Source organism: Pleurodeles waltl, chromosome 4_2 (genome assembly GCF_031143425.1).
Source record: "Pleurodeles waltl isolate 20211129_DDA chromosome 4_2, aPleWal1.hap1.20221129, whole genome shotgun sequence".
Lineage (NCBI taxonomy): Eukaryota > Metazoa > Chordata > Amphibia > Caudata > Salamandridae > Pleurodeles > Pleurodeles waltl.
This window is the reverse complement of record NC_090443.1, coordinates 233542354-233614442: the sequence shown is the minus strand read 5'-3', so window position 1 is coordinate 233614442 and position 72089 is coordinate 233542354.

Below are 72089 nucleotides of genomic sequence, written 5' to 3'. Positions count from 1 at the left end.
GGCCCTCTTACGGGGGCCCCTGCCGTGCCCATGCCATTGGCATGGGCACGGCAGGCGCCCCCAGGGGCCCCGCGACCCCCCCTACCGCCATCCTGTTCATGGCGGTAGGGGGGGTCAGAATCCCCCATGGCGGAGCAGCAAGCTGCGCCGCCATGGGGGATTCTGAGGGCAGCGGTAAACCGGCGGGAGACCGCCGGTTTACCCTTTCTGACCGCGGCCAAAGCGCCGCGGTCAGAATGCCCTGCGGGGCACCGCCGGTCTGTCGGCGGTGCTCCCGCCAACCCTCGCCCCGGCGGTCAAAGACCGCCGGGGTTAGAATCAGGGCCTATATGGCACATTCCTGTCCTTTCCTAGCTCTGGTGCACTTTTGGCTGCCTAGCACCAACACAGGCACACGTGCCTCATGGTGCAAGGGTGCCTGCTTTGTAGGCAGGATTGTTTTTGTGCAGGAAGGGACGCCTTCCTGCACAAACATAATCCACTGAGTCAGTTTCCTCTTCCTATGTGTGCTGCAGAATGGAGCACATGTAGATAGATACAAGAAACAAGGAGAAATAAAGATATTACTAATGGTATCTCTAGGTATGTGCCAAAATACATCGTTGGAAGTGTGGAAAAACCCACACTCCACCCAAGGGATGCCTCCTTGAGGCGGAGTAATGCGAGGCAGTGATTTGTGTTAACTTGCATTACTCCAGATTTATCAAGCCATGCAGGGGCAAGCAAGGTGGCCGTGCATGGCTTGATAAATCTCACTTAGATTTTGCATCATCCGTGAAACCCCTTGCAAGGGCGCTAGGGTGACTCAAAACCTTGATAAATCCAGCCCTCAGTATTCTGCTTCTTTTTGCAAAATTGTATAAGTTAAGTGTTGCAGTGTATGAGTGAGTGCTGATGGGCGTCTAAATGATTCTTATGTAAAAACGTTGAGTGTGACTAAAGAGTTGCAGGTCAATCATAAAATATTTTGCTTGCAAGTTACATATCCTCTAATCTACCACTTACTACATTTCACTGTCTCTCCCATGCTTTTCATTTGTGTTGTTTGTTATTTAGAATGTATTATTCTCTATTTTTCTCCCATCACTTCTGTGCTATCTAGCTGTCCAATTCTGTCTGCCTCATTCTGTTATCAAGTGTCAGAAGTTGCCACTTTAAGATCAGAAGTCTGTTTTAGTCCTGATTGCACCCCCTTGATCACCGTGTGAATCAAGACAAATCACTTTATCTTTCAGACACCTATTTCCCTTATTTTACCTTATCTACCCAAATTAGGAGTGCTCATGCTGATTTCTTTAATACACAATATGTAAAACCAACTCTACCAATGTGAGCAGCCAGGGCTGCTGTAGCTTACCGTGTTGCAATGCACACACCTACTACACGCTATTTCCCATTAGACATTTTCTTTTTTCTGCTCTCTCTTTGTGGTCCTTCCATGTGTGCATCCCAGTGTCTCTCTATGCCCCAAAGCATGCAAATGCAAATGAAATCCTAGAAGCCAAATGCCGAACAGATGATAGTTACTTTGTCACACCCTCATTGAGATGCTAAGAAATGTGTTCTGTTAATACCATGGTAGAACTAGTCCTTTGTGCAATAGACGTTCAACACTCTGGTTCATCTGATTCCATTTATTTACACAGGATTGTGAGACAGCGCTGCAATTTTAGCAGTGTTTGCCGCCACAATCCCAACATTGTTTGGGAACTAAGGATGTCCAGACAGAGTCCATTTGGGTGACATGACAATAGACATGTGGAGGTAAGAGTGGTTTCAGTGAGGAGGTGCAAATTGCCATTAGGGAGTGTAGGCCTCTTCAACAGACCACAAAAAGGCAAGGTTAACACGTGCTGGGTGATGTAGAAGGTGGCATAATTACAGACACAGGACCTCTGTGAAACTGGCCAGGGACACAGACAAATGTTTCCGAGCAGATTGTCTTCAAACCCAGGTGCAGTGTATAACTTCCTCCCCTGATGGGTCTTGTCCCTCCCCTGAAGTTGGTTGCATTTCTGTCGGAGGTCATCTGAGGCCAAACCACAGACACAGGGGCAGAAGAGGTGGCTCCTGTTACGTTGCCAGCATTTGTCTCAGTCAGCAAGGAATACAGCACAGCGCTGTAAAGGGTCTGTTGCCTTCTCAACAAGGCTACAACGCTGTGAAGGAGGGCACCAATTGTAAGAGTCTAAATTGTGCTCCATAGATGCCAAGATGTCAATGATGGTACTCAGCTTGTTGGCAACATCACTGGTGCCAGAGATAAAGAGCTGTTGTTCTTGCTTCTACCTCATTACACCAGCAATGTCTGCTAGGGACTCTTCCATACTATGTAGCCAAGTGTGGGTGCCTCTGATTGCCTTGGTTGTACCCTTATTGGGACTGAGGCACCTCCGGACTTCTTCTAGAGTGCCTGCCATGGTTGCCATCCCACCCACACCTCTTCTGCCATTTGGTACTGGACTCCCACCACTCTATGTTGGAAGTCACATTTGTGGTCCTCAGAGTCTGCAGCTGATGTTGGACTGGCAGATAGGGCATGTCCTGGGAGGGCAGTTCCTCCAGTGATCCTGCAACACTGTTGTCCCTTTCCATGACCGAAGGAGGAGAAACCATGGATGCCAGGAGTTGTTGGTACGTTTCTGTTGGAAATGGCCCTTCTTGCAGAGTCATCCCTAATCTTTTTCCATTCTTCCTCCTATATTATCTGACCAACTTTTGTTGGCTTTAGGACTCTGGACACTTCTAACCAGTGCTACAATGCATATGCTCTCTGTGCAGATTTCCTTTGAGAAATATGGAGTTTGTGGTCTCTGAACTCCCAATTTAAAAATACATCTTTATTTCAAGTTGGTTTTTAGATTGTTACTTTGAAAATGCCACTTTTAGAAAATATGCATTCTCTTGCTTACACCTTTCTGTGACTCTGCCTGTTTGTGGATTGCCTGTGCTGGTCAGTCTGACAGTTGGGCTGTTTGTGAATCCCCTCTAGACAGTGAGACAAAGGGAGCATATCCTGATGAGCCATCTATGCTAGAGTGGAGGGAGGAATGGTCACATACACCTGAATAGGCTGTGCCTGCCCTCTCACAAGGAAGTCTCCAACCCCCTGGTGTGTGTCTGGGGCCAGGCCTGGGCAACAAAGGATCCTGTAAGCAACATAGACTTTCCTTTGAAGTATCCAAATTTCAAAGGCAGAAAGGGGAATAAGTAGTGGACCCAAAACCCCAGACTTAAGATTACTTCAAGAGCACTTCTGGATTCAAGAGGAACCTCTGGCAAGGAGAAGAGCTGAATAGCTGAGGAGAAGTGCTACCCCTGCCTGTGACAGTACTCTGTTGGGCTATCCTACAGTTGCTGCTTCTGCCGGTGAAAAGGGACAAAGACTGGGCTTTTTTGTGCATTCCTACTTGAGAAGAATCTCCGAGGGCTTGACTTGAGCTTGCCTCCTGTTTTGAAGACTCAGGGCCATCAAAGACTTCCTCTGCTAATATTTGGACTCTCTGCTGAAACTCCTGCCCTGCCAAGTGGTGCCCTATCCAGTCTCTGGGCCCTTGAAACGTTAAGTTGGCAGACAAGAGCTGAAAATCCATGCACAGAATGCCATGCAGAGAGGTTTTTTGCACACTATCTGCAACGCGGCTGATAAACAATGAGCCGCCAGCTTCATGGCTAAAATCGATGCTCTACCTCCATCGTGGCTGGGGGATCAACGAATTGCAGCTGGAAAAATGACATGCAACACCCGCTTGTGGCTGTTGATAAAAATGCAAACCCCACACAGTGCAGTTTTCTAACACTGTGCGACCGGATTTTCCACACATCGTCCCTGGGCGTCAAAGTCAACCTGACTCTTTGGGGGTTCGAGGTGCCCCATTCGGATATAGACACACTGCTCTGTTGCCAGGGAGAAAAACAACGCATCGCAGACCTGACCAGAGAAAAAAACGATGCACGACCTACCGACCTACCTTGTGAGGAAGGAATTGATGCATCCCTACCTATTCTGATGCATGCTTGCCCATGCAGCTTTGTTTTTGAGGCTATCCAGGTACTTTGTGCAAAATCATTGTTTCCATCGTTTTTTTTTATGGAATAAGACTCTTATGCTTTTGAAAATTCATATTTTAACTTCCTTAGATAGATACTGCCTATTTTTCTAAACTGGTGTGGTGTCCATTTTGTATTGTCTTCACTGTATTACTGTGTGTGTTGTTACAAATACTTTACACATTTCTTCTGAAGTTAAGCCTGTCTGCTTGTGCCAAGCTACCAAGAGGGTGAGCGGGGGTTAACTGAGTGTGACTCTCTTTTGCCCTGACTAGAGTGAGGGTCCTTTCTTGGACAGGGGGTAACCTGACTGCCAACCAAAGACCCCATTTCTACCAGTATCATGGTCCATGGGGAGCAGGAAGGCATCCAGGACAGGTTGGTCATCCAAGACAGGCTTCTGTAGAGGAGGTGTTGTTTGTCCCTCTGTAATGAAAGAGTAATGTGTTAATGATGATCTAATATAAATGTTGACATAAGTAATTTGTGTGGCGCTAGGAATGTAAATTCAATCACTTTATGTTACACATAAATGTGTAGGACATGTGTTACTGAAAGTACTTAAACACGCTACATCGTTGGCTTTCACAACCAGTGTGTGACAAGGGGTCCTTTTTGTCAAACCACACATTGTGACATAGTTACACACCTTACTGGCCTGCCCTGCCAGAAAGGGTGAGTGCAGGTAAGGGCACATTGCGATGTTGCTTGGCTATTTCTCATTTGACAACAAATTGATGCAAGGTTTTCTTATTGACACCACTGCAGAGAACATTACACCATGTCACCAGGGTGCCTGCATTTCCTCTAGAGATAGCTTAGGCCACAAATCCAGAATGAGATATGGTATTGTGTCATATCTCTGATTTGGTCCAGCACTCTGCATTACACACAGTATAGTTCACATATCTGCCTAGTTGTGAACTATATCATATCATGCAATTTGTCACCTTGTGTTCAGGGGGCAAATTTGATACACATCCACACAACTCCACCCCCAAAACAACATTGCTGCACTGCAGTGGTGGGCTAGAGCAAGTACTAACCATAGTTTATGTATTTGTGTGGAATCCTGTAGTATCCTAGCACACACACTTTTCCTCGGAGTCAGGGACAGTGACACTGTTAAGCATCTCTGAAGGGGACACGCATTGTCACACTTGGTAATGCATATCCACTGGAGCTCACTCAATTTCCTCTTTTACAAAGTTGCTCATCTGCAGAGTTGCACATAACTCTAAGCTCAGCCTATTCACTTGCACTTGTGCATGACTCCTCTGTCAATCTTGAATAAGAGCTAGACACTCTACTTAATGTCATACACTGATGACATCCAAATCATACTATGACTCTCAGGTAACACACACACCACCAACATGAATCACAATATGCATTTTCACTACATGCCTACCTGTATGTGTGAACTATGTGTGATACTGTACCTCAGAAGATATTATGGATCCCATACAGGACCATGTATCCTGCCCTGTTTGTCCACACAACTAGGCCCAAACATGTCATACTACAAACATTTCCTAAGCCTGCCCATCATCCTGGACACCTGAGTCAACTTGTTACTTTACAATTCCCTGTTTCACATCATCCTGCTTTGAAATTTGTAGCATAGTTGGACTTCCCATCTCAGGGCTCCCTCCTGACACCTGTTACACCGTCAACCAGGAACACGTAACATGTAGACTGTAGTACAGCAATGCCCTCTTCTACAGCAACCCTTCACAGCTAAGTGTGAAAGTATTCTACACAGCAGTGCCTGACTATCACTCAGACTGCTATGCCACACAAATATTACACCTCACTTCAGATGATTAAATGGCTCCACTTTTAATGTTCAATTTGCTCTGTGTTAGAAATGGGGTTTCAGGTTGGCAAGGGTATGCACCTAAGCCAGGCAGAACCCACGGACTCTAATCAGGGCAAGGGGGTTACACATCCAAGATAACCCCTGCTCACCCCCTTGGTAGCTTGGCACGAGCAGTCAGGCCTAACCCGGAGGCAATGTGTAAAGCATTTGCACAACACACACAACACATGTGACGCAAGATATACACCACAAAGTAAACACAACACGGAGATATGTTAAAATAAACTGTATTGCACAAAACATAAATAGACCAAACATTATACGTCAGTAATACCCTGCTACCTTAGCAGTTGTCAGAATGTTACACAAGTTACTAATACTCTGCCAGAATAAGCAGTTGTCACATTAGAACACATAAGTACTCAGGATTCTGCAACATAAGCAGTAATCAGGAATCACAGTAAATACATAAATGCACTTGTAATAAAACATATCACAAAGGCCTATTTCAGGAACATTATAAAATTATATGGCAAGTCATGAAAAACATATATCAGCAGATCATGCCCATAACAGGAACATGTAGCAAATATATATCACATTAGCAAAATATCACCCTCCCAGTGTTGCCAAAAGTGCCTGGTTCCTGAGAAAAAGGTACTCCTAGTGCCTGGAAGAGTAAGGTGGGGCCCCTGGTGCTCCTGTGTGCTCAATGGGGGCCACATTTGGCTCCTGGGGGAGAGGGGCAGTCGGCATCCTCTCTGTTACACCTAACGGGCCCCTCCTTGGACCCGCGATCTCAGAGGGGCCCCCCGGGCCTCCACCGGCCCTACCACCAAGGAGGGGGCACCAAAAATGCCAAGAGTAAGTTACTGGGGCGATCGCACCCCTAAGGCAGTGGCCAGGGGGAAAGGAACTCCCTTTCCACCCCGTGCCCTGCGTCGTGCAGGCAGCCGCCCGCGTCCTTGGTGTGGCTGCCCAAACAAAGGTAAGGTGGAGCAGGGGCCTCCGATGAGGCTTCCCTCCAGCTCCTCTGCGCCCTCACCCGACACAGTGCATGGTGCCACCGGTGAGCTGGAACCAAGGACGGTGCCTACTGGTGCCCCGGGGACGTGTCTGAAAGTGCCCTTCACATCGGGGACACGATTGGAGAGCGCTTGCTCATGTCATCTTGCTTTTGGTGCCCTGGGGGCACCGGATGGAGTGTGATGCCCTCAACACACTAGGGCTGCCGCGGTGATATCAGGCAGCAACGGAGTGCTTCAGAAAAGTGCTGGGGCACATCATGGATCCCGGGCCGCGGTGGTGCTTCGATTTCCTGGCAACTGTGCTCAGGAGATGCAAGAGCTACAAGGAAGCGAGCTTCTAGGCGCTTTCCCTAACCACAGGAGCACTCCTCATGAAGGAGATAATTGCAGGAGTCAGGGGCCCCGGCACCCTGCCCCTGGGGACAAGAGTGAAAAGGACCACAGGGCTGGCGGGCCCAGCTACAGGCCAGCACAAAGGATGCAGATGGTGGCACTTCCTCCTCGTGACCAGGCAGGTCACAGGTCAGCACAGCAGCAGCAGTCCAAGGTGGGTCCTGGTGAATCCTTTCAGCAACATCCAGTGTCCAGTTTCGGGTAACTGTCTTCAAGCCTCATGAATGTCCCAATTGTGGGGGAAAATTCACCTGTACTTATACTCAGTTTGCAGTGCCTCTTACAATCAGGAGGAGAGGGGGTTCCAACCAGTTTCAACTGGTTCTGCGAGTGCCCCTTCTCTCCTCCAGCACAGGCTCCAAACATCATTGGGAGTAAACGACCCTATTGGGTGAGGCCAGGGCACAGCCTTAACAAATGCAGGTGTGCCTCGCCTCTCCCTTCTCTCAGCCCAGGAAGACCATACAATATGTAGATGCACCTCTGTGACACCTCCACCCTCCCTGTGTACAGGGTTTTTGAAAAGTGTGCACAAAGCCCCAACTGTCAGTCTGCCCAGACGTGGATTGGGGTCAAGTTGTAAAACACCAGAGTCATGAGCACAGAGAAATGCTCTCTTTCTAGAAGTGGCATTTCTGTAATAGTAATACAAAATACACCTACACCAGTAAGCAGCATTTCTTACCACCATTACAACCATACCAAACATGCCTACGCTACCCCTCAGAAATCAGACAATACATTTATAATGCAATCCCCTGAGAAGGCAGCCCTCACAGCAATGAGACACCAAGTTAGTCTGTTTATCAATACCAGGACAGGCCACACAACCTGGCACATGTCCTGCCTTCTACATACATAGCGGCCTGCCCATAGGGCTGGTTAGGGCGTACCTTAGGGGTGACTTACATGTACTTAAAAGGGGAGTTCTGGGCCTGGCAAGTAACTTTAGATGTCAGGTCCCTGTGGCAGAAAACTGCGCACAAAGGCTCTGCGCTAGCAGGCCTTAGATAGGTTTGAAAGGCTAATTTAGTGGGTGGCGCAAGCAGCGCTGCAGGCCCACTAGTAGCATTTAATTTAAAGGCCCTGGGTATAGGGATACCACTTTTCAAGGGACTTATAGGTAAATTAAATATGCCAATTAGGCATAAGCCAATCATACAAATTTTACAAGGGAGTGCATATGCACTTTAGCACTGATTAGCAGTGAAAAAGTGCTCAGAGTCATGACGTCAGCCAACAAAGGTCAGAAAAATAAGCAGGCAAAAGGCAAAAAGTCTGGGGAATGACCCTGTAAAAGGGCCAGGTCCAATACTCTGCAATACCTACATGCCACTACACTACCAGGGGCCCACCAAGCTCACACCCCATCTTTACTTCCAACACACTCACAGTCTCTTGCATGCATCACTTGCTTTCAGCCACAGACCCAGTGATCATTAGTACAAGACAGGAGGTAGTGTGGTTTCTAACATGGCAGGCAACACCAGTGACATCTCACACAACTTATCAGGGGAGATGTGTGCAATATGTTGTCCCACTTGTGACTGTAAACATGTCTCTTCTCATGAAACTACTTAGTGATCCTTCACATACTCAGCATCTGGACCCCTTCAAGGATGAGAATTAATCATCTGGCAAGCCCATTTAATTCCATTACTTTCTAGTCCACTTTTGGCTATGCAAGACAGGCACATTTGCCTCATGATGCAAGGGGTGTCTGCGTTGTCACAGTCAGGTTGGGTAGGTTTCTATTCTTCATGCATGAAGTGCTGCTCCTATCCCAGTATTTAGCTTTGTATTGTGGGACTTGTAGTCCTGGTCACTCCTGATCAACATTATACTGCAGGTCACAGCCTTCAAAGGACAGCTGGGACTGGGATGGCACATCACGCATTGACATAGCAAACTTAGCAGGGCTTGTGTCGGCTGGACAAATTGCCACTGGGCAAGACACTTACATTTATGTGATGTATGAGTTCACATGCAAGACATCCCTGCCTTTGCCCTTATGCACAGCACAGCACAGCACCATGTACTACCCTACAGCATTACATTTTATGACACTCACTCCATTGTTGCCACAACCTGGTAGATGTTCCTGTTCCTCATATGCACCACCCTTCCTGTCCTTCCACTCCTGGCACTGACTGTGTTGGGATGAGTGACGGCAACTGTTTTTTCAGTGGGTATAGCTCCTCTGGGTAGTCAGGACATCCCCTGGTCAGCATGGTTGCCGTCTGGTTCCTGGCATGTTTTTCTTTGGTCTTGTGCATTTAATCATGCCAGTGCTTCTTAAACTCTGGCACTGTCCTTTTCCTTTGGCCTACACTGTTAATCTTATCCACTATGGACTGCCAAATGGCTACCTTCCTCTTTCATGGAAATTTGAAGGTGACAAAGACGAAGTGTTCATTTCTTGTCTTCTCAGCAATTAATATTCGGTTCTCCTCATCAATGAAATTGCTCTTCCTCTTCTGGACTTCTACCTGGACATCTTGTTTGGTGTTGGGGTTGTTGCCCTCATAGCTGATGTACCTGCTCCCTCCATTTTCTGGTGTGTTTGTGTTGCCATCATTCTTTTTTACAATGCATCATTTTTATGGGCTTTTAATGCACAATACACTCCAGTGTGGGACACTGCTGTTTTGTGGCATTTTTGTGTGCTTTGCGACCCGCAATCAGCAGTGCACAACATATGGATTAAATGCGCTAGGACACTCTGTGCCATTCTTCCCACTGATGCGTTTTTGAGTCTTTTGGACACATTTTGGGACCTTAAGACATGGTGCTCCATACCATAAATACGGATCATCTATGCCGCAGCAAAGTGTTGTAGGAAAGCATAACTTTTTTTGATGCATCTCTGCCTTGCTGCAGCAATGTGTCAGTTCTAAAAGATCTGCCACTCAAAATCTTAAACCTTAGAAACGTATTCACCCATATCTGATCATCTGTCCTCACTTTGAGATACAGTTTATTGGCCAAGAAAAAATGCATCAAATACATGCCCTACATATATTTTCAGTAAAGCAAAATATATTATCATCAAACCTAACAATCGATATGCGTGTGTAGTGATCTGCACTGCTGCTGGAAGATGCAGTACATTTTCACAAGTTGTCAGACTCTTGTCCTGAGAAGCTCTTATGACATCGCCTAATAATTAATATCTCTGCAGAATTGAGATCAACAGGCATTGTGGCGGGCAATCACGGCTGTGTTAGGATTCAATTTCAGCAAAGACTTTTACAATTACACTTCTTAATGGACACAAGGCTTTTAGTAGGTTGACATTAAATACATGACTATGCTGATCAGGTAACAAACCCTCTGTCTGTCTGACTGTCATCAGGAAGCACCATAGGCAGGTGTAACATGAGCTGACAGGGTGCAGCAATTTTATGACGCTCTGTCAAGGCAGTTATAACATTTGTAGCCCTATAAATCTGACTGCTTTTTATAATCAGGAAAAGGGTTATATGCAGTCTAATGTTGAAGCACTTTAAGTTTATAATAATAAACCAGACTTTCCCGTCTACTGCACTCTGATTGCATTCTGACAATCCGACAAAAACCATGGACATATCAAAACTGGCTTTATTATATATGAAGGATGATGTTCTCAAAACAGCACCACAGGCCTAAATTGCTATACATACCATCGAGTTCTTAAAACAAACTAATACATAATATAGCATTATGGCATTCTGATAAGGGCTATAATAACTGCTAAAGACCCTGAACCTGAGTTATAGACTATAGCTGCGGGTGAGGGTCTAGAACAAGGATCAGTAAATATAGCCTGAGGCAAAGAATTATAAAGCTATAAGAAACATCCACCAATGAGGGTAGGATGTTCTAAATTAAAAGGGACAAAAACAAGGAAAAACATTGGAATGATGGAGGGGGAGTCGCACACCAGCCATTATTAGGCGTAGCCACATCATTGTCATCAATGGAATAATCAACATTTCAGTGTTCTAATACAAAAGATAAAGTACCCCATATTGCATATTATAAGGATGCAGCAGATCCCCCAGGAGTTCTGTGACCATATAGAAGAATGAAGCAGAATGCTGAGTTCCATTTTGAGATATTGGAACTTCGAGGTGACTTGCAATATCCTTATAATTTAAGGCAGGAGGTACTTTACTCTTTATAATACAAGCTCCAAACAGAACCTTTCTCACAAACCGCATAAATCGCACGAGTGGTTTTCTTTCATATGAAAGAGCTAGGATGTTTGTAAACCCGACGAATATGATTAGAATTTCGTGAGCAACACATCATTTATGTAGTTTGTGCAAAAAATGTTATTATTAGTTTAGTATAAATCAGATTAAAATAAAAATGTTGCAGCTTTGAATGTAAAACGCATGCAGAGAGATTGGATCTTTGCTCGAATTACCTAAAGAGTGGACAAAATAAACACATAACCTTAAATCTTTCATTCTGCTTTTCACTGTTCATCTACAAAAACTTGGCTGCTGGCTTACAACAGGCATTGTGACACCAAATCTCAACTTCAGAAAGTTATACAGTTGAGTGGCGTTGTCGTTTCTTTATTACTGGCCATGAACATTAATAGAGGGATTGAAAGCTCCCATGTATTATAAAATGTATAACTCCTGCCTCTCTGATAGGATTCTAACCATCCATTGTCTCACTGTAATACCTACGTTGTTTTGCCCACCCTTTCTCTAGTCTCTATCATTCCATGTTTTTCAGCCTACCAGTCCTGATCCGGGTCTATTGGCTCCTACTGTTTTCATCACAACTTGTTGATCATTCCTCATCCTGGGAGAATTGACCTATGGTGAAGCTGTCCACTGTTAGACCAGGGCTTCCATTTCTCAGCATTCTCTCTATTCCTTCTGAACGCTTTAAACAACTCCGTTTAAGCTATATTATCAATCTCGCCTATTTTCCCTGCCAATTTTAAAAACTCAATAAAAGCCTTCAACAGAAGGTGTTCTTCCCCTGCTTGATGCATTCTTACATTTGACTCATTCTTTCACTACTGCCATTACCTTATGAGGTACTTTTGAGTGTCCATCAAGTATAATGTCATCCCATTAAGAATGAAAAAAGAGAATGTCTAACTCTTGATATATTTGTTTCAACAGACCAAACGTATTCTGCATGCAAAACCCTTTTAACCCTCTTCCTGGGCATAATGATGGCCACTAACTCTCTCTTGGTCAATGAACGCTCTAACTGCAATTTGAGTACCTATAAAATTTCCCATTCCAACCATCTGTTCTGATCTCCCAACCAATTCTTCTTTTTTTAATAAGATGTAAACCTTTACATACAGAGTAGTGGACCAAGCTTGGTCTAATTTCTGATGTATGATCAATAATGAATCCTGCCCTGGCTAGTGTATTGCCCATTTTTATAGGACGATTCCAATGCCTTCTATACATGCATTCATTTATTTCAGTTCATTGTACAATGTAAGCACATATCCATGCTTCTCATTTATTCTGCTCCTTCATCTTATAAATACCATGAGAAACATGCCAATGTCCTCTTCACCCTATACTTTTCATCCGGTTGTGTGTAAACTGCACATCACTTTGATCTACACTTTTTTCCTCCCTTACCTAACCGTTGGTCAACTGTTTCTCCTATTCTTTTCTAAACAATATCTTTTGAATTTCTTACGACAGCGTTTATACATTTGCTAATTGACTCAATAACCACTGTTCTTGTCACTAAATTACAGTCTTTATTATGATAGCGTCTCTCCTTTCACCTTTCAGTTAAATATTCTGATTTGATCATACACAAAGTTTTGTCTTTTGATCTGACTAGTTGCGACTGGGATCCTTTTCCCTTCTGTTCAGTCGTCCCTGTCCTCTTCTATTGCAGCCTTTTGTCCATAACTCCCAATTAACCTAGAAAGGGGCCATTTGCGCCTTTTGCTGCTGTCACTTCTGACCTTATAACTGCTGGAAAGCATGACCATAAATGTTGATTGCATCAGCAATTCTCCCCATTCAGATGCACCAGTCCAATTACTATTCTAATAGTGTACTGTGGTTGCCTCCCTCGTGTCCTTTTTGATCCACTTCCAAGTCCCCAGCCAACAAAGGTTCTGAGGGATATTATCTATAGAATGAACTGGCTGTCAATGTTCCCAAATTTGCTATTTTTTCTCTTTCTTGTCCAAAAGGGGTCTGGTGACCCTTTCCAAGCCCTTTCCTGCCTGTTTCATGATTTTCCACACCACTCATTGTGAATTCTCTCCAGATCAGGCAATGTGTTCCTTTTTATTAGCACTATCTATTCTTCAAATAGTTGTCGAGCCATCTTTCTCCTACACATTGCAAATCTTCTAATACCTGTGTTGCATGCATCTCTACCTTCATAGACAACACACAAAGGGCCAGATTTACAAGAAACTGGTGCAGCGCGGTGCTGTGCCAAAATTAGCAGAGACACACTGCTCCACTTTTAAAAAGCAGGGTTGTGCCAGATTTGCAAGAATACAGTGCACCCCTGTGTTTCTCCCTGTGCTGGCACTAAATTTGGCAGCCTGCACCAATTCAAGCATCATTACACCATAGTGCAAGGGTGTCTGTCTGGAGGAGTATGATTGTTAATGTGCAAGAAGGTGTCTGTTCCTGCACATATACAACCATCCAAAAATATTCCTCCTCGTTGTGCCATGGTAACACCACCCCTGGGGTGACATTAGATTTTGGAGCTGCCTCAGATTTACGAATTCTTGTAAATCTGGGGCAGCATCAAAAGCAATGGGTGTTGCAGTCAGGGGCAATGAGTGTTGTGGTGACACCCATTGCTTATCCCTCTGATGCAGAAAACTGTGTCGAAGGTGCCCATATTTACAAGGTGTAAAGTCACAAAAAGTGGCATTACACCTCCTTGTAAATATGAAGACGTGGTTCTCGCCTCTGGAGCATCGCAAAATGTGATGCTCCAGTGGCGCTAGGACCTTGTACATCTGGCCCATAGTCTCCAATAGCATTAATAAAATAGCGTCTGCTATTCTGTGATCACAGTATGGATCTCATTTACAAGAACTGATGCATTGCTGTGTTGTAGCAGTGATGTGTTAAAAAAGCTTCCTACGGCTAGTAATATCTTCTAGTTTCAGAGGTGCTGCAATTTTAGAAGATTGAGGACAGATGGATGTTCTTGCTTCATGGGGATACAGTCATCTTAGATTAGGTTTGGTTAAATTAGAATAGACTTGGTTAGGGTAGAGGGTAAGTCACGTATTGTTTACTTCCTAAAGCAATTGAATTTTGATTAAATCTAAGCAATATTTTGAATTTAAATTCATATTAATCTATGTATATTCAACAATCTCAAAGCATGCAGTGGTACCCAGAAATGTGGGTCACTGAGTTAAAAATTATGAGGAAAGCATGATCACCACTTATAACATAACTTCCACAGCACATAATTCTGAACAGCAGCCGTAGGCCATATTCCAGGGCAGACGAAAAGATGTAGGCCTTATTCTGAAAGCTGTCACTCAACGCAGCACAGCAGCTAAAAATACTGTTCTGTGCTGCATGGCAAGGAGAGAGTAAGAGAGTGCCATATTACATAGAAATGGCACTTTCCTCCCCTCTTGCTAGCATCGGCTAGGATTTCAGCTGCTGTGCGCCATGCACACACTTTAGCGTCATTGTGCTAGGGTGTATACGTGAGTCTAGCTTAGGTTTTGTACAGAAAGGGTACCCTTCCTGTACAATACACTATGCCTAGACAAGTGGAAATGCTTTTCCTCCTTTGTATGTGTGCTGTACAGTGCAGCACACATGCAAAGTCATAAAAGCACAGAGAAACGAAAACACCTTTCCGTTTAACACCTGCTTTTCAGTGGCATTAATTTTTTGCACTAATCCCTTTCTATTGATGTTTCAGAATAGGGTTTATCACCAAAAAGCATGGGTGGTAGTGCGAGTACTCCCATGTACCACTCATGAAATGTCCCCTTGACGCAAAGTAATGCAAAGCAGCGTTTTGCTCTGCGTTATTTTTCCACACAAACCAATGCAAAAACCAATTTGCATTGGTTTGTGAAACCTGAAAAACGTTAGCGTCGGTTTAGCATTACAAAAATAATGCTACCCAGACGCTAAAGCTTTGAGAATCTAGGCCGTAGTCTCTGTCTTGGTAATGAAATCGGCAATCCAACAAGGGTCAATGTGGTTCACCTGGAGCTTGAGGGTGTCCATAATTCTGAAATTATCATTAGTGACCCCACATTGCTAATATCAACATCATTACACATAATGTCCTCAACCATTCAGTTTGACCCTAACTCAAATTACTCTACAGTTTATATTCTTGTTTATTTTAGTGATGTTTTTCTTGCTCCTCATTATACCTGTTCCAGGTAAAAAATATGCAAATGAGGCTTTCCCCCACTGGGAGACTCCAATAAATGGCACACTGAAACCGACAATATTTCACTGTGCCATTTTAGCGTAATTTTTTAACACTTGCTTAGGGAAGGTGTCAAATTATGCTAGGCTCTTCTTAATGGGCCTCCCCAAACTTTGCTGTACTAACATCAACATTTTTTACGCTTGTCCAGCAAAGCACCATAAATGTGTCAAAACCTTTGATGCAGTTGTGCTAACGAGCGCCATGGTGCACTGTGTTATAAAAACAGCATTACCATGGTCATTAGGGGCCCCAGGGTGATGCAAAGAAACTGTCACATTGGAGCCGATGTGTCAGAACCTTGTAAATGAGGCCCATTATTTAAGTACTAAGCCGTGTGTTATTCAGCCTCCTTATTTCGCTCGTCATATATGTCAATCTTGATTTCAAATCATATTCTATCAGATTAAGTTTCTGTGAGTTTCTCTACGAAACTCCATCATACATGCCAACAGATTCTTTCAGGTGGGAAAGTCCTCCTTTTGGAAGCCAAATGTGTCTTTATTTTAGCTGTCCCACGCTTGAAATTGCCTATGTCTCAATAGAAGTCAATTGGTAAAATATGTTTCCCAATATTTTTTTTTAAATCCTAGAATGTTGGCATATATACTTCAGTAATGTCTGTGTGTAGGTCCCTGTTTATGTTGGGCAGGGTGGGGGCTGTGCTGTATTTTCTTGGGCCTCTTTGCTTAGCGTGCCACCTACGTCTGCTTTACTGAGGTCATAGGCCAAAATTAAAATGCAAAGGGCCTCATTTACAATGTTTTCGCTCCATTGTAGCACCATCTTTTTAACACTACGGCGGCACAAACATTCCCCCACACATCGCTGCAATTACATACGGTGCAATGGAACCACTGCACCAGTTTGTAAAGCCTTTTGCCACATTATACCTGCGCCAGGTATAATGTATGCAAGGTAGGCATTCTGCTGAGAAGAGCCCCTCAGGATTGGTACATTGAAATCTACAACATTTTACGGCTCCATTCTGCTTCATCGCAGCATCATTTTCTTAATGCCTGCAAAGGGCAGGCATTAAAGTGAAGCTGTGCTGTTTTCAATGGTGCACCCTTAGCATTGCTAGACTAGCATCAGAATTTCTGACGCAGTTGTGGAGACTGTGCCATGGAGCACTCCCATAGCGTCATTAGAGGGGCGCAGAGCAGCGCAAGAAAACTGGTGTATTGATCATGATGCACCAGTTTCTTGTAAATGAGGCCAAAAGTCTGTCCCTGCCGTGCACTCTATTTCTGCTGCTTATGGCAGAGTTGCTGTGTACTAGTGCACCTTCGAGGTCACAGCCCTTTTCTACTTTTACAGAAATCATAAGAAAATCAAAGCAATTTCCATAAATTAATGATGCAGTGTTAAAGGAACTTGAGAGAGTGGTAGAATGGTGCATTTAGGCAGAATTAGGAGCTTCTAACAGGATTTGAAAATTCTGTTATGCCGTTAAAATTACATAAGCTGCAAAAAAGTGAACACTGCTCTTTATTGTGTAATGTACATAATATATTTTGTAACACACTAACTTATCACGTATTCAGTATTACATTGTATTTTAATTATTTCCCTCAAATATCAAAGTGCTTTGCGCTGGTTTATATTTAGGGCTGGCTTTAGGGGAATGCGATTAATGCAGCCTCAATGGCTTTTGACATAAAAGAGGGCCGCACTGCCATTATTTAGCAATAATTTGCCATTTAAAACCACTTGCTGCAGAGTTCCTTGTGTGTCCACCTTACTGGCAGCAATCAAAATTACAAGATAACTCTTGTGATTAATGTTACTTTATTGTATGTGGTTAACGGAGTGAATTAATGTATGTGAGAGAGAGGCTTTGGTGAGAGAAGGGGCACTTTTGCTAGGGAAATAATGAAGAAATCTGAGGAGGAGGACATGGGTGGGTACAGAGTAAAGATTGTTGCACCAGCTCTAAAGCCATCTGTGTGTAGCAGGCAAACTGCATGGATTAGCATTTGTGAAACTCATACAGAGGTAGCAAGGGCTGTACAAATACTGCAATACACTACACTATGTCACACTATGTCCTTCACAATGGTAAAGAGCTCCTTGTTACATTGATTGCTGGCTGCCATGTGGTCAGTGAGTTTGTTCTTCTTGATTTCCTTTAGCAAGCAGTGGTACCGTTTGAGTACTGCTTTGAAAGCGGTGAAGTCTCCTGTTTATTTCTGTTGTGCCATTTCCTTTCCAGGTGCCTGCATTTGTGTTTGGTGGATTGCAGTTCTGGGGTGAACCAGCTGGCTCTTTTGGTGGGTCGGGGTTGGGATGACTGTGTTGGTGAATACTGAGATCCACTGGAAGAAAATCTTCACAGCCTCATCTTAGTCATCTGTTATATCTGGGAGGTGGACTTTTCTGAAACCTTCTTCCAGTTTGTGCAGAAGGAGGTGGGGAGTATGTTGTCTGTGTTGGTTGGCCCGAAGATAGTGACGTGGATGTTGTAGTGGTCAATCCAGATGAGCTCTGTGAATTGCTGGTATGTGACTCTGCCGCTGGATGTGAGGATGGATTGGTGTGTGTGTCCTACGAAATGATTGGACTTGATGACCAGTTGTTTGAAACTGACGCTGTTCATGCTTTTTAGTAATTCAGTTGTGTTGGTGTTGCTGGAGTCATTGAGGTGGTAGTTGAGATCCCCTAGGAGGATGTAATGCTTGTAGTCGATGGTGAATTGGGTAATTATGTCTGTGATGGTGTTGCAGAAGTTGGGGCATGGTCCTAGTGGTCTGTAGGAGAGGTTGCCTTTCCCGTTTGTGTGGAGTTGGAAGTTGAGGTGCTCTATTATCGGAAATGATTCGTCCTGGGAGAGTGTGCAGCACTCCCCGGGGATGGGGATGACGAAGTCTGGTGCAGAAGCTGGGTCAGCCAGTGAGGAAGAAGACATCATGGTGAGGGATACATTCAAGTCCCAAGTCTTTGTGATGTGTTTTCTGAGAGATTGTGTGTTGAGTAGAATTCACTGCAGTTGTGGTGTGGCGGTCATGATCAGTGCGTTGGGTGTGGTCTTGTATGCAGTGTTTCCGATGTTGTTGGTTTCATTGGTGCTGCAGGTAAAATGACAGTGATGGCAGGAGAACAGCCCTCTGGTGATGTGTGGAGATGTGCAGAAGCAGTAGTTGTTGTTGACGTGTCAGGGATCCAGTGCCAGAGCTTGTGTATGGTGTAGATGAACGGGGTGGCAGAACCAGGGTGTGGTCCTGGCATGGACGGGCTCAGAAGGCTTGCTTTTGGTGAGCCTTCGGTGCACCAGCTGTGCGTCCACCCTGTGGCCTCCAAAAGTAGTCCTGTGAGGTGGGATGGGTCGCAGGGAGTCTGGAAGGCAGGTAGTGGAAAAAACAGCAGGTGGCAGGAAACAGCAGAGAAATGGGAGTGTTGGTAAAATTACAAATGGAGTGAAAAAAAAAGAAATATGCAAAAATTACAATGCGGTGAAAACAGAAATATAATGTATGCACAATAATAATGGGGTGAAAACAGAAAGACTGGAATACAAAACAATGTAATAAAAAATTATGATGAAAAGAAAAACAAGAAAAGCAGGAAAACGAACAACACAGTTACCCGACCAGTGGGATCGGACTTGGTAGGCTACAGAACTGTGGCAGAGTCACAGTACTGTTGAGTTATAGCAGTAGCAGCAGGGGAGTGGCACATTTTACCTTCGGGGTTGAGGACTACTTACTGGGGCCACGCAGCAGCCTCCATAAGTAGTCCTGGCAGGTCAAAGGGCTGGCTGGGAGGCAGGAAGGTAGGGAGTGGGAAAAACGTCAGGAGCGGGGTGGCAGGAAAGCTCAAAGGAAACCCCCATATATTGTAAGGTAAAACATATCCTCTACTGTTGTTTTATGGATATTCCTAGTCACTTTGGAGTTTCATGTGCTTATAAAGAAGCTTGCCCTTTTGATCCCGTTCCTCTTTACAGTTATTAAAGTGTGAGGTGACCTGCAATATCCTTAAAATGTATGCAAGAGATACTTTGCATATTCTTACTTCCTTACCTGTTGATCAGCGACATAAGCTTTGCTTCCTTTTATTTACGTTTTCACTGTTCACTTCTATCATAAAAATGTTTGCAATTGAGTCCATCATCTACCATATTCAGGGTTTTTTATTAAATGTTTTCCATTTGTTCCCAAAGATCTGGCAATTTCTGAAAAACATATATTCTTTAGATATGATCCTTCTGAAAATTGCAGTTTTGAAATGAATCACCATTAGGCACTTGTGGTGTAAGTAGTTAGGTTAGTAGAGGCTGAATATACTCTGTCTTTAAAGAGTTGCACTACTAAGCAAAACAACATTACAGAATAAATCACTATGGAAAGCACGAGCTGTGAAACTGGTTTAGCTATTTGAATTCCATGTCAAGAGACTCACCATTAATGGGCGTATTACTGTCACCGTCCAATGTGCACTGAAATGAAGTAAATACAGTCTCTGGTGTTGCATCAATCTCACCATGCACTTCCCTCCTGAGGGTCACACTTCTTAAATTGTAGCAGTTTTAACTAAAGTTCCTAGAGGGTCCAACAGGCATTTGTTCCTGCGTAATTACACCCATGGTACTTTATTTTATAGAAGTCACCCCAGAGATTTGTGCAGATTTCACTGAACTACGTTTTGCACTGGCACAATGAAAATGGGACTTTTAATGAGAATGACCTGATACAAATGAGACAACATATTCCCTTAGCTCCTGTACCATGTTACAGTCTTGGGCATTGGTGCAAAAATGCTTTTGAGAGGCCAGAGAATACTCCAAGTAGACGTGGTGCAGACTATGGCCCTCATTTCGACCTCGGTGGTCTTTTTCAAAGACCGCTGAGGTACCGCCGTGCTGAAGACGGCCAGTGCAGGTGGTTTTCCGCACGTGTATTATGATTGCTGGCAGCCCTCTGTCCTTTTTCGGACGGAGAGCCGCCAGCAGCCATACTGGCAGTTGACTGGGAAGTGGAGGCTGCTCCACCTCCACCGCCCATCATCAGAACACCGTCCTCCAAATCACGTTCCATGATTTGGTGTGGCGGTGTTCTGGTGACGGGGAGCTGGCGGTGGAGCAGCCCCCATGGATCCCGTCCCCTCCCGGAGGATCAACAGACAAGGTAAGTTGATTGTCCGTTAGGGGAGGGGGTTGGGGGTGTTGTGTGTTGTGTGCGTGCATGGGGGTGTGCGTTTGAGTATGTAGAGGATGTGTGTGAGTGCGTGTATAGATGCGGGGGTTTGTTGTGTGTATGGGAAATGTGTGCCGGTCGGTCTTTGTGCATGTCTGTTTGTATGTGTGCGGGTATGGGTTGTTGTAGTGTATGTGTGTGTTTAGGGGTGTGTGTCTGTGCATGTTGGGGGTAGGGGTGGGGAGGGGGGGTGTCTGTGCATGTTGGGGTAGGGGTGGGGAGGGGGGTCCTGCCACCTTTGTGGGGTGGCAGGGGGGGTGCAGGGTGTGGGTAGGACTCGGGGTGGGGGAGACCCCTATCAGTGCCAGGGAAGGAATTCCCTGGAAACTGATAGTGCCTACCGCCATGGATTTTGTGGCGGTTCCAAACCACCCAAAATCCATGGTGGTATGCAGGGTCCTGATACCGCTAGCCGTCTAGTGACGGCCGCTGGGCTGGAGACCGTCGTCGGACAATGGCCCACTACTGAAGGGGCACTTGCCAGTTATATGCCTTTCTGAACTCAGTTCGGCTTCTCTGTCTATACTCTCTGGGGCCACTGAACTGACCCATGGAAACCCTTATCCTCATCTGGGGACCTCATCTATGAAGCTCCTAACCTTAATTTGCTCACAGATGCATCCCAGTAGGCAGACAGTACCATCATGGCCAACAAAGTGATGTGGCCCATTGCTCTTCGTGGGTCTGACTTCTGTTCCCAACCCAGGGAAAACTCTGTCCATAAGGACAGCAACCAACAGTGGCCATTTACAGATGTCAGTGTCAAGAGCCAGGCTCCAGACGGCCCACAGCTATGTGGAGGCCCTGAGTGGGGTCATTAAGCAAGCTTCTCCTCCAGCCTTGAAGCTGGGAAGGAGTTCCAAATGGCCTCCTAAGGTTTCCCTGACCTCTCAGGTTTCTCAGAATGGGGCAGTAGCCCCAGGGATCTTGCAACCCTTCTCCACTCTAATTCCCACCGGTTTAGTACCCTGAGGCTGATCATTGGTGAGTCCTCCTTCACCTTGCCCCTACATCTGGGCTCCTGTACCCTTCTCTGGGGAGTGGTACAGCCAGACAACATAACTGTCAGGACACCCTTAGGGGTCACGCTTCTCAGTTTTCCTCCCACCAGGGGTAACTCATTCCCTGGAATACAGTCAATGGGCATCTGGGGACTAACTGTGACCCGTCTCTTGGTCACCTCTCCAACCCATTCCAGGGATACCAGGGCCATAGGGCTGAACAAATCCTTCCCATGGGCTGGAGTCACCCTACAGTCCTGACCAGTGTGCTGCTCTGGTGAAATTATTCTCTCCACCATCATGGTATGACCAGCCCCTGTGTCCCTCAGAGCAGTGACTGGTACCGCATTCACTCCCACCTAGTGGAAATGACGACTCCCACCCTCAAGGATCACCAGCTTACCCTCTGAGTACCTCCTAACTAAGGGAGATTAGGGCATGGTCTATGACCTGCACACCACTTCCCCCTAAGGCCACATTGGCCACCCCTGTAGAGGTCCCACCATTGGATGATTTCTTTGGATAGACAGAGTCCCTCTGCTTGTGTCCTAGTTGGGAGGACTCAAAGCAGCGGGGTTGGAATGGGTTGCCTTGGGCCACAGACCACCAAAATGACCACCCTGTTTCTCAGATGGGAAATGGGAACCCTTCCCTCCCACTTACTCTGGGACTTTTCTGGGTCATCATTAACCTATCCCTCACCCTGTTGAGGGGAACCCTAGACACCCTTCTTGGGGTAACTCCCAGGTACCTGCTTGAACACTCTGGTGCTAGCCCAGAGGTCTACCTCCACAGCAAGCTTCCTGGGATCAGTCAGCTTACTATCAATCAGGTGCTGGTGCAACTCTGCAAAGCAAATACTGAGCATATGTTCTCTTAAGATCAAATTATATAACCCCTTATAATCATTTACTTTACTGCACCGCACCCATACATTCAGTGCCTTACTAGAAAAATCTAAAAAGTCTACCCAAGTTTGTGTGGAGAGGTTGGTACTGTCCCTAAATTTCTGGTGAAATTCTTCAGGGGTCAGTCCAACCTTGGCAATTAAAATGGCTTTCATAGGAGCATATGTGTTCAGATCCCCAAACTCTAGTTTAAGACATATGTTCCTCCATGTATTCACACGTGTTTCCACAAGCAAGCCCCCTATAGCTCTTCAGGAACCCCATGAGCCCCTAGTGCAACTTCATATGCGGTAAACCATTTCTCAATGTCATCTCCCACCACATAACTTGGCACCCCATTTTTGAGTATACAAACCTTTTTGTCTCCAGCAGATCCTGTGTGTATGCTGCCACCATCACTGCTGGACTCAGACTGCCTAGACGTGAGCTCCAGCTCCAGCTCCTTCAGCCAATATGAGTTTCTTTTCCTCCAAGGCCCTCTCATCTGCAGCCTCAGCGCTCCTCTCCTCTTCCTTTCTCTCTGCTCTCTTCTCCTCCATTTTTAATCTGGCCAATTGCAGTTGGAATCCCCTCTCCTCCTTCATTTCCTCTGCAGTCAGGCCATGCCTTGAGACACTGCTCCCTGGTTTAGCAATGGGCACAAATCAAGGGGTGTCACCCTTTACTGCTATTGGCAAATTCTTTAGGGAGCCATCCTCTGACCCCTCCACTTCAACATTCTCTTCTGAACGGGCTTCTCTCAAGGCCCTCAGCACCTTTTTGGTACTTGTCCTTCCTGAAGACACCCCAGGTAGATACTACTGTGCCCTTGCAGAACCCTTTCAGCTGGCTGACAGTGTATGTAGCTCAAAATATGATTTTTTCCCATTTGAAGATAACCTACTTCATCAGGTAAAAGGGACTTCCATGGTTAGTGCCTTTGCTCCCAGTCTAGCCTGTCTGTACATGTATATTTTGGAGCCCACACAACCTTTCTTTTCTAACATTCGATTATGGCGAAAGTACATAGATGACATCCTGATCATATGGAAGGGTGCTACTGATGAGGCCTACAGATTTGTAGATTGGATCAGTACCCTAGACCAACATTTACTTTTCAGCACTACCATTTTGAGCAATAACATTTTTAGATCTACGGATCATGATGAAAGAAGGAATTTTACAAGTCAGACAGATAGAGACAACTTATTACTATTTGACAGTTACCACCCCAAATCTTTGAGGACAAATTTACCTTTTGGTCAATTTCTGAGATTGAGGCACAAATGTAGTAACGTTGCTGATTTCCATTCACATTGAGCCATAATTGATCAGAAATTAAGAGATCAAGACTATCCTTCTTAGGTTATTGCGCAGGCCAAGAAAAGAGCCCGCAATATAGCGATGAACATTCTATTGACTGATCTGACAAAAAAATAGCAGACTAGACTTACCTGTGTGACTACCTTAACACCTCTAAGCAACCAGGTTAAAAAAAAAAGGCAATTAACAAGCAATGGCCTACACTAACTAGCACTGGGGAGTCCCTATATAATCCTCTAGGTGCTTTCAAGAGGGCACAGAATATCAGGGACTTACTTGTCCATACTAGACATAGACGGAAAAGGATAATGGACACTACTATACGACAACCATGATTGTAGGTAATATGACACCATCCGTGTGGACATTGCTATAAATGTCCCCTATCCATGAGTACAGGGGAGTTGGATCTAGGAGAGACTTTTAAGTGGCAGTTGACTAAACATATGAAGTTTTGCACAAAGAACTGCATCTACATGATTAAATGTCTTTGCAATCTCCGGTATATAGAAATGACAACAAGGATGGTGAAAACAGGAATAAATTAACATAGGAGTACAATAGGATGTCAACGAGCATCAACTAAACTAACAATGCACTTCATTGAACTTAAACACACTGCTGATGATATGAAATGGGTCATTTTAGAAAGCATTATGGACAGCAGTGAATGCATCAGCAAACTCTTGGAAAAAGAACACTGATGGGTACATAGATTAATGACACTTTTGAGGGGCCTTAATGATGATGTTTCCTGGTCCGAAATGATATGAATGTATTGCATACAGTGGGTGCGGGATCATGCATATGTAAGATTTCCCCTATATAATTTACTTAAAACAGCATGAGTCATACCCCGAGATTGACAGGATTTAAGTTCTTTGCTTTTTTCAGTAGATTTTGCAATATACTCATTTGTTTATGACTTATTTTCAACCTATGAATTTTTATGATTTTTTTTGCCTTTTTTCTTGACCTTTTTTTGACATTTTCAGTTTAAAGTAAGGCTAGGATTTTTACTGTTGAGATTATTGAAGACTAAGGTAGTGTATTCCATGCCTGTATAGTCTGTGGAATTACACTTCCATTCTCTGGTTTTATCTCATTTTCCTTTTTTAAGATGACAGAGACTTCTGCAGAGTAAGAACAGTAGTCCGCTTTCAATGTTTAGACCTTGCAAGTAGTACTTTCTCTGCTGCAATAATAATAATATATAATAAAAGCATTATATTAATATCATGTCCATCATGTCATATTACGAGACTAGTAATGGATGCTAGTCCCACGTTTTTTTTTTGTAAGGCTTACTGAATACTTTGCTACAGCATCAGTAATATCGTACTGCTGATAATCTCATGATGGCGCCCTCCGATGCCACCTAGGAACACCAGTCCTGTTTCTGTGTCTATTTTCCTCCAACGTGCGGACACTCCCCCTTATATACAGGACTCCGCGCTCTGTTGTTAGTACCAGAGACACAGAGCAGGGATAGGTGCTCAAGAGGCCTTATCTGACACCCAAGAAAATTCTTCCTGGCTTAAGGAAGTATTGCTGCAATAGGAGTGTATATGTATGTCAGAACGTTTTCATTAGCACAACTAGCATTGGCTTCTGAAACCTGATTTCACCATGGCATTTGGGCATCTCTGTTGTTGAATTACCAGCTTTGAAGGTTGTGTTGTAATCGTGGTGAGTGGCCTAAGGGGGGGCCGTGCATTTCTGACATATATTCAACTTGGTGGGAGCTAACACATTCCGCATAAAAGACTGGATATTTATGACTAGAAGCATTTATCTCACGAGTTACGAATAGATACCTTGGTGGGAGCTGTTATTTGACTTCACATAAAGCCGATTAATTTAAAACGACTACAGTGACATGAACTTTTACTAACTTGGATCTACTTTATTGACATTGCTTTGGTCTTTTAATGAGAAGGGCACAGTGAGCTGTAGTTATCTAGCACACACAATGACGTTTGATGGTCCATACTTCCCCCTTTCTTCCCTTTCCACCATTTGTGTTAGGGACACATAGAATGAGGCTCTATGCCAGATTGGGGGGATATGTTTAAAATTATACCTATACTTAATAGACTTTCAATTTATGTTATAAAAACGGATTTATTATAAGCATGCAGGGACCGCTGATTCTTTTGTTATGTAACCTATTGATTCTTCCTTGTGCCCCAGATGCGCCAATCAATACATTGGCAGGACTACATAGGCGCTCTGCTTTTTCTGATGGGGCCCATCCTTGAACCTGGGGAGGGTAAGAACCGGAGCCATTTTTAATTCTTGATATAGAAGTGTTTATTCATATATCACTACAGCACCACTAGGAACTTCATGAGTCTTTTTGTGTGCCACTGGTGGGTTCATTGGGCTCTTGGTACCAATAGATGTTTGTGTACTTAATGAACTTTTCTCCTTTTTTTGTTATCCCTTTTCCAGGTTTCTGTACCACAAAGTTTACATAATTTACCTTAATTGTGAGGATTAGGTATGATTTTATGACTTTTTTGAGGTCCTGAAGAATCGCACCAAGATCTGTATAGACTTCTTTCATGGAGAAACATGTTGACATTCTATATTAGGGCAGCAAAGGAACGTCCCAATCTGCCACACATATACTTGATCCCTAGACTACAGGTTTCTCTGACATTATATATTATTTTGTGAATAGGGTAAGACAGACATTATTCTTACTTCCCCTGACCATTTCTACTTTTTAATCTTGACAGAGGCCCATTCACTTAATAAATGACTCTACTGTAGGGTCCTACTAGTCAATTTTAAACATTTCTTCTCACCAATCCCACTTATTTTCATTCACAGCAACGTTATTTAAAAGATCTCTGGTAAAGACCCCCCAACGAGGGGTCAGTCAGATACTGCAGGGCCGGTCTGACGAGGAGTAAAGCCCGATGATGAAGCATGTCACCAATTGGTGAGTGAGGGATCCTGTTCCTGATATAGGTTACCCACAATGACTGCTTTGGATCTCCCCTACACTTGGGTGAAATCCATACAGATATATTTCTTTTGGAACTGTGCATCCTTTGTTCTATGACAGTGTATGTCTACCTCAGCTAGGTCAAACTCTCCAGTTCCTCCTTGAGACCTCCTTGAGACCCAGCCAGAGATATGTTGTTGAGCCTTAGATAAAAAATGTCAAGCAGAACGAAATTGCAGTAAAAAGAGAAAAACATCAAATTGACCTGTAACTGTGGGTAGGTGGTGTACACGTAACTATTGTATGTTACTGCACAAACACAAGTCCTAAACTCATCGCTGATCACCAGTGTTAGAAATGGGGTCTCTAGTTGGCAGAGGTATACACCCTTGTCCAAGTAGAGACGACATTCCTAGTCAGGGTAAGTCACACCCAATCCAAATTATCCTGTGCCCACCCTCTGCTAGCTTGGCACTGAGCAGTCAGACTTAACGTAGGAGGCAATGTGAAAGGTATTTGTGCAATAGACTATGCAATAAAACAGTGAAAACACCATAAAAATACACCACACAGGTTTAGAAAAATATAAGATATGTATCTGATTAAATTAAGGTAAAAAAGATCAAGATTCAATAAGCACAAGTTGAGATATCACTTTTGCAAGTTTAAAAAGAGTTAGATCTTGAAAATCAACAGTTTGCACAAAGCACCTGGTTTGCATTGAAATTACCATGCATGGAGACTGCAGAGAAGGAGATTAGTGGAAAAATAAGGTGTGCTTCGTATTTTCTGACAAGGCACAGACGATGCTTGGTTTCTTTCCACGCTGCAAGGGGCTTTGCATCAATTTTCAGGGTGCAGTATTGGATCTTCACTGTGATGTGGGGTTCTTTTGACATGCAGGGACGATACAGGGAAAAATCCTGACTGTGCGGGAAGAAGTCACAGGTGTTGAGTCAATCCAGCAGGCGCTGCATCAATTTTTTACTCAGGAAGTCAGTCTGTGTCGTTCCGGCTTGCCTTGCATCGATCCAGTAGGGCAGTGCGTCGAATTTCGGTTCAGCTGTGCGGCACTTTTTTCGTCACAGTGCATCTTTTCCAGCAGGCTCTGCATCGATTTTCAGCGCAAAAGGAGTTTCTTTGAAGAAATTAAGTCATTTTGGCCCTGAGACTTCAGAAAACAGGAGGCAAGCTCAATCCAAGCCCTTGGAGAGCACTTCTCAGCAAAGTCAGAGGCCAGCACGGCAGCAGCAAGGCAGAAGTCCTTCACAGCAAAGCAGTCCAGGTGAGTCCCTTTGGCAGCCAGGCAGTTCCTCTTGACAGGTTGCAGGATCTGGTCCGGAATTGTCTTATTTGGTGGGGGTCAGAGGCCCAGTTTATATACTTAAAAATGCCTTTGAAGTGGGGGAGACATCAAAGAGTGGTTTTGAACTGCACAAGTTCCCCTTTCAGTACAGGTCTGTCTGCCAGGGTCCCAGTAGGGGGTTTGGCAGTCCATTGTGTGAAGGCAGGCCGCTAGCCTTTGAAATGTAAGAGTCATGCCCCTTCACCCTTACAGCCCAGGAAGACCCATTCAATACGGAGATGAATGCAGATGAAGCTGAGTGTCCTGTGTTTGTGGTTGTCTGGGTGCAATGCACCAGTCCAGCCAGACATTGATTGGAGACAGGCTGTAAGGCACAGATGGGTTTTAGGTGCAGGGAAATTCAGGGAAATGCTCACTTCCTAAAAGTGGCATTTCTAAAATAGTATTATAAAATCCAACTTCATCAAAAAGCAGGATTTTCTATTACCATTCTGGCCATACTAAATATGACCTGTTTATCCTGTTCTGATCAGAATCTACCACTCAAACAGTATATATTAGGGTAGCCCTAATGCTAGCCTATGAAAGGGGCAGGCCTCACAGTACTGAAAATGAATTTAGGAGTTTTCCACTACCAGGACGTATATAGCACACAGGTATATGTCCTGCCTTTTATCTACATAGCACCCTGCCCTATGGGTTACCTAGGGCCTCCATAGGGGTGACATATGTAGAAAAAGGGGAGTGTAAGACCTGGCAGGTACTTTTAAATGCCAAGTCGAAATGGCCAGGAAACTGCATAGACAGGCCTTGTAATGGCAGGCCTGAGATATGGTTAAGGGGCTACTTATCTGGGTGGCACAACCAGTGTTGCAGCCCACTAGCAGAATTCAATTTACAGGCCCTGGGCACATGTAGTGCACTTTACTAGGGACTTACATGTAAATTAAATATGGGTATGAGACAATGTTACCATGCTTAAGGGAGAGTGCACATGCACTTTAGCACTGGTTAGCAGTGGTAAAGTGTCCAGAGTCCTAAAGCCAACAAAAATTAGGCCAGAAAAAGAAAAGGAGGAAGGCAAAACGTTTGGGGGTGACCCTGCAGAGAGGCCATTTCTAATACTCTCCTAAAATATTTATTGATCATTTCCCACATACAATTTTAGCAAAATAGCTTAGTGAAAATGTGCTGCAGCATAAAAGCCACTGGCCAATGCTAACTTCTACATTGTTCATCCTGTTAATGCTCACAGGCATGATAACTTTTGTATTGCACATAAAAATGTTTGCATACAATATAATTGTTAAGGGATTCTTGCTGTATTATTGTTTTGGGATTATTTTGGACACATCCATAGTCTATACCAAACTCTGAACCTGGTTATATGCTTCACTAAACAAAATGAGATGTGTAACTCAATGTTGGGCTCTTTTTTGCTCTTATGTCTGAACAGTAAAAAAACAGATCATGGGCCTCCTCCAGATCTAAGCTGAGCTCAAGAATGTCAGATTGCAGCACAAGTATGGAAAACAAGTGAATGTGGTTTAAGGCACTGACTGTCAACCAAAGTGATGTACAGATCAGAGGGAGACAGATTTCTGTGCATGCTGACTAACTCAGATCCGTTGGTGAAATGGTGCTGTTCTCACATTGATAATCTTGAGCAATGCCTGCTGGTGGAGAAGTGATGAAGAAAAGGCTCTATTGCTAGGTCACTTGCACCTGGGATTGTATTTGTAATTAGACAGAATTGCTGAGAAGGTTTTAAGGATGGTCTGGGAATCAGAGAGGTGGGGTGAAGCATGTATTTGTTTCTCTATTTAGCAGATGCAGGGACGTAATTGGGAGGCATGGTGGCAAGCAAAGCATCACAGAAATAATGCTTAAGCTTGTAAGAAGAGTGGTGGGAAGTAGGTGAAGGGTGGGGATACTAAGGCAAGTGGGTGTTTGGTGGGGAAAAGTATTGTGGGTTCCCACTCTGTGACTTCTCTTGTTTTGCACAACTGCTCTATGAGATCAACTTGTCATTAGTTATCAACATATAATCCACCTATAATTCTATATAGTTTGTATCACTTTTCAGTAATTCTTAAGGCACTGCAGAATTTAGTTCCCTTGCACATAGGCCTCCTTGGAGATGACAATACTCCTGGTTTAGGATATCAGTAAATATAAGGGATATTCAGATTGTGAATAAAGCAAGAGCACCCTGTAAATGTTAATGATCTCTGCCACACACCAGATATTTATGTGCTTCTCTACGTTTCTCTCTTTTTTATTTTGGAAATACTAATTTATTGAGCTATAAATTGCACGAATCCATTGCTTCAACAGATTGTGCACATTCATTTATGTTTGCTGTATTAACCACCAGTAAATATTGCTGATTTATCACTGGTTTGCTTAATTAAATATTCAAATGGTTTCTGGCTCCTTTGCTCTGGCTTGTTCTAGAGGGATCATCAAACTGTCAGCAGTACAATACTTCCTGGTTACTGTCTGTTCGCAAAGTTTTCTTTGATGAGAAATGTAGCTTGTGAGATTTGGTGGATTAGATGGGGAAGAGGCATAAAACCTACATGTTTCCATGTTTCCAATTCTGTATTAGAATGGACCCAACTGGACGTCATCTGCCATTAACGCTGCCACTGGACCACAGAGGCCTCATGACCCCGCCGTCACCTTACTTGAAGGTATGGATATTGCATGTACTGTGTATGCCGTGTGGGCACTGCAGATGAGCCCGGGACCACTGCAGAAATATACATGCCCCAGGTATAATTTAAAGTACTTCTGACATGCATAAGTCTGGAACACATTTGTGTCAGCGACTGATGGGGACACACATATAGCACACATACGCTATTGTTATTGTGGTGTCAGTATTCATTGCTAAATTAATGCTGGCATCACAATAAAAATGGCATCACACTTGTCACCATGTCTGTGTGTTCATATTGCAAGCAAATCTGTGCCTGTGATTTTGTGAGTCCAGTTGTGTATGTGAGTCAGTATGTGTACGTGTTGTGGGATTGGATTGGCTGTTTAAGGTTGAGGGAGCTGGAGTGGGTGATGTGGTTGTGTCTGTATGTGTGCCATGTGCATGTGGGTCTGATGTCTGTTTTGTGTTTTGGCTTGTGAGTTGTGTTGCTGAGTGCAAGATTTAGGTGTGTGTTGTGTGGTGGTCACTGTTGTGATATGTGCAATGTATGGCAAAGTGTGTTTTCTGCATGTCAATGTTATGTTGAGGTGAAATAGCAATGGATAATAGTGTATATGTTGTGTGTTGTGCAGGCGGACACTTTTGGCTAAGGTACAGTGTGTGTGTCATTTACTTCAGTGGAATAGCCACTGTCATTGTCTATGCCCAATGGCTCCCACAAAAGTCTCCTTCCATCAGAAATCCGCTGCTTGTTACACCACCTTCAGGACCGTAAGATCTAAATAGGGCCAGCAGGAACCCACCAGCCTGACGGCGAGGTAGACCACTTCATCATAGCGGCCTGCAGCTCAGCCCCAATACATCTAAATATGGCAAGCGGAACACCGTCGACTTGATGGGTTATTCAAGTCCACAGCAGCAGATTGGCGGTAATACCGCCAAAATCTAAATCAGCCCCAGAGTCTTTAATTTACGTAATACAAGTGCAATCCTGTGTGATTTCATTGTGCACAGGGAGCAAAAACGCATAAAGCCCTTAAAACTAACATTATTGAATACATTGATATCTATACATAGAACACAAAAAGTATGTTTAAAAAAAAAGTAAAAAAGCATTGTGAATTCCATTAAACACAACTTAGTTTATATTTGTCAATGATGTTGGAAAATAAAGCCACTTATAAATAATACTCTTTAATTTAAGATCACCATATTGAGCTATTCATTGTTTCATCAAATTCAGTCATTCAAATGTGTGTCTTGGTGATTCAAATTCTTTTGAATAATATGGGTGCCTTTGGGCCTCATGGAAGCAAAGTAAACTGGCCCAGCTAGCCACAGTTTAGTACCAAAATGCATCCACAATTTGGTTTTATAGGGCCCCTCACACACATGGGCCACTCTACCTGCCACACTATAGGTAAGTACGTCCCTGTTTGTGGTGCATACTGTAGTATGCGGTACCAGCTTAAGCATATGAAAATCAGCTGCTGCCTTGAATATCCAAAGCAAACAGAATCTGGGCTATTAGGGCTATCCATTAGAATTTGGTGTATTATATGGGGAGGATGTATTACATGAGGTGGAAACATGTCCCTGCAACCACTAAAGTTTATTGTTCTATTTCACCAATGAATGTACATACTTCTTCACAGCTGAACACTGCATTGTTATATTATTTTAGTTTTTTTTATTTTGTTTTACATGAAAAGACAAATTCAGCCAACAGATGTGTCATGGCACTGTCAAAATTGTGAGAGTGGATCTCATTATAGTTTGGAGTCAGTTTTGAATGGTTTTGTTGAACTATTAGCAGTCAGAAAACCTTGATTCCCCAATCAGGGAGAATGTCTAGAGAGCTGTTTTATGACTATCTCCAAGATAAAGGTGGTAATCTTCTCCAAAATAAAGAATATACTGTGACTTAAAATATGTTAAAAGAACTTGACGTGATAGAAGTAACAATGTATGACAGCTCCTAACTAGGAGTCTGTGATAACATTTGAGAGGTTTCACATATGTTCTCAACTCTAAATGCATAATGCCATCTTTTCCCCTTGGAAGGGGGATATAGTGTGGGGTTCATATGAGTAGAACCTGCTGCTAGTCAGATACATCTCAGACTTGAATGGAGTCATCCTCAGTTGCCTGGAGGACATTCCCATTCAGATTTCTGTGGGAACCAAGGAGATATGTGACTCAGTAGAGAAATCATCCTTCTGACCAAGGAACAATTGGGTCTTGTTATCATGCATGAAATAATGTGGCTGAAGTAATTGATATTAAGTTAAAGCAGAATTGAAATAGCAGCTCCTGGAAAATACCTCATTTGACTAGTCAGGAAGATGGTTCAAAAGGAGTAATAATGATGAGACTATCCTTCAAACAAGAGAGCGTATACTTAGGAGAGGTTTCTTGAATGCCTCTTTCCCTGAAGTGCTGGAGAAGAAGCAGGAGGGGATGGTCAAAGTTGTTGGAGAAGAGTGAAATATATAAAAGAATCAACTGACTCAGATTACTACCATTCACCTCTGAGGGTAAATCTCCACACATGATGAGCATCTCCCTCAGTTTGCTGTGGACTGAAATTTTCAGGGTAGAGGACCAGAATAATGCATCTTTCAGTTTAGTGCTACAATTGACTAGTTGCTGCAACATCCAGAAACTAGAAAGGAAAGATCAGGAGGAAATTGGCAAAATCAGAGGACTCCAAAGTGGGATGTTTAATCACCACAACCTTGAAATCAGGACGAATCAGAGTCCTTTAAAGAAAGTGGTGGTTAAACAGTTCAAAACTCTGAGTAAATGTTCACCTACATTTTCAAACTCCATCTTCAGACACAAACTATGGGGTGAGCTAGAGTGTTTTATTGTGGAAATCAGAATCTGTAAATTCTTACACACCTAAGGGAAATGTATAACAAAATTGACTATAAATCACTATGGCGGTCATTCTGACCGCGGCGGTAGCCGCCCGCCATGCGGTTAAAAGACTGCGGAGGCCATTCTGGCTTTCCCGCTGGGCCGGTGGGCGCCCGCCAAAGGAGCGCCCGCCGGCCCAGCGGGAAAGGCCCTGCAACACAGAGGCCGGCTCTGAATGGAGCCGGCGGTGTTGCAGGGGTGCGACGGGTGCAGTTGCACCCGTCGCTATTTTCACTGCCTGCTATGCAGACAGTGAAAATCATGCTGGGGCCCTGTTAGGGGGCCCCTGCACTGCCCATGCCAGTGGCATGGACAGTGCAGGGGCCCCCAGGGGCCCCACGACACCCGTTCCCGCCATCCTGTTCCTGGTGGTCAAAACCGCCAGAAACAGGATGGCGGGAAGGGGGTCGGAGGTTCAGCCCTGCCAGGGGTATTCCGGCGGGAAACCGCCGGATCCCCTTTTCTGACCGCGGCTTTACCGCCGCGGTCAGAATGGGCAATGAAGCACCGCCAGCCTGTTGGCGGTGCTTCCGTTGTCCGCGGCCCTGGCGGTTTAGGACCGCCAAGTTCAGAATGAGGGCCTATATCCTTAATGAGATCAGATGAACTATTGGGCTTGATAACAGTTTGAACTTTCTAAATCATGTCAATTGTGGAATGAATGAAAACCGCTAGGATATGGTTTTTCTGTAGCTGCTATTGGTGAGGGGACTTCAGTTACCACCATCCATTGTGCCAGGAGCAGGGGCCAATGACACCTGGGGGAGGAGGAACCAGTGTCCCAGAGTGCTACATAGTGCCAACACTGTCCCCACTATGCAGGGCTTTATGTTGATCAGTTGTTTGGGGTAGGCCACAATATGGATAAACACAAGGCAGTGCCCACCCCAAAGGCTTCTTCAGAAAGGGGAGACACCAGGAACTCTGTAATCATGCTTACTTGATATCAGCGGTGGTGCCACATACAGAGGAGATCATTACAGGGGAGAAAGAATTTGGTCTACTCAGCTCTAGATATGGGTTTATAGGTTCACTAGATAATAAACTTTTTGCCAAGGGCGAATCAGGTGAATGTGGGATAAACTGGCTTATTTTTGCAATCTAATGATTCGGCTCCACAGACTATTGCTTATACTCACTCTGTGCCTGCAGCACTTTCCCCTGAATTTGATCCACCTATTTATAAGCTCAAAAAGAGGAATCCTGACAAGCCCAGTACCAGAGGGAACACTGATTCAAGGGTGACCAGCAGATTATTGTGGGAAGTGGGAACTTGTATGGAAGCTTTTGGATTTGTACACCCTAACAATGGCTATCCTTTTAATGGTAGCTCAACCCTTTTGGATCACTTGTCTGCAACCAACTGAAATGTATTGTTGAAATTCTGTTTGACACCATTTTGGTCAGTCTTACCACTGTAGAGTAAGCACCCTCTAGCCAAGATTGTCATGCTGTCATTGTCCCTCTTTTTTCCCTCCCTTTAGCGAGGTCACATTTTTTCACTTGTTCCCTCCTAACCCAGTGAGCAGTGTGTTCTTAGCCAGGAGATTGGCATTTCTTTGATGTTGGAGGAACTGGAACATACTAGCTCAGCTGCGGAAGAAGTGGCAGACCAGAGTTTAATGCGCAGTTGGCAAAGGTATGGGCTTAACATTTCTGGTCCTCCGCCAGCCTCTTTTGGGACAAAAGATTCTTCAGTGAACAGGAATAGCTAACTCTCGCAGCATTGCTCACATGCAAACCCATGCCGCTTTGTTCTAGATCTCCCCTCAGTGATGAATGGGACAAAGGAAACTACAGAGCAACTCTTTAATAAAGTGGTTAATTGGGATAGAGGCCCTAATTCGGTGTGGTCTTTGTTATTTAGATACAGTATTATGTCCAGGAGGTTTGACTGGGTTGGCTGGGGTCAGAAGAAAGAGACTGAGTTTTTGTGGTGGTGAACTTTGATACTAGAGGGCAGGTGGGTAGTTTGATTCCTTGTTTACCAGACTCCCTGTGGGGATTCTAGGATGTATGTCCATCCTTTGGCCTTTTTCTACCATCTTGACAATAGTTGTTGAGTGCCTAACCTGCATCATTTTTTGAAGAGTCAGAAGGGCCAACTAGGGATCCGTTTACAGTGCTAACTTCCAATAGGTGTTGAGCTCTGAGCTCCCTTGAGAGGTTTGACTGACTTACTCTATTTTTAATGGGTCCTAGTCTATCAAATACACATGCAAAATTCATGAATCCTTTAAAATGTACTGCTACAGTGCTAAACTGTTAAGCTGGTATACAGAAGGAATAGCGGTTAAAGTAAATGATTCTGAGTGGGCAAATATCATTCAGAGTTGTAGTATTGTGGGTTACCAGGAAACATGGGATATAACCAATGCATTGTATATTGATAATGCCACTTCCCTTTTTCCCCAGCTATCCCTTCAATTTCTGGAAGAAGTAAGGAGGGTTTGGCCACACTAGTATCACATGATTTGGAATTTATTACTAATACTGTTGCATAATGTTATTGAATTTTTATAACACTTATGCACTTACAGAGACCTTGATCCAGTTGGTTGCTCTATGGACCTTTCTAGAACAGCTGAGAAAGGATTTTAATCCCCTTTTTGTGGTTATTATGGGAAATTGTAACTTGCTTTTGTGTGGTGTGAATTGTTCTTGCGATAGGTCTGGATTGCATGAGGTGGCAGGTCACTGTTTACACTTGTGTATAGTTCCCAGAGAAGATGTTGAATCAAAATAATATATTTATTCAGTCTTGGTGTGACCATAATCTGATTTGTGTCTCTTTTTGCTGGGATCTTGTGAATGCCCCAACCTGTCATTGGCTTTTTAAGGATAATGATGTTGTGATTCCAGTCCAAGGGAGAAGGATCAATTGGAAGAGGGTCTGCCCCGAGGCCTTTTTAAAACAGTTTGTCATAGACTGCATTGAGAGCTTTGAGACTGCCTTTATCCAGACCTTCCCAATGAGACTGCAGTGTCTTTCTTTGAGCAGCATTTGCACAAGGATATACATGGCGTTAACCCGATGGGGGACAGAGGGGCATGGAGTCAGTCTGGATGGCTTGATTAGGTCTGTTTGAGGGATCATCGTGATTTGATACAGGCCCTGAACTGTAAACTAAGGCCGGTGGCTAGAATGACCTAAGGTAGACAGAACAATAAAGCAGTCATCAAAAATATTAATTGAGGCAAAAGGCCTGGGTGAAATTTGCAGATGCTTGCTCGCTGAATTGGAGTGCTCAATTCTGGGAAATACTTAGGGGCATATTTATACTTCTTTTGTGACAAATTCGCATCATTTTCTTTAATGCAAATTCGGTGCAAAACTTACTCTATATTTACACTTTCGCGCAAGACCTGGCTGGCGCTAAAGTCAAGGAGTTAAAGTCATTTTTTGGACGTGGAAACCTACTTTGCACCAATGAGATGCAAAGTAGGCGTTCCTGTGCAAAAATTGACTCTGAGGCCTTAGCGCCATATTTATCCCCCTGTGCTAAAATCACGCACAGGAGGGAAGAGTGGTCAAAAAATGGTGCAAAGCTTGCTTTGCACTTTTTTTTAATGTCTGGGTCCGGGCAGGTGTTAGGGGACCTGTGGGCCTATTTCCATGGTGGAGCACCATGGAATAACCCCATAGGTGCCCTCCCCAGACCCCAGGGACACCCCCACCCACACCAGAGGGACAGCGGAGGATGAGGGACCCCATCCCAGGTAAGTATAGGTAGGTACAGGTAAGTATTTTATTTTAAAGAGCCATTGGGGGCTGTGAAATGCCCCCCCTACATAGCACTGGGTGCAATGGCCATGTCCAGGGGACCCTGGTCCTCTGTGCTGGCCATTGGGGTGGTGGGCATGACTCCTAGCTTTCCTAAGACAGGAGTCATGTGGTATGGATGGTTTTGCGTCAGAAAATTACTCTAGGCAGGTTAGAATCATTTATTTTTTTACTCTAACCTGCCTAATGTCATTTTTTGGTGCAAAACTCCCTTCTTCCATACTGCCAGCTCCACCCGACTAACATAATTTGTTTTAAGCTAGTCTACCGTTTGCACCGGCTTGCACCATTCCATAAATATGGTGCCTGGCTAGTGCACAGAAATGGTGCAAGCAGGTGCTTAACTTTTTGGTGCAAAACTGCATTGGTGCAGTTTTGCACCAAAAAGTATAAATCAGGGCCTTAATTGTCTTGGTTTTTCTAGCAATGAATCAACTGCCCTCGATGATTTCATAACCCTGCACAAGTGGGAGGCTCATTCAAGAGCTATTTATGCCTTGTGGCCACTGAGATGCAGGATGTAGATCTCACTTTTGTGATGAGGCACTCTAATCTTTAAATTGGATTGGAGGATGTCAGGGAAGTGATTGAGTGGTTTAGCTGTAATAAAGATCTTAGCCCCAATGGGTCTTCTTGACTTCTTTAAATTGAACACCAATTTGTGGGCATCTTTGCTCACCATTTTTTAAAATGCTGTAGCCAAAACTGGGTTGCCATCCTCTTGGCTGCACTCTTTGATCATTCCCATTTTTACAAAGGGTGTCAAATCAGTTCCTAGGTGTTATAGGACAATCTACATATTTGACTCAGCAGTTGAAGTTGCTGCAAGGGTGATATTGTCTCGACTCCAAGTGTGGGTGCAGCAAAACCAGACACACTCTGACATTCAGTGTGGCTTTAGGTTGGGGAAAATCACCATTGATGAAGCACAGAATTTATATTTAATTATCTATAAATTCACCTTTGCTAGATCTGCCAGAATCCATCTGGCATTCATGGATATTTCATCAACATTCAATAGTGTGAAGAAGGGTAAACTACGGCCTTTGATGATCTCTTTGGGCATTGATCCTATTGTGGTATATTTTCTTACCCACTTGTACCAGAACATTACCACCTGTGTTAGTTATAGTGGGAATGGAAACTGTGCAGAACAGTTTGAAATTAAGCAAGGCCTTCCACAGGGGTGTATCTAGGCTTCCTTCGTATTTACCTTGCATGTCAACCATCTGGAGAACCATTTGCTACACGACTGATTCAATCTACCACACATGGATAAAAAATATATTCTAGTCCTTCTTTACGCAGATTATGTGGTCCTTCTTGGTAGGACAGCATTGGCCTTTCACGTCTACTGGCTTCTTTTCTGAGCCCCATGGCCTCTCTTGCTTTGACATGGTTGTTTGCTCCAGGTCTAACAAAAATAAAAATCACATCTTTTCAGGGGTGGAAATTTCAAGGGTCACTTCCTTACATTACCTCGTTTTAGACCTGTCAGCCTTATGGTAGTCTTCCCCCAGACAATTTATCTTACTCCACCATTTTTTAATAATCTCATTTGTGTTGGTCCTAGGCTCTGTGTATGTTGCCACTGATATGCAGTGCTTAAATGTGTGTGCTCACTCCCTAAAACATGGTAAAACTAGATTATACCAAACTGGCATATTTAATTTACTTACATGTCCCTAGTAAAGTGGTACTACTCTAAACTGCCAGTTCAAACTGGCAAAATAAAACTTTTACCATGCACAACCCTTTCTTTTTAATACACAACCCACATTCGGACTGCACTCCATTGCAGTTAGCCTGAACTTGTGACTTTGTCCCGGGCTGGCATGACCATATACCACAGTTGGTGTTTTGTGCTTTTAAATACGGTTTTCACTTAAGTCTTTACAATTACATATCTTTGAGTCTACTTAGTGGATTTTTGTTGTTTTGGTCTCAAATATTTTTATTACATTTTACACTATTTGCTAAAGTAGGGTGGGATTTTTCTTTTGTTGTGTTTTCACTTTATTGCTGTTTGAAGTGCTGCATAAATACTTTACACTTTGTCTATAAGTTAAGCCTGACTGCTGTGTACCAAACTACCAGAGAGTTAAGCACAGGTTAATTTGGGGTTTGCTTGTGCTTCACACCGACAATAATTGTGATTGCTGCTTGACCATGGTTTCACCCCACTCAACCAGTATCCCAATTTCCTACACCCTTGGGATCTGTTTGATCACAAAAGCTACATTTTGAAAGGAGAATGGGAGCATTTTTCAGTTTTTCTGCCAGGTTCAGGAGCAAACCGATCCAGACTTTACTAATGATCTATAAAGCAACATGTGCATCTGCAGTCTTTTGTGGTAGTGGCCTGTGGAGATAAGTGGATTATCACTCCAAGGTTCAGCAAACTTCTATTTTAAGCCTTTTCTTGCTCTGACATGTTGTAAATCATGTTTGGTGCTCACCAGTAGTTAGGTCAGATATACATTGTTGACACAATCCCCCTTTATTGAAGTGGCTCTTCATCTTGTTTTATATGTATCTGGAATTTATAAGGCAACTTCTAAGAGACTGCCTTTCTCTGGAACATGTGAATAAAACCCCATGGTTTAACTATTTGAGCCTTTGGGCACACGTAGTTGCTTAAGCCACCTCCCCCTGATTCTATTAATAAACCTGCCATGTATAGGACTAAGAATAACTTTTGTATTCTTAGAAAGTCTAACAGGGAGGACCATGAACTGCAAAAAGAGAATTGTTTGCATGGGTGTCATTCTTAAAACAACTGCATATTGAGCCCTATTTCATTTCTGTAACTAATTGTTACCATTGTTACCTTTTACCTAGTTTCCTGCTTGGTTTGATACATCATCTTTTGGTGCACCCTAAAGGCTAGTCTTTGGTGGAGGATCGTGATCCCTGCAGTTGTGGCAAATTATTGACACAAAACACCCTTCGTTTTATCATGTTTTGCAATATTTATACTGATTTACATCACAAATTTAACATTCATTTTGTTTAAGGGTATGATGATATTTTCTCAGGCAAGACCTGCTCTTATAGTTTCACAGATGTTATCTACTGAACGTATCTGTTTTTATATTGCTGGATTTTTAAAGAGGTGTTAAAGATTGAGCATGGATATTTAACTATTTCAAGTCCTCTTTTCCTGTTAGAACTGACTGTTATTTACATTTAGGATTTTTTTTTTGTACCTTGGGATCTCAAATCTGTTTATTTGCTCCTAATATGCTTGTGTTTTAAATTTTGTTGTATGATTAATGGAACTTGTTTTCCAAAATAAATATTTTTGACTGACTGAACTAGGGTAATATATTTTCTAAAATCTCCAAAGGGTCACCAGTGACTTAGCTAATCCACCAATCCAAGACAAAAAAATCTTTGAGATAGCTTCTGTTAATATAAAAGGAGTGGAGTAATAACATTATTTTGCCTTCCTACTAGTATATAATTCACTTTTGGTTGGCTTGAGAAGGCAGCAGATTCAAATGAGAAATGCCTATCACTTCTAATGCTTGGAGACTAATTTACATTTTGTTGAATTCAGAGAATCTGTCTCAAAATGTTAGCTGTCCTGTATGTCAATCTTGTGGTTTCACAGCCAAGCTTATAGAAAACAGCAAATGTTTTAGGTTCATTGGTTATGAGCAACAAACCTGCTTTGAGAGATATGTTACCAAAATTCAAAAGAGAAAGCTACACAGGTGACAAACACATGGAAGCCTGATGGCACTAAAGTATGATGAAAATTCAATCGCTGGATGGTGGAAGCACTTCCTGCAGAGTGATTTTTATAAAAACAAAGTGAGGTATTCTAATTGTGATGGGTGGGTCTTTGCTGAAAAAAAACCTGATGGGACAACTGAGGAGCTGGAAATTACCTCTCTAATATGCACTTGTATAGCAAAGATACCTTGCTTACAGTCAATGATAGTAACCATCCTTATGAGGGAGGGTGGGTGAGCATTTGACATGAGACCAACGTTTCCCACAAAAGTGGGTGCAGTCCCTGAAATATTAGCTATTTCAGACTGGTCACCTGTACATCAAGCTTCCTAGCACACCCTCACAGAGAGGTAAACTCAGCTATTCACCTCTGCAAACATTTATTTAAGTACCAAATCATTGAGTGGGGCATGAGAATCACCATAAGAAGAAGATCATGCTTGGACGGAGGATTTCAATGACAGGAAGACAGTATACACTAGCTGAGTTGCCCGTCTTTTCTCTAGGAAACTCTGCTTGTTTGTGTGAGTTGGTCAGGCTCCTTCCTCAACGACCTGTAGTCCCTGATTGCACTTTCCATGGAGACTTTATGGAAGGTCTGTAAGGAGCCAAGTTCCAAAGGTTCCACTTATTTCACGAGAGACAAAACCTATAGTATCTTCTGGGTGGTTTACATTTTTGACCAACTCTGGAAGACGTATCAGTCTAACGCATCCCATAACTGGTTGAATCAAAGGAAATTAGCTAATTTGCATTAGGAAAACTACTTTTGTTAACATTGTGGCCTGGGCATCCTGAAATGTGGTCTGGACATCCTGAAATATGGTCTCCAGGAACATCTAGTGTTTCCCATCAAATGCCTACTTCACCTGTGGAAGAACCTTCCTATTTCCACAAGGCTTCTGGTGAGGATTCTCTTCTCCATTGGATTTGTAGGTTGGTTTGGCCTGTGCCGACTACTTTAAAGACCTTAACTCATACTGACTGTGACCACTCTCAGGAGACCCTGTGAGCAGAGATTAATGTCTCAGAGAGCTATAGGGCTGAAGAGAGTTTTGTCACATGTTCCCTTTTTGAGATTTCCAATTGAAAGAGGAAGTGGCACAGGGAAGTCTGCACTCTGTTCCAGTATCCTCTCCGTGGACATATGCCAGTTGATGCATGCTAACTAACTGCTTAGAGTGTTTACCACACTAGTCTTCCTTCTATCAAAAATTGTAAACTTTATTTTTGGCAAAGTGTGGAAAATAGCTTCCATTATTTACCATTTTCCGGAATGATGGTGATGGTATTAATATTCTGTGTATAAGCAAGTGATTGCAGAAATTTCTGCAATTAATCCTTGCAACACCCCATTCGAAAACCAAACTCTTTAATAGCACTTTTCTCTCAATTTACTGTAATCCTTACCAGGGTTCTATATTGAAGGCCTTAGCCTTCTCCCCCACTGAAAGACCCAGCTTTTCACTGTAAGGCACATCCTTATGGAAAGGAGCAAATACCCCCTTACTTTATAGGAAACACTCTTGAAAGTCAAATTTGCTGAATCCCAAAATTTTCTAATCCGTATTATGCCTCTTACTTTTTATTTCCCCCATCCTTCTCTTTCTGTCACTTGTGGGGGTTTTTCTACCTTTTTCCTTCATTTGCCACTGTTTTCCTGTCTTCTCTTCCTGTTTTTTTTCTTTTTGGCCTTTCTCTCCCTTGTTCTGGGTCAGAGTGAAATGATAAAAAGTTAGTGTCATTGTTCATCACCTGAAACCACTGGCACAAATTAAGCACTACCACCAGGAATGGACAGGGGAACCACAAGCAGCCCTGGCAGAAATACTTAAACCACCCCTGCTCCCTTCCTCTCATCGCTCCATCTCTCTTCCCACACATCCATTCTCTTTCCCTCTCTATCCTTCTCTTTTCCCTCTCTGATAGCTGACACTGTCTCCATCTCTCCCCCCTCATTCCCTCTGTGTCTTGAAGCCTCTGGCATTCTGAAATTAGTCTTAGGGAGCTGGAGGTAGTTACCTAGGCAACATCAGAAGCCCTGGGCTTTAAAAACCAACTTTTAATAACACACTGAGAAAACGCTCAATGAAATAAAAGGTCAATCCGGCTATGACTGCCACACATAACCTATCATGGGCAACAGAGATGAATAGCATGGTGTTAGAAATTGGGTCTCTAGTTGGCAGAGGTATATACCGTTGTACAAGTAGGAAACACAAGCCTAGTTAGGGTAAGTCACAACCCAATCCAAATTACCCTCTGCTCACCCTCTGGTAGCTTGGCACAGAGTGGACAGGCTTAACTTAGAAGGCAATGTGTAAAGTATTTGTGCATAACTCATACAGTAACACAGTGGAAACACCACAAAAAGTACTCCACACCAGTTTAGGATAAAATATAATATTTATCTGAATAAAATAAGATACAAATGACATAAATCCAGTATGCATAAGTCAAGATATCACTTTTTAGAGGTTTAAATGAGTCTCAATCCTGAAGAATTAGTGGTTATATCTTTGCAACAAAATAAAATCGTACGGGGGCCACAGGGGAGGAGATGCATTGAAAAATAGGGCGCTGCATCTGATTTTCTTGCACAGCACAGAAGATGTGTTGTTTCTTTCCATGCTGCAAGGCGATGCAATGATTTCCAGGAGGACAGCCTTGGTTTCCCACTGCATGTCGGGGATATTTTGACACTCAGGGATGATGCGCTGAAAGTCCTTTCTGCACTGGTGAGAAGGAGCATCCCCTGTGTCGATCCAATAGTCGATGGAGTGATTTTTCAGCCGCAAAGCTGGTGCTGCATCGATTTCTGCAGGCGCTGCATCGATTTGCCGACGCACGGGGATTTTCTTCTATTTGGTGAAGTCTTTGTGGTCCTGAAACAGAACAGGAGGCAAGCTCGATCCAAGTCCTTAGAGAGGACTTGTGGGAAAGGCCGAGTCCTTCCATTAGAGTTCCATCAGGCTAGCAGGCAGAAGGGCAACAAGCAGGGAAGGAGTTCTTCTCAGCAAAGCAGTCCAAATGAGTCCTTTGGGCAGCCAGGCAGTTCCTCCAACAGAGTTGAGTTGCAGATCCAGAAGTGTTTTGATTTGGTGGGGTTAGAGACCCACTACATATACACCCAAAAAATACAATTAAAGTGGGGGAAGCTTCAAAGAGTGGTTTTTGAATTGCACAAGATCCTCTCCCAACCCAGCCTTGTCTGCTGGGATCCCTTCGTGTATGTGTGTGGGGGGTTATCAGCCCTTTGTGTGAGGGCAGGCCACTGGCTTTTGTAGTGTAAGAGTGAGACCATCTCCACCTGAAACCCATCTGTATGGAGATGGGTGCAGAAGCACTTGAGTGTCCTGTGTTTATGGCTGTTTGGGTGGAATGCACAAAGGGAGTTGTCAACCAGCACAGCACAGCACAGATGTGGATTGTAGACAGGCTGTAAGGCACAGATGGCAGTAAGTGCAGAGAAATGCCCACTTTCTAAAAGTGGCATTTCTAAAATAATAATATTAAATCCAACATCACAATAAGTAGAACTTTCTATTATGATTCTGGCCATACTAAACATGACAGGACTATTCCTTCCCAATCAGAATCTACCACTTAAAAGTTTATGGGGTCAGTTTTAATGCTGGCCTATGAGAGGAGCAGGCCTCACAATAGTGGAGAACGAATGTATACGTTTTTCACTACCATAACATGCAAAACACATACATACATGTCCTGACTTTGCCTTGCATAGCATCCTGCTCTATGGGTTACCTAGGGCCTACCTCAGAGGTGACTTATATGTAAAAAAAAATGAGAGTTTAAGGCTTGGCAAGTAGTTTTAAATGCCTAGGTGAAGTGGCAGTGAAACTGAGCACACAGGATTTGCAAAGGGCAGTCCTGAGGCATGGTTAAAGGGCTACTTATGTGGGTGTACAATCAGTGCTGCAGGCCCAGTAGTAGCATTTAACTTTCAGGCCCTGGGCACTTTTAGTGCACTTTACTAGGGACTTACAAGTAAATTAAATATGCCAATTGTTAGAAATAGAGTGGTTGGCAGTCAGATCACCCCCTGTCCAAGCAAGGACCTCACTCTAGTCAGGGTAATGGAGAAACACACTTAAAATAAAAACCTGCTTACCTCCTTGGTAGCTTGGCACAAGCAGTCACACTTATCTCAGAAGAAAGGTGTAAAACATTTTTACCAACACACTCAGTAATACAGTGAAAACACTAGGAAATGGACACCTTACCAGTTTAGAAAAATAGGTAATATTTACCTAAATCGAAAAGACCAAAACAACAAGTTAAAATCTGAATTTTCAAAAGAATAAGAGTCTTACTCCATTCAAAACAACGGAAATGTTGATTTTGCACAAAGTACCTGGTTAGCGTCAACAATAAAGCGCATGGCCAAGCGTGCATTAGAAAAGTCAGCAATGCATCCACAAACAGACGAGTCTCTAAATGGTTTAAGCAAGAAAATGCCTACTTTTCAAAAGTGGTATTTTCAAACTAACAATCTAAAAACCAACTTCACTAAAAGATGTACTTTTAAATTGTGAGCACAGAGACACTAAACTCCACATTTACACCTGCTCTCAAAGGGAATCCATACTTTAATAATATTTAAAGGCAGCCCCCATATTAACCTATGAGAGAGATAGGCCTTGCTCAGTGAAAACCGACTTTGGCAGTATTTCACTGTTAGGACATATAAAACACATTAGTATATGTCCTACCTTAAACACACACTGCACCCTGCCCATGGGGCTATCTAGGGCCTACCTAAGGGGTGCTTTACATGTATGATAAAGGGAAGGCTTAGGCCTGGCAAGTGAGTACACTTACCAAGTCGAATTGGCAGTTTAAACCTGCATACACAGACACTGCAGTGGCAGATCTGAGCGATGTTTACATGGTTACACATGTGGGTAGCACAACCACTGCTGCAGGCCCACTAGTAGCATTTGATTTGCCCACCCTAGGCACCTCTAGTGCACTTTACTAGGGACTTACTTGTAAATCAAATATGCCAATCAGGAGTACCAATCAACAATACAATTTATACAGGGAGCATATGCGCTTTGGCACTGTTTAGCAGTGGTAAAGTGCCCAGAGTCCTCAAGGCAACAATAACAGGTCAGAAAAAATAAGAGGAAGGAGGCAAAAAGATTGGGGATGGCCCTGCAAAAGGGGCCAGGTCCAACAGGTGTATTTACTGAACCTCTGACTGCACATAGTTAGAACTGGACTGTGGACATTCTGTCAGGAAGAAGAGCTGGATACTGTAGGAGGGACTGCAACTCTGTCTGTTGCTTTGTTGTGCTGCCTTGCTGCCTGCTGCTTCTGTCCTGGGAGTGTAAGGACTGAACTTTGCTTTCTACATCCTGCTTTCCAAATGTCTCCAAGGCCTTGAACTGAGCTTGCCTCCTATTAAGAAGTCTCAGGGCCATCAAAGACTTCACCTACAAGAGCCGCTGCTCTCTTGCTGAGAGTCCTGACTTGCTAAGTGGTGCCAAATCCATTTCCTGGGCCCTTGGAAGTGAGGTTTGGTGCTACAAGAAGAAAATACACGCATCGTCTCACAACGTAATTATGAACCAGCGCATCACTGTAAGGATTCAACACATGGCTGCTGTCTGCACCGGAGGTTGGCCACAGCTTGACACAATGAGCACGGTTTTCAATGCAGGCCCTAGCTTTCCATCACAGAGCATCAAAAGAACCACTGCTGCATGAGTTTTGAGAACTACATCACTGAGGTCTGTGATGCACTGCTCTGACGCAGGGCATGCTTCATCACTGTGAGATAGACGCATCACGGCTTGACTTTCGATGCATCATTGACGGATCGACCATGGGTGCTATTTTCATCATCTACACCGCACACACAGAAAGGAACTGATGCTTTATGCCACAAATGATTCATCAGCTCCCTTGTGGCAGTAAGGAACCATTGCATCACCTTCCTGTCTAGCAGTGAGGAACCGATGCATCACCTCCCCTGCAACAGTAAAGAAACAGTGCATCTCCGGCTCTTTTTTTGCAATCACTTCCCCTGTGGCCTGCATCGTCTTTGTTTTTGACGCATCTCAGTTACTTTGCCTCAGTCAAGCATCTTCATTGATTTCAAGGAACCACAATTATATTTAATATTTTAATAGTGATATCTTTGCTTGTGTATGTTGGTTTTTGTCGTTTTGGTCTTGGTTCACTCATATAAATATTGTCGATTTTTCTAAACTGGTGTGGAGTATTTTTTGTTGTGTTTTCACTGTGCTATTGTGTGTGTGTGTGTCTGTGTGTGTGTGTGTGTGTGTGTGTGTGTGTGTGTGCGTGTGTGTACACATACATTACACATAGCCTCTGAGATAAGCCTGACTGCTCATGGCAAGTTACAAGGGGGTGAGCAGGGGTTATCTTAGCTGTGTGGCTCCCTTACCATGACTAAAGTGAGGGTTACTACTTGGACAGGGTACAAACCACTGCCACCTAGAGAACCCATTTCTAACAGTATTTATGGTTTACCCTACCTCCTATGACTAACATATTTGGCAGGTAGTGGGCAATCAGCCACAGGAAGTCCCCAAATTCATGATCTGACACATTACAGGGCGTGCCCCTCCCCAACATATCAGTATAAAAAACAGCCTTATCAAGAAACTACTGAAACCTACTAGTACTCTCTATCTCTAAAACTATTAACCTCTATTTAAATAAACACTATACAATACACAAAACAAAATACAATAACAAGATAAAAATGCCACTTTTTGGACACAACAGGGACAGCACAGGCACCAACAAGACAAATAAACAGCACCAAACTCTTCAGCAACCAACATACACAACCCATAGCCAGCACAGACAAAAAGAATGTAAGGGAAGTAATTTCACACTGCCTGGTTTGCAGCATGGTGGAGCCATTGCATAGTTTCTTAGGTGGATGCATTACATTTTCTTCAAATGTGTCTTTTTTTCTGACGCATCCATGTAAAATTAGCCAATGCGTGATTTATGCACAATGCATGTCAAAGCACAATGCTTAATTTTTGATGCATTGGCTTGGATGCATGTTGCCCGGATTATGCGACTGGTGCAATGCATCATGCATTAGGTGAATGCATCTGTTTAATTTGATGCAATTGGCCAATTGTGTATTTTACAGTGTAGTGTATTGTGCAATGCATGAAAACACTCCCAGGGATCAGTTAATTGCCTGTAAATTTCTGATCTGCCATGCTTGATGACTTGCAATGTGTTGAATGTTTTCTTGACAGTGCACATATTTGTGACTGATTGCATTAATCGAGTGGGGACTGTCATACACAAAGTATCAATGTGAAATTGCATGAAATATTGTGTGTTCTTGAGAGGTAACATTAGATTTATGTCTTTACGTTTGTATCATGCTTAAGTGAACGTGGCTAGCTGAGTTGTGATTTACGGAGATATAGCTGTTGTACGCAAACTTTATGCACATTGCAGTACATTATAAAGGGCAAGCTTCTATGACTTATTATAACCCATTTTAATAGGTAATTTACGTAGTACTGTGTCACATGTCTTCTTGCTGTGCTGCATTCCGCCAATGTGAATGTGGCAGGAAAACACCATTGTTATGAACTACAGTGCATTCCTGTCCTTTGCCCCCTTGTTAGCTAGAATTTGATGCCTTGTGCCAAAACAGGTACTCTTGCACCATGGTGCATGGGTGTCTGTTTTGAATACAGGGTTGTTTGTAAGAAGGAAGGGGCATCTTCCTGCCCAATATACAATCACAAGAGGTGTTTTCCTTTTTTCTGTGTGTGCTACCTAATGCAGCACACATGGAACAAGGTGAAAATGAGGAATGACAAAACTATTACGCCACATTAAACCTGTTCGGTGGAGGCATAAGATTTTGCTACAGCTCCAGGTTTACATCATTAAGTAAAACTGAGGCAGGGTAAAGATCCATGGGTGTTGCCTGGGAATCCCCTCCACAACGACCTGGATTGCCCAGCTGGCATAGAGTAATCCATGTCAGCAAATAGCACTGCCTTGCCATACTCCTTATCTATGAGGCCATGAGGAGCCACACAAAGTGACTCAGGGCCACATGTACGAATATTAGTTTTTGCGGGTCGCAAATTGCGACTTTTAGCGATTCACAATTAGCGAGTCGCAAAACCTGATGTACAACAGTTTCAATGACACTGTTTACGATTCCCAATGGGGTCGCAAATGATCTACCATATAAATATTCTTGGGTCATTCATTGGGAATAGTTGCACTCACAGGGATGGTGGCCTGCTGGGGACAGCAGACTACCATGTCTGTGACTGCTTTTATATAAAGTGTTTTTTTTTATTTTTTTATTGCAGCCCGTTTTCCTTAAAGGAAAAAGGGATGCATTTAAAACACAAAGATGAAAAGTTTTCTTTTCATTTTTAACGAGCAGGCAGTGGTCCGTGGGACCACTGCCTGCTCTGAAAAAATATTTCCGCATCCATTCACAAAGGGGAAGAGGTACCTCAGGGACCCCTTCCCTTTTGTGAATGGGATAGCACCAATTAAAAAAATTGGTAATAACTGTGATTGTTTTGTGACTGCATTCATGGTCACAAAACAATCCTATGTCGCACTACAACTCGCAATTAGGAAGGGAACGCCCCTTCCTAATTGCAACTCACAAACCTATTTTGCAATTGGGTAAATAGATTACTGAATTGCAAAATAGGGTCTGTACATAACAAAATGCTTTTTTCTTGTAGCAAATGGCCCAATTCTGCGAACCAGCCAGATTGTGAAAAGAAAAAAGGTACGTACTTCTGGCCATTAGTGTGGCCTCATAAATATGGTTGAGAAGCCGGTGCCATCCAAGGTATGAAAGTAGTGTGGCACTGGCAGTCCAAGCCTCTGGTAAACATGCCCATATCTAGCTCAATTGCTAATGTAGGATGTGTTATTGATGTACTACACACTCAGGGAATGGCATACATTTGCTGGTTCAGCCAGTCTACAGTGTATGTGGCATTTGACGGACAGATTCACTGGCTAGATGTAGCAAGTATGTGTCTTGTCCTATATGACAAATGTTGATATGTGCAAGACATTAACCATACAGAAATACCCAACAACCACCTTTTCATGCTGTAGAACACACACGTCTGCTGTCTGAGCTTGGTGTCTGGAACAATATGTGTGGCACATACACAGTGCCACTGCACATTAGTGTTTGTCTTAATTATTAGCCTATATTAAGGTAATCGTGAGACAAGATGGGTAGCCAAAACAAGTCTGATGACTTCCAAGGAGGTATATGTTTGCCTTTAGCATGCATCACAATATTTCGCAATTCTGGGGGTTCAGTGAACTTAGGACATGGGTAGACATTCACAGAAGTGGTGCATCTGGGCATTTCATGACACATTCTACCACTATAACCCGGAATGCATCAGTGGATGCTAACCTGGCAGAAGTTATATTGCATTTAGTCATTGCTTCAAACCAATTGTTTTATTTACTATACTATCTTTTTGTGTCTTGTTTTTACCAGCACACATAGATAGAGCTGTAGGAGTGACAGAGTTGTTTGTATCTGAGTGAGACAAACCAACACAATAACATACATCCATGCAGGTTACTGTATCATCTTTGCCTAGTGGGTCAAGTGTGCAGGCATTAGGCCTAGGTAACCAATCCGGTACCAGCACAGTGAAGGAATCCACATTTATATTTGATATGTGAGATACCACATTGAATTTTCTCTGTGTTTTCAAACATTGATGTAGCATACGGTGACTAAATGTGTTGGACAGTGTGGCCATGCACATCATATATGCCTCTGTTCACAGTCATCAGAATAAAAGTTCACTACACTATCCTCCACAAGTATGACTTACTACAAAGAGCAAGATGTCCAAGCCACACACAGTCATTGCACACTATTTACATTTACACTCCCTTTAGATTATTGTAGAATGTCTGACAATCAGTACACTGCAGCAACACATATACTCACAACATGTTCACACTGTGCCACATTGCTAGCTTGGTTTGGTGTAAGTCTTCCCAAAGTAAATGCATATGCCACATGTTGTTGACATGCACACATATTTTACTGCACATGGTGTTTTCATGCAGCGTTTGTAACACCTAGCTACATACCTTAGAGATGAGGCAAAAAACTATTAGTTGGGATATGAGCATCTTGATGTTTTTAGTGAATGTGAAATGGGATTGCTTACACAAAGGTAGAGTCCATTCATTCATTTATTGCCATTTCTGAACAGTGCCCAACAAGATACATCATTCTTCTTTGAAGAAGTTCTGTACAATGCTATTTCTTCTCCGGGTACTGGCAATTGTGTGAATGTTTTGGCCTTGGTCTTCATCATCATTTTTCATCTGTGTCTTCATGGTCCTCATGGCCCTCATCCCTTGGGACATTGGTCTGCACACATAGGGTATGCAATATGCAGCACACAAGGAGAATTGTGCATACCATTGGGGGGAGTCTAGCAGTCTCCCTCCAGCAGAAGCAAGACTTCAGTACTCCAAAACTCTGCTCCACTATACCCCTGGCCCTGCAAGGTGTGCTGTTGTAGTTTCACTCTGCCTAAGTCTGGGGATGTGCAAATGGGGTCATGACCCACGGCTGCAGACCATATCCTTAGTCAGCTGAAAAGACAGAAAATGAAAAAGCAGTCAATGATCATGATGGTTGATGGACCCACATTCAAGTACACACTATTATGTGATTCATACACATTTCCACCAGTATGAGACCTGCACTAACATTGGATGGCAGACATGACCTTTCTTTTTTGTATGACCGATACTGTTCTACACATACAAGTGAACTGGCCTGTGTAATACACTACCTTTTTGGAAAATGTTTTCTTGTCAGTAGCATAAACGTGCTGCAGGTTTACTGATATGGAGAGTGAGTATGCCATTGAAGAAACTCTTCTTTCACATTTCCCTATTGTGTTGGGTTTGGACAACTCGTGGCATTTCTGGCCTACTACAAATGTTAATTTAAAATAGCTACAGGGGGAGATGATGTGGTCCCATTCATTTACATAGATTTGGATGGGAGGGTGGTAGTCACTTTTGTTCAGTAGCTCCTGCCATGGATGGACTTGTGAGTGCATGCCAATGTGTGAAATCATTGTCTACACATGGCAGTGAATTGTATCTGCTATGTTTGCAGGACACAAGGGCACAAAGATATAAGAATATTGCACTGCACAGTGCAACTGATAACTTATCAGCACTGCACTGCCTCACTAAATAGGGGCAGTGTAGTACATATGTTGGGCTATACAGAACAGTCCTGATTTTTCATGCTGCACTGGCACAAAATAGGCACCAAGACAGGCACAATTGCAACATGGTGAAGGTGTGGCTGCATTTTCAGTGAGATGTACTTTGTGCATGAGGGGCTTTCTTCCTGCACAGCCTGTACCATTCTAGGCCTGAATCTGCATGTCTCTGTGCCATGGAATGCACCACACATAGGTGGCAAGTGTGTTAAGGATTATTGAAGTAAAATTTTCATGGAGGGCAATTGGTCTGAGACATTTCACAGTTTAGATTGTGTTTGATTCATGGCATGCCTCATGACCATGGGAGTTACATGTGGACCCACAGACAACAGACTTGGACAACCTTACTTGCATACAGTGTTGCAGCACAGCATTTTTCAAAGCATTGTATTGTTTGACTTCCAAGGTTGCACAGCACATGTGCCATCGTGTATGCTTCAAGTATGAGCCGCACCCCTCTTACACAGTCATCACCCACAGATATGAATATAATATTGTTAGAAATAAGGTCTTTGGTTGGAAGTCAGGCTACCCCTTGCCCAAGCAAGGACCCATATCCTAGTCATGGCAAAGGAGAAAAACATCAGGTTAACCCCTTCTCACCCCTTAGTAGCTTGGCACAAGCAGAAAGGCTCAACCCAGAGAAAATGTGCAAAGTATTTGTACCAACACACAAAGTAATAAAGTAAAAACACTACAAAATGACTGAACACCAGGTCAGAAAAATAGCCAATATTTATCTGAACAACACAAGACCAAAATGACAAAAGTCCTACTTACAGAGGCAAAGTTATGAATTTGTAAAGATTAAACTTCAAAATAGCACTTGAAACACAAATGCTTCAAATTGGTGATATCACTGTGTCATGATGGAGTTGTTGACAACAATCTGATGCCAATGGCGCCGGTCATTGAGTCCAAGGGACCCCCAGGTACACTACCTTGTGAAAAGGAGGAAAGAAGCCGGTGAATGGAGGTGGGGATCGCGGCTTCGCTAGATCCAAGGCTGCGTTGGTTCTGGTGTTGCGGAGCGTCATGAAGAGGGGTCAGGTCCTGGCTGCAGAGCGGTAGAGGTGAGGTGGCGCTGGTGCACACTTCTGGCAGAGTCGATACCTGGAAGTCATGTCGTGATGCAGCAACTTCCACTGAGTGGCAGACTTCAGCAAGGCTGCAGCACTGTCAGGCCTATGGGGTCGCTGCACTCCAGCGAGTACCACACCTTCAGTTGCAGGCAGCATCATGGGATTCGGCAGTGGCGTCAGTCTGTATTTATCCGAAGTCGGCTTCCTTGGATCTTCTTTATTTTCCACCAGCTTCTCCTTTCAAGCTCCCAGGGACTGGATTAGGCATCACTTAGCAGGGTAGGAGTCTCAGTGTCTGTGATGGCCCTGAGACTTCAGAACAGGGGCCAAGCTCAGTCCAAGTCCTTGGAGATTCGTCACAAGCAGGAATATGCCACAATGTCCAGTCTTTGTCTCCTTTCACAGGCAGAAGCAGCAACTACAGGATAGCCCAACAAAGCACAGTCACAGGCAGGGGCAGCACTTCTATTTAGCTCTGCTCCTTGGCAGAGGTTCCTTTTGGTTCCAGAAGAAAATCTTGAAGATATCTAAAGTATGGGGTTTTGGGCCCACTACTTATACCCCTTTCTACCTTTGAAGTTGTCCAACTTCAAAGAAAAGTCTCTGTTGCTTACAGGATCCTGTCTTGCCCAGGCCAGGCCCCAGACACACTCCAGAGGGTTGGAGACTGCATTGTGTGAGGGCAGGTACAGCACATTCAAGGGTAAATGACCACTCCTTCCTCCACTCTAGCCCAGATGGCTCATCAGGATATGCAGGCTGCACCTCAGCTCCCTTTGTATCACTGTCTAACGGAGATTCACAAACAGCCCAACTGTCAGTCTGACCCAGACAGGGAATCCACAAACAAGCAAAGTCACAAAATGGTTTAAGAAAGAAAAATTCCTACTTTCTAAAAGTGGCATTTTCAAATATCGATCTAAAAAATAACTTTACCACAAGATGTATTTTTAAAATTGTAAGTTCAGAGACCCCAAACTCCAAATCTCTATCTGCGCTCAAAAGGAAACTACACTGAAGAGTTATTTAAAGGCAGCCCCCATGTTAACCTATGAGAGTGAAGGTCTTGCAGCAGTGACAACCCGATTTGGAGGGATTTCACCATTAAGACATGTAAAACACATCAGTACATGTCCTGGCTTTAACATTCACTCCACGCTGCCCATAGGGCTCCCTAGGACCTACCTTAGGGATACCTTACATAGGGAAGGTGTAGGCTTAGGAAGTGGGTACATTAGCAACGTCAAATTGGCAGTTTAAAACTGCACACGCACACACTGCATTGGCAGATCTGAGACATGTTTACAGAGCTACTCATGTTGGTGGCACAATCAGTGCTGCAGACCCACTAGTAGAATTTGATTTCAGGCCCCACGCACCTCTAGTACATTCTACTAGGGACTTACTAGTAAATCAAATATGCCAATTATGTATAATCCAATTACACATCCAATTTCACATAGGGTGCACTTGTACTTTAGCACTAATCAGAAATGGTAAAGTGCCCTGAATAACAAAAACAGCAAAAACAGCACCCAGCACATAGAAACAACCTGGGAAGTAGAGGCAAAACGTTAGGGGAGACCACGCCAAGGATGCCAGGCCTAACAATTATCATACATTATTTAATGCTTTTACATCTGTCATGTACTGCCGATGTAATTACCAACCAGTAGGCCATTTCCATAAGTCTCATTCTGGAAGCGCTTGTTGATGGTGGAGTGCCTAAAGAAGCAGGCATCATGAGCACTTCCAGGGTACTTTGCCAGCACAGTGACAAACAGCCCCAGATGGTCTACTATTCCATGTATATTGATGGAATATGTGTGCTTCCTATTGTAATACAGGTGGGAAGTAGCATTAGGAGGCAACAGTTGCACATGAGTACAATCTATTGACCACAAGACATGGGTGAAGACAGAAATGGCATAGAAGCCTTGCTTGTTGTCCAGTTGTTGCTGGTGGGTTTTGGGGAACAGGATGTAGTGGGGTGTCCACCTGGTGAAGGCATTCAGGATGGAGGGTAGGAATGCCCAGAAGGATTGTTGTGATAGCCCCACCACTCTGGCTGTGGTGGTCTGGCATGACCCAGATGTGAGAATGTGGAAGACTACCATCAGCTTGACCTGTGGAGGGATGTTGGTGCACCTTTGTGATGTTGCCTGCAGTCTTTGTGCAATCAAGTTCAGGAGCTGTATGATGGACTCCCTCCTGAGCCTATAGTAGGTGATGACCTCCTCCTCCCTGAGGTCAATGAGGGTAGTCCTTTGGTAGTATATCCACTCCCTTCACCTGCGCTGCCTCTTTAGTGGTGGTGGCGGTGGTGGTCTTCTCACTGCTCCTAGCTGCAGTATGAGCACCTCCCTGGCATAGTTGAGTTTGCCAGTGTTTTGTGTATGTTTTGCTCATATCCCAGGGCAAATAGATCATTTCTTACCCTTGGGTTGACAATGCACAGGAATTACAACACATTTTCAGCTATGCGACGTGCTTGCCAATAAACTTTCCCAGAGAGTCATGAATGTCAATGAGTTGAATTTTACAATGAAATGCCTACCTTGCATATGTTTAATGTTACATGATGCAGCCCTTTCGTGTATTGGAAAAATCAGACGCAGGCCAGCAGAAAGTGATGCATTGGGCCTAATGTGTCACTTTGTAAATATGGAGCACAGAACGTGGCGCTGTGCGGTCAAAAAAAATGATACAGTGGCAGCACAAGCTCCTTGTAAATATGCCCCTTAGTATTTGCAAAATGTGATCTTGCATCATAAACTAATTCTGTAGGTGCAGATTTACAATTTCTCTTGTTAAGTGGTCCAGAAAACAAAACAAAACATATTTGAATTAGCAAAAAATTTATAAGATAACCATCAACATAGGCATACCTTATGCAAGGCATAGATCGTTCTACTAAAGTACTACAAAGTGTTATTCATTAATCTGTAAGTGTAAATCTCCATCTCTTTCTCTCCTCTCTTTTCTATGGGGCGACACTCACACATTTAAATTTGCTACATGATAATAAATGTGGAAGGGATCGAGGGAGTGGCTGGAAAAAAGGCAGAGTTACCACTAAATGGGAGGCATTTAGGGAGAGTTAAGAACGGGCTTGGGTAGGCCTAGGAAGGAGTTTAGGAAGGGACATGCACCCACCCACAAAAAGGTACGCCCATTGCTGTTCACAAACTGTACTTCTAAACTTACTACAGCCAAAAAGGAAAGGGGCCCAAAATAGCAGTAAATTACTATAGCTCATAACTGAAGTAAGTCGTACATCACACATGGCCAACCGTTGGTAAGACCACGCCCTTCCATTGAAAATAATGGAGGCAGGACTTAAAATATAACCCCACAGGAAATAATGTTAAAGTATATTATATTAAATGACATTATTTAAAATAGTTAAAATCACAAATAAAATGTAATGTAAAATATTTTTACTATTTTGTTTGAGTTAAATAAAGTTCTTTTAGTTTTCCCTACACTTATGAAAAGGAGACCACACAGTCAGAGAGGAGCTATTCCGATGGTAAATTATAGGGAAAATTAAAAATGTGTATTAAACTTTACAATAACTTGGTGAAAAATAATGTTATAGTAAATATTAATGTGAATTAATTTGATATATTTATTTCAAATCAGGAATAGAATAAATAAAATGCTACAGTACAGTTATGTTAATCGTAAATTGAATTGTTTATTAATTTAAATAAATTAAGTTAAATAAAACATTTTCCTGAAATTTAAATTTTAGAATAAAAATAAATTCCCACCTACACAAAAAAATGTAAATTTTTTGTTGGGTTTTAACAAGTAATTAAATGTTGTAACAAATGAATTTAAAGTTATATTTTAATAAATAATTAATGTTACATTAACATAAAAATTCCAAAAAGTTTGCTAAAATATTTCTTATTTAAATATTAAATGTAATTTCTTTTAGATTTTTTTAACATTAAATTATATTGATTTATATGTTGAACTGTTTTAAATTATTTAATTGTATTTAAATCATTTTATTTAATTGAACATTACTCCCTGTAGGGTTTTATGTTAAGTCCCTAGCAGCATTACTTTCTATGAGAGGGAGTTGCAGTATCAGTGGTTGGCCATGTGTGGTGCTGGTCTTGCCACTGTTTCTACTTGGAAGCAGTAACTTACACTTGTAAATTTGGCTCCACCCCTTTTTCATTGTATGGCGCTGTATAAGTCTATACTTTTGAGTAACTTTACACTCGGATTTTGTAAATAGCCAAAAGCAGCAAAGTTACTTAAAAGTGTAGAGGTAGCCTTACATGTGTAAATTAATCAAATGTTACCTTTGTGATTAGCTCCATTTTTTCTGTTGTTTTTGTACTAAGTGTCTGAATGATGGAGCATGTTCTTCATGGAAATACAATTTTGAAACACAAGTTTTTTCTTTTGCTGTATTGATCTTGCTGTGTGGTTAGCAGACCTCCACTGTATTTTAACAATGAAACTATGACACAGTTTTATGTTTGTGGCCTTTGATGCCATACTTGTTGCTGATTGTAGGAAGTTGGCTCTTCATATAGTATAGCAAGAAGACATTTACTATGCAAAGAATCCTGGTATCCCTTGTAAGTGTACAGGGGCTTGCTTCAGCAATCCCAAGGTGCTCTCTTAGGAGGTAGTCTGGTTGAGCAGCCTCAGGCTTATCAGAGAGGAGTGTTAGACATTTGCTGCAAATACATAGTCAATAAATGATACAAATGAGTCAATAAGTTGATCCATGCCAATTTATAAAAATAACACTTATCTTTATATAAGTTTAGGCACCTAGATCATCATGATCAGGTAAGTACATATCATGGTATGAATTTTTACAGGTTTGTACCAACAGATCACTTTGGGAGGCACTGGGGCATTGGGTGGAGAGGTGCTTTTCAATGTTGAGTGCCCTTATGTTATCGCATGGGAAAAGTAGCAAAGACTGCATTTGGGCAACTATCAACAACTTACAGGATGGTTCTTCTGGAGTTAAGGTAAGTATAGGGCAAGGTCCAAGGCAGCACCAACAGGTGACTTTGGAGGCACTGGGGCATCCAAGTGCAGAGGTGCTTTTCAGTGCCGAGTGCCCTAATGTTATCCTTTGGGAAAAGCAAAATAAACTGCATTTGGGCACTTAGCAACGACTTACAGGACTGTTCTTCTGGAGTTAAGGTACGTATAGGGCAATGTCCCAAGGCAGCACCAATAGGTCACTTTGGGAGGCACTGGGGTGACTGGGTGAAGAGATGCTTTTCAGTGTCGGGTGCCCTAATGTTATCCTATGGGGATAGGTCCAGTTAGAAAAATACTGCATGCAGGGACTAGGGGACCAGTCTGGCTGAACAGCAAGGGAGCTCAGGTCTCACAATGCTCAAGGGCCTAGGGACACTTGGGTCTCCTACTCCTCTGGCCCAGATGGCAGGGTGCTGAGGTGTCCTGAGGTATTGGGATTTTGTCAGTGGGTCACTCACAGTGGAGAGGGACTGCACAAATTGGCTGCAAGCAGTGCCAGGAAGTCCACAGGTAGCAAACCCAGTGTGTGCTTCATCTTTGGAGGGTTGGGGGACCATGCTGGTACCACTGGCCCACTACAACTCGGGCTAGGGGGCATGGGTAAAGTGGTGCTTTCCGGTGTCAGGTTTTGCAGGTCAGGAGTACCTGCAGTTCTTCTGGGGTGCCTGCAGGAAGCAGAGGAGCAGCTCCACTATTCCACAGGAGTTCCTTGGTCTTGGTTGAAGGCTGGCAGTGTTCCAGGCTTTTGGAGGCTGTTGCAGGATGTTAGAAATGGGGTTTCAGGTTGGTTAGGGTATACACCTAAGCCAGGCACAACCCACCACTCTAGTCAGGGCGAGGGAGCTACACACCCACTATAACCCCTGAGCAGTCAGGCCCATCCCAGAGGTCATGTGCAAAGCGGTTGCTCAACACACATAACACACTTGACAAGATAAATACACCATAAGGAAACACAACACTAAGGGCCAGATGTAGCAAAATAAAAAATTGCGACTCGCATTTTGCGAGTTGATGCGACTCGCAAAATGCGAGTCGCAATATGTAATGCAAGGAAAAAAAACGTTCCGAAACTGCGACTTGCACCCGGACTCGCAACGCAGTGTGCGAGTCCGCAGATTGCGAGGTCGCTTTTTGCGAGTGTGCAAAAAACGAACTCGCAATAAGCGAGTAGATGTCGCAAATTGTGATTACCTTGAAAATTGCTTACAGGTGCAGCAGAACACTCCAGAAACCACACCAGAACACTCTGGAAACACTTCCTGGCACATGATGATGACATCACAGCCAGGAAGTTTACAAATACACCTGGGAGGAGGGAGGACCACACCCTTTTATAACTGCTGAATTTCACACAGGACAAACAGCAGCTGCCATGGAGGGAACCCCAAGAAAGAGGAAGCTCAAATTTTCTGAGAGGGAGCTGGAGGTGCTGACAGAGGAATGCTGTCAGCACTATGATGACTTGTTTGGGAGAGCAGCCCACAATGTTCCTGAGGCCACAAAAAAACAACTCTGGCAGGACATTCAGGACAAGATCAATTCCCTGAGGGTGAGCCATAGGACCATCGAGGACATCAAGAAGAGGTGGTATGACCTCCGCTCCCGGACCAAGGAGAGGGTGGCTGAAAGGCTCCGGGAGATGAGAGGCACAGGAGGGGGACCATCGTCTGTGCCACCACCCACACCCCTGGAAGAAAGGGTGGAAGAAACATTGGAGCAGGAGGCAGTGTCTGGATTTGGGGACCTGGACACCTCAGAGCCCAGCACATCAACCGGTGAGTACCATGTGATATGCCTGTACCCCTATCAATGCCATACCCCCACCCACCATGTACACAGGGGCATGCACAACCAAAATAGCTCCATTTCAGGGTAGCAAATACCAGAATGATGCATTATGGGAAATGTAGTCAAGTTCATAGGCAAATGTTTATTAGGAAGTGTGCAATAGATAGTAGACACTGACAGTCTGTTCCCCATGTCCCACAGGTCTCCAGCAAGACACCACCAACACCCCAAGCACCAAGGCCCATGAGGACACCCCAGGACCCGCCAGCACCCCCACCTGCACGGTCAGCAGCATCCCTGCAGTAGCCACAACTGCTGCAACAATTCCGCAAGAGGCTGCCCCAGCAACAGGCAGGGAGGAGACAGGTGGAAGCACAGGGCAGCCACCGCTGCGCAGGCGTCGCAGGTCAATACCATCTGGGCTGCAGTCTGCATCCGGGCTACTTCCTCCAACCACCAGTGAGGCACATCTGCTGCGTGGTCAGCGCCTGCAGAATAGAATTTTGGGCAGAATTAGTGGTGTGCTGCACCGCTTTGTGTGAAACAACCATGCCAGCATGCAGCACCTCAACACACGGATGGACATGATCTGCAGGAACACTGGGGACCTTGCCCTTGCCATGAGGGAACTGGCGGGAGGACTACTGGCCCAGGCAGAGGGTGGGCGGCGCAGAGATCGGCAGATTATGCACAGACTGGACAGGATGGCCACATCCATCGGCAGGCTCGCCATGAATACCACAGGCCTGTCGAGGAGGACAGTTGGGCTGCAATTGGAGATGGGCCATTTCACTGGGGATGTGGCTAGGGGCCTGGGACGTCTCCCCCACATTATCGAACTGATGGAGACACGGGAAATGTCGAGGGCCACAGGGGAAACACCCCAGGACAGTGAGGAGGGCTCAACAGTGAGCAGTGTCTCTGCCACTGACAGCAGGGTGCTCAGGAGTGGTAGGCAGAGCACCATGGAAGCAGCAGGAACCAGCCAGGCTAGCAGGAGGGGCAGAAGATCTTAGAGATCACCCTGGACCATTAAATGTGGCACATGACGTTAATGTGCCACATGACTGGTTGGCATTTTCCTGCCCATGGACAATCTATACTTGTAAATAGTTTCTTTAATACACTAATTAAACAGTTATTTTTGTTCCACTTAACAAATGGAGTTTTTGGTTAATAGGTGAGTATGGTGGGAGTTGACACGTACCGTCCAAAATATTGTGTTGCAATGTGGTCCCGTCTCAGTCTGCCTTGATTAGCTATACTCCGATCCCCATGATGGCGATGTGGTTGTTCTTGCTCTTCATCATCAGGATCTGGGTCTGCAGGGGTGAGAGGTAGCCCATGTCGGGTGGCTATGTTGTGGAGGATGGCGCATGCGACCACAATTTTGAATGCGGTAATGGGGGTGTATTGGAGGGCACCTCCACTGCGGTGGAGGCATCTGAATCTTGCCTTCAGGAGTCCGAAGGTGCGCTCGATGAGGTTCCTGGTCTTCTTATGTGCACTGTTGTATTGCCTCTCTGAATCATTGCTGGGTGTTAAAAACGGAGTCATGATCCAAGGCCTGAGAGCATATTCACTGTCACCTGTTGGGCACAAAAGTACACGGTTAGGAAGTCCAGATTGTCGTGCACAGTGACCTGTGTGTATGTCTCCAAGTGTCTGTGGCTCTACCTAGGAGGTAACCGTCTCCGAATTCCCCACGTTCCAGGCGTTGATGTATCCCACTATGCCTAAAAATGTATGAGTCATGGGTACTGCCTGGAAACTTAGCTACAATGTCGGTGATGACATAATGGGCGTCACAAACAACCTGAATATTGAGTGAGTGGGTACACTTTCTGTTGTGGAAAATGTGTTCCAGATTTGCAGGGGGGCATATTTGAATGTGTGTCCCATCTACACACCCTATGACATGGGGAAAGTGGGCAATGCGGTAAAAGTCCAGCTTGGTGCTGTTCATTTCTGCCTCATTCCTTGGTAAGTATATGAAGTGAGACATGTGCGTGACTAAGGCATCTAGGAAGGCCCTGAGGAACCTTGACACTGCACTTTGGGATACCCCACCTGCCACAGCAATGACCCCCTGATAGCTCCCTGAGACCAAGAGGTGCAGTGAGCATAGCACTTGCACATGCGTAGGGATGGCGCAGCCACGCAGAGTCTGGTGTTCTAGCTGTGGTTTGAGTAAATCTATTAATTCTAGTATGGCTGCGCTGCTAAGGCGGTATTTGCCATAGATCTCTTCCTCAGTTTGCTGAAAAAGAGTCTGCCTTGTTCCATATATCTTCTCCTGTCTGTGGCCCCTCCTCCTCCTCTGCTGGGCTGCGTGGACTCTCCTCCTCACTGCTATCAGGTATATCTCCGCCATCTTGAGTAACCCAGATGCCTTCTGGGTCTCCTTTTATACTTTGTTAATGGTTACCACCTGCTCTGAGTTAGTGGTAAATGGGACATGCAAACTGGGCTTTTTGCGACTAGTCGCAATTTGGGAGTTGCAATTGCATAAGGTTTGCGACTCGCAAATTGCGACTTGGTATTTGCGGGTCGCAAAATGGGGTCGCAACGGATGCGACTCGCAAACGGGTCCCATCGTTTTTTGCGAGTCGGAAATGGGCTTTTTGCATCCCATTTCTGATTTTGCACTGTCGCAAATAGCGAATCGGTCCGTTTGCGACTCGCAAACGTTTGCTACATCTGGCCCTAAGTTATATAAAAATAAATTGCATTGCATTAAATATCATTACACAAAACACAACATGTATCAATTGTACACTTCTACGTAAGCAGTTGTGAGAATATCACACAGGTTACTAGTATCGTGCAAAAATAAGCAGTAGTCAGGTAAACATATAGGTTACTGGTATTCTATACCACAAGCAGAAGTCAGTTGGTCATGGTCACCAAAAATGCACATATCAGAATAAACGCACAATCACAAATAGAAAAACATCAGCAGGAACCACATAAAAGGAATTCTTCCCATCAGACACCTTAGACACATTGTCATGAGTGCCAAGACATCCTGAGGAATGCATGGAGCACATATTGTGAAAACATTACTCCAACAACCACCTTCGATACGAATGCTGCAATGCATCTGAGCTTGCTTCAGAGGATATACAGGAAGGGCAAATTTGTGCTGTCTGGCACAGGAGCTCCTGCACTTCTTTGCCATTAAGTATGGTAAAATGTCCTCAGCAGGATGGGGCCTCCATTGAGGTCTTCATCCCCGTCCTGTGAGGGGAAACTAAATCAGGGCCTGCAAGCATAGGTGAGCCCCATCAGGGCAACGAGCGGGGGTTGGGGCGGGCACCCATCATCACCCTTCTGTCAGGAAACAAAGGGGCAGCTCGTCCTTGGGCTTTCCCGTTCAGGGGCTTAGAGACCGCTGCCCGCGAGTGTGTCATGCAGTGGCTCATGGGGAGGCAGCTCCAGCCTGCTCCTTCCATAAGCTGAGAGAAAGCCATATGGCATCCGCTTATGTCTGGGGTGCGGCATGGCTACTGCCTCTAGCCGCTCACATTTGTTCGCAAGGGGCGTATCCGGAGCCATCCTGGGCCTTTCGCACTGCTTTCCCCTATTCTGTGAGGCAAAGCAGCCACTGGGCACCTGCTAGCCAGAGGCCCATTCCTTCTCAGGGTAAGGGACAGCCAGGGTGATAACTATGGGGCCACAAGGGTGTCCCAGGGCTCACAGTAGACTATTACTGCAGCACTCTTCACGCAATGCTTTTGAAGGAGCTACAGTGCTCTTCACAAGCTGGAACAGTGCAGTCAGGGGAACTCTACTCAGGCTCCACTTTGCCCACAGAAAGAAAACCACACTCCGCAAGTGCTGGGCACAATAAACACAAAGAGCGCTCTCCACGCAGTGGGATCTGGAAAGTGAAGTGACCATATAAGGTGCTTGCCATGTACTAGGGGCTAGGGATCAGGAAAACAGTGCCTTCTCCATGGACGGGTCCCTGTGAGGCACTAAGGGGGGGACACAAAGGCAGGCATTAGCGATGGGGAGACCAGCACCCAAGAGGCAGGTAGGGGCTATCCCTACAACCTGTCCAGTAGTGCCAGTCCAGTCCCAGTGTGGGGGGGGCAGCAGGACAACAAACAGAAAATCGATCCTGATTAGTCCTTTGTGCCACCTAGCAGACACCAGGTAGCAGGACAAAAACAGAAGGGCAGTCTAGATGAGTCCTTGGTGCAGTTAAGTGGCCCCTGTGGCAGAGGTTCGGTCCCAATTCTAAAAAGTGTTCTCTCAATTTGGGGGACAACTCTCTGTATTTATACTAATTTTGTGCAGCCTCCACATAAGGGGAGAGTGCACTAACTGGTTTCAGGGATGTCCCTTCTGTCCTCCAGCAGTGGCTCCAGACATCAGTGGGGGGTAAACAAGCCCTTCATGTGAGGCCAGGGCACAGCCTTTACAAATGCAGGAGTGCCCTTCCACCCCCTCTCCCAGTCGAGGAAGACCACTCTTCTATACTCTAAAGGGTGCCTGAAAAGTCTACACAAAGCCCAGCTGTCTCTCTGCCTCAGATGTGGATTTGGGGCAGGCTGCGAAACACCAGAGCCATAAGCTCAGAGAAACGCTCACTTTCTAAAAGTGGCATTTCTAAAATGGTAATAAAAAAAGTCCACCTACATCAGTAAGCATCATTTCTCACTACCATTCCAACCATACCAAACATGTCTACTTCACCCCTCATAGATTAGACAAAACCACTTAGATATATGTTAGGGCATTCCCAATGCAATTCCAGGAGAGAGACAGCACTCACAGTAGTGAAAAACTAGATAGGCTGTTTGTCACTACCAGGACATGTAGTACATAGAGACATATGTTCTAACTTTTACATACACAGCACTCTGCCCATATGACCCACCCTCACCCACGACAACACACACACTAATACAGCATGATACATTACAGTTACACCCCCCAACCCCCGAAGGATGCAAAGACCAAAGAAAATGAGTATAACCATTGTAATATATTAAAATCCAGTACGCAAAAATTTACATATATACACTATAAACAAAATATACACCAAGAATAGTAGTCCAGTTAGTGCTCCATTGAAGTCCGTGGATTACTGGGCCCAGACGGTATGGGCGAGGCCCACACAAGATCCCCGACCATGATGGAGAGAACACTGCAGGGGCATCAGATAGCAATAAAACAGGCACCTCAGGGGGAGGGAAAAGGGGGGCACCTCAGCCGGTTGAGTGCACTACGCCAAATCCACAAGGGGGCCACATGCCCACTGTTCAATCCTGGGGAGTGCAAAGCCACAGTCTCTCAAGTCTCTACAGTGGGTGGTTTGGCCACTGTTCCATCCTGGGGAGTGCAAAGCCACAGTCTCTCAAGTCTCTACAGTGGGTGGGTTGCCTACTGTTCAATCCTGGGGAGTGCAAAGCCACAGTCTCTCAAGTGGATGACAGTCTCCACTTGTTCTGGAGGGGGCTTGGTGCCCAGAGTGCTTCATCCTGCCAAAGACTGAGGTAGTGGATGTAAATCTCCACTGGTTCTGGAGGGGGCTTGGTGCCCAGAGTGATTCATCCTGCCAAGGACTGAGGTAGTGGATGTAAATCTCCACTGGTTCTGGAGGGGGCTTGGTGCCCAGAGTGAGTCATCCTGCCAAGGACTGAGGTAGTGGATGTAAATCTCCACTGGTTCTGGAGGGGGCTTGGTGCCCAGAGTGATTCATCCTGCTCGTGACGGACTCAGTAGTGTCAGTGCCCTTGGTGCTCATGGGCCAGCGCTGCTTGTGGCGCCGGTGCCCTATTCAGCGGTGCTTATGGCGTCAGTGCCCTGTTCAGCGGTGCTTGTGGCTGCAGTGCCCTGTTCAGCAGTGCTTGTGGCGGCGGGGTCCTTTATAGTGACTCAGCTGCTGGCAGTCCCTCATGGCCCAGCGGGGCTGGTGCTGGCGGTCCTCTCTGGCCTAGCAGGCCTGGGGCTGGCGGTCCTCTCTTGCCCAGCGGGGCTGGTGCTGGCGGTCCTCTCTGGCCCAGCGTGGCTGGTGGTGGCGGTCCTCTCTGGCCCAGCGGGGCTGGTGCTGGCGGTCCTCTCTTGCCCAGCGGGGCTGGTGGCGGTGGCCTCTTGGGCAGCAGGGCAGGTGCTGGCGGTGGCCTCTTGGGCAGCAGGGCAGGTGCTGGCGGTGGCCTGCTGGCAATGACCTCCTGGGCAGCGGGATGATGGCAGTGGCCTCCTAGGCAGCAGGGATTGTGGCGGTGGCCTCCTGGGCAGCGGGGATGATGGCGGTCTTCTCCGCCGTGCTGCTCTTCCCAGACCTGCTGACTTTCTTGTGGCCCTTCCCCACCTTAGAAGGTGTCGCAGCTGACTCCACACTCCCACCTGTACCCCTGGGAGCGGCTTTGGTGGCTGGAGTCTTCCCCCTCTACCGCCTGGCACTGGCCAACTTTTGATGCTTCACAGGTGGGGGACTGTCCGTGCTGTGGCTCCGTGCCACACTGGCTGCCTTGGAGGCCGGTGCACTCCAGATTCCGGTGACTACAGGCACCACTGGTCCCGGAGATGTTGTGGCTGAGGTGCTAGGTTGGGACTTGGAGAATCAGGCCCTAGGAGACGGTTGGGGTGGGGGAGGTGTGGGAAAGAGGTCAAGGTTGGACAGGAAAAGTTTTTGGGAGACACTGGGACGGGTAGCTGGAGGGGGTTTGGGAGTGGAGGAAGAGGTTGTGGTTGTGGGAGGTATTCGTTTGGTGAATTTGGGTGAAGGTGCATGCGCTGGAGGCTGTCGTGAGGTGGATGGCTGTTGGGTGAGTGTGTGCCTGCGTTTGTGTATCTTGGGAGGTGACATCACAGACACACTGGGAGAGGACACAGGGGACGTGTGAATGGTAGTGGGGGTGGTGACTGCATGTGAGCGGGGTGTGGTGGTGTGTGTGCTGGTGATGGCAGTAGTGGCTGTAGATGTAGTGCATGCAGGTGTGAGTGTAGACGAGACTGGGAGGGAGGAGGGAGACGAGGAGGAGGGGTACACGGTGGAGGCAGGGAATGTTGGTGTGTCTGCATGTGCGTGATGCTTGTGTGAGTGCCTGTGGGATGTGTGGTGCTTATGTTTGCCTGAGCTTCCCTTGTGTGTTGACGTGTGTGCACGCTGGTCTGAAGGTGTGCTTGGGATAGGCTGAGGTAGAGGGGATTGGGTCTGGGTGGAGGAAGTTGGAGGGGGGAGGCTAGAGACAGGGACAATGGTTGCCATCAGTGCTGAGGCCAGAGTCTGAAAAGCTCGCTGAAGGGTCGCCTGACTAGAATGAATGCCCTCCAGGAATGCATTTGTTTGTTGCAACTGCCTTTCTACACCCTGGATGGCATGCAAAATGGTAGACTGCCCAACACTGAGTGACCTGAGGAGGTCAATGGCCTCCTCACTGAGGGCAGCAGGGGTGACTGGGGCAGAGCCTGAGGTGCCTGGGGTGAAGGTGATGCCCACCCTCCTGGGTGAGCGGGCACGGGGCAACGGCTGAGGGGCTGCTGGTAGGGCGGTGCTGGTAGGGGGGTGGCAGCTGTACCTGTAGATGCGGGGGCACAGATGTTGCCCCCACCACAAGGGAGCTCCCATCAGAGGACGAGTCCCTGTCACTGGTGTCAGCTCCTGTCCCCGCCGTGGATCTCCCATCGCCCTCCGTCCCACTGGTGAACTGCGAGTCTGTTGTCTCACCATCCAGGGTCATGTGGGATGCAGCTCCCTCCTGCTCCGGTGCCACTGCTCCTCCGCCTGACGATGCAAATGAACACAAGAACAGGGAGACCACAAAAGGGGGGGGGGACAGAAGAAAAACATGTTGAGTGCATGCATTTCCGCTACCGTTGTCGGACACAACAGACACAGAAGCCCCCTGCACTACGCCGTGCACTTGGGCTCCACTGTTCAATCCCTGGGACATGGCCTAGAAGGCTATGGATGACATCTGCACACATGGATGACACCGGAGCATGACTAAGTATACTTGGTACTGTACACAGGTGGGGTGGGGTGCCACATGGCCTGCCTTATGGAGGGACCTTGCCTACTAAACTCGCCCTGGCCTAGGGAAACCCACAGCCCACCTCCCCACCCAGACACCTCCCCTGCATGCAAAATCAGCATGATGAGAGTTTACTCTCCCCCTTATTGCTGCTGTGATGCCCCCAAGCGCCCATCCAACTCCGGGTATGCCACCGCCAGGATCCTGAACATCAGGGGGGTCATGGTGCGACGGGCACCCCTCCCACGTTGGGAGGCCATCCCCAGCTGGGCCTCCGCCGTCTTCTTGCTCCAGTGGCGAATGTCCTCCCATCTCTTACGGCAGTGGGTGCTCCGTCTGTGGTAGAGCCCCAGGGTGCGGACGTCCTTGGCGATGGCACACCAAATATCTTTTTTCTGGTGGGCGCTGACCTACATGAATGGTACAGGGGGAAAAGAAATGTTATTACCAAATGCACCATCACAGTCATTGGCCCTATCCCTACCCTTGCCATGTGACACATGCACTCATCGTCGTCTCATGCACGCCTCAATATCCCCCCCATCTTTCATCCACCCCACTCCACACAGGCATAGCCAATACAGCATGCTTCCAGTGTTCTTACCTGTTTGTCTGGAGGACCGTAGAGTAGCGTGTACTGGGGGAGGACCCCATCCACGGGTTTCTCTAGCTCCTCTGATGTGAAGGCAGGGGCACTCGAGCCATTGTCTCTTCCAGACCGAGGTCACAGCAGCACTTGCAGTGTAGGTCCTCTCCTGTAGAAAATCAGGTATTGAGTGATTGAACAGATAGAAAATGGTGGTCACGTCCGCAGCGGTGCGTACAGTCACCGCCGGCGTACATCGTCATTGACTCCTGGGACCCATAGGGTCCAATGTTAACCAATGCAGCATTGCGCTGCGGTTTTCGACCGCTTACCGCGACGGTGTCCAACGCCAGAGCAGTTACCTCACATCCCATTGTCCCACTTTGCAGGTCAGGCAGTCGCCATTTCAGGGTCCCACATGGCTTGATTTTTAACTGTGTCACACATAACTAGGCCTAGCCTCAACACACATACAGGCCACTTTTCGGATTATGATTTGTGTTCTGTGTAAGCTGTGGGTACATACCTCTGAGTTGGTTGACTCTGTGCTTGCTGTTGTCCTTCATAGGCACCGTCCGCTAGGACATGTGAGGAAATGGCGGCATCCTCCTGTGTACAGACCGCTGGTAGACCTGTCGACAATTGAGGAAAGACATGTGATCATCACCTACAGGCTTGACCGTGCATTAATCCAGGAACTATGTGCCCAGCTGGAGCCAGACACGATGTCAGCTATCTGCCATCCCACAGGAATCCCCCCTCAAGTGCAGTTGCTGTCAGTACTCCATTTCCTTACAAGTGGGTCATTTCAAACAAAGTGGCCATAGCATCAGGGATGTCCCAGCCTATGTTTTCCAACGTGCTGTCCAGAGTGTTGTCTGCCCTGCTGAAACACATGCGGAGCTATATCATTTTCCCTCAGGTGGAGGATTTGCCTACAGTGAAAGGTGATTTCTATGCCCTGGGACATATCCCCAACATCATAGGTGCCATTGATAGGACCCATGTGGCTTTGGTACCCCCCGCAGGAGTGAACAGGTGTACAGAAACCAGAAGAGTTATCATTCCATGAATGTGCCGATGGTGTGTTTGGCAGACCAGTACATCTCCCATGTTAATGCCAAGTTCCCTGGCTCAGTGCATGACGCCTACATCCTACGGAATAGCAGCATCCCTTATGTGATGGGTCAACTCCAGTGGCACCATGTGTGGCTATTAGGTGAGCACCTGGAAGCAAGACAGTGGGAATGGTTGTCTGGGTCTCGGGATATCCCTACAGGTTAGTGTGTGTCTAACAGTTGTCCCTCGCCATTTGCAGGTGACTCTGGTTATCCAAGCCTGTCATGGCTACTGACCTCAGTGAGGAATCCCAGGACAAGGGCAGAGGAATGCTACAATGAGGCCCATGGGCGAACTCGGCGGATTATAGAGCGGACCGTCGGTCTCCTGAAGGCCAGGTTCAGGTGCCTCCATATGACAGGTGGATCCCTACTCTACTCACCAAAGAAGGTGTGCCAGATCATCGTGGCCTGCTGTATGCTTCACAACTTAGCTTTGCGACTACAGGTGCCTTTTCTACAGGAGGATGGTCCAGATGGCGGTGTTGTTGCAGCTGTGGAGCCTGTGGACAGTGAAGACGAGGAAGCAGAAGAAGAGGACATGGACATCAGGAACTCAGTGATCCTGCAATATTTCCAGTGAGACACAGGTAAGAATACAGACCTGTCTACTACATGTACTTTAACACTACTACCTCTCTACTGTCTGTTGTTTTCACCCAGTGTATGGTCACTGAGTTGTCACTTTCCCTTACGATTTCACAGATGTGGGTCTCACAGTGTGACATCTGCTTTGTTTCATCATGGACTAGAGCTGTGTGACATAGGTATGTTGACATTACAATTGAAAGAGCATTTTGTCACTGTAATTGCTAATACACTATTTTGTATCACAGACTGACTCCAGATTGTTTTGTGCTTCAAGGGTGTTTATTTAAGTGCTCAATATTGGAGGGGGTTGTAAAATGGTGAGGGGTGATGGTGGAGGAATGTCCATGGCAGAGTCCAGTCTATTAGTCTCACAGGTGCATTGCCCAAATGGGCATAGGAAGTGGAGCTGGGGCAGTTTGAGGATGGACAGGGTGACAAAGTGGGACAGAAAGATTACATTCAGGGTGGTCTCATTTCTTGGCGAGGGTCTTGGCATCGTTCTCTGTCTTTGTCCTGGATGTCAGGGATCGTTTGCGGGGTGGTTCTCCCTCTGCAGGGGGTGGGGTGCTGGTGTGGTGGTCCTGTGGTGGTGTCTCCTGTCCAATCGCGCAGGCGGAGGTGGTGGGCAGTTCATCATCCATGCTAGTGTCACGGGCCCCTTGTTGTGCAACAGTGTCCCTCCTGGTGTTGAGTACTTCCTTCAGCACCCCTACGATGGTGCCCAGGGTGGAATTGATTTTTCTGAGTTCCTCCCTGAAGCCCAAATAGTGTTCCTCCTGCAGGCGCTGGGTCTCCTGAAACTTGGTCAGTAACGTTGCCATCGTCTCCTGGGAATGGTGGTAGGCTCCCATGATGGAGGAGAGGGCCTCGTGGAGAGTGAGTTCCCTTGGCCTGTCCTCCCCTGTCGCACAGCAGCCCTCCCAGTTCCCCTGTGTTCCTGGGCCTCTGTCCTCTGGACTGTGTGCCCACTACCACTGCCCCCAGGTCCCTGTTGTTGTTGGGGTGGTGGGTTAGCCTGGGTTCCCTGTAGTGGTGGACACACTGCTGATTGACGTGTCCTGGGACAGAGGTATGGGCCCGCTGGGTGGGT